General features: G+C 31.7%; 4 protein-coding genes across 12 annotated transcripts; 1 reads left to right on the forward strand and 3 right to left on the reverse strand.

Moving 5' to 3' along the window:
• Positions 1-18,036: 18,036 nt before the first annotated feature.
• On the reverse strand, positions 18,037-22,576 carry LOC123909347 (putative HVA22-like protein g). Its single transcript, XM_045960177.1, has 9 exons — positions 22,325-22,576; positions 22,158-22,233; positions 20,659-20,699; positions 20,456-20,554; positions 20,320-20,376; positions 20,148-20,211; positions 19,843-20,052; positions 18,363-19,458; positions 18,037-18,247 (listed from the first exon to the last, which is right to left on the reverse strand). Exons 3-8 carry the CDS (start codon positions 20,688-20,690, stop codon positions 19,105-19,107), a joined length of 816 nt encoding a protein of 271 aa, XP_045816133.1. The 5' UTR covers positions 20,691-20,699; positions 22,158-22,233; positions 22,325-22,576; the 3' UTR covers positions 18,037-18,247; positions 18,363-19,104.
• Positions 22,577-24,796: 2,220 nt separating this feature from the next.
• LOC123909348 (transcriptional corepressor SEUSS-like) lies at positions 24,797-31,881 on the forward strand. Of its 6 annotated transcripts, none has more exons than XM_045960178.1 (11): positions 24,846-25,099; positions 25,444-25,501; positions 25,692-26,771; positions 26,861-26,980; positions 27,203-27,251; positions 27,424-27,638; positions 27,764-27,832; positions 28,152-28,249; positions 28,746-28,839; positions 29,469-29,538; positions 30,357-31,881. In XM_045960178.1, the coding sequence occupies exons 3-11, from the start codon at positions 25,734-25,736 to the stop codon at positions 31,295-31,297; spliced, it is 2,694 nt and encodes an 897-aa protein (XP_045816134.1). In that variant the 5' UTR covers positions 24,846-25,099; positions 25,444-25,501; positions 25,692-25,733; the 3' UTR covers positions 31,298-31,881. The 6 variants fall into 6 exon arrangements, with proteins under 6 accessions (XP_045816136.1, XP_045816134.1, XP_045816137.1 ...); XM_045960179.1 differs by having other exon boundaries at positions 24,847-25,099; positions 25,688-26,771; positions 30,357-31,498; XM_045960180.1 differs by lacking the exon at positions 25,444-25,501 and having other exon boundaries at positions 24,797-25,099; positions 25,688-26,771.
• Positions 31,769-33,126, reverse strand: LOC123909350 (thioredoxin-like). Of its 2 annotated transcripts, none has more exons than XM_045960186.1 (2): positions 32,763-33,126; positions 31,769-32,290 (listed from the first exon to the last, which is right to left on the reverse strand). In XM_045960186.1, the coding sequence occupies exons 1-2, from the start codon at positions 32,968-32,970 to the stop codon at positions 31,974-31,976; spliced, it is 525 nt and encodes a 174-aa protein (XP_045816142.1). In that variant the 5' UTR covers positions 32,971-33,126; the 3' UTR covers positions 31,769-31,973. The 2 variants fall into 2 exon arrangements, with proteins under 2 accessions (XP_045816142.1, XP_045816141.1); XM_045960185.1 differs by having other exon boundaries at positions 31,769-32,293; positions 32,763-33,105.
• A 2,795-nt stretch (positions 33,127-35,921) lies between these two features.
• LOC123909351 (scarecrow-like protein 1) lies at positions 35,922-39,112 on the reverse strand. Of its 3 annotated transcripts, none has more exons than XM_045960188.1 (3): positions 38,809-39,112; positions 38,347-38,395; positions 35,922-37,794 (listed from the first exon to the last, which is right to left on the reverse strand). In XM_045960188.1, exon 3 carries the CDS (start codon positions 37,780-37,782, stop codon positions 36,196-36,198), a length of 1,587 nt encoding a protein of 528 aa, XP_045816144.1. In that variant the 5' UTR covers positions 37,783-37,794; positions 38,347-38,395; positions 38,809-39,112; the 3' UTR covers positions 35,922-36,195. The 3 variants fall into 3 exon arrangements, with proteins under 3 accessions (XP_045816144.1, XP_045816143.1, XP_045816145.1); XM_045960187.1 differs by having other exon boundaries at positions 38,282-38,395; positions 38,809-39,066; XM_045960189.1 differs by lacking the exon at positions 38,347-38,395 and having other exon boundaries at positions 38,809-39,106.
• Between the last annotated feature and the right edge of the window lie 32,977 nt (positions 39,113-72,089).

Below are 72,089 nucleotides of genomic sequence, written 5' to 3' on the forward strand. Positions count from 1 at the left end.
TCAACATATTAAAAAAATTGAATAAATAAATTTATTCTGCGTCTTTAAATATACTCTTTAGATCCAATAGAAAAAACATATAGGCCATAGAGATGAGAAATGATAAAAAACTAAATAAGAGAAAAGAATATGTAAAAAGAATATGTAAAAAAGAGATGGAAGAAAGCTGAGAGCAAAAATATTTTTAGTCAATTTTGGCAATGTTTCTAAAATTTTGTTTTATCATCAAATCATATTCCTTGAGTGTAGCTATCTTATATAGCAATGTTTGACATAATATTTTTGGTGCAATAATTAATTCGTAATTAACACACGATTAATATAAAAACTTCTATAGAAAGCTAGAAATTAATATACAAACTTCTTGAGAAAGTCAAATCTCATAAAATATGAAAATTTCAATAAATTAATGATAGTATTGCAAGACCAAAAAAAAATTAATGTATTTAAATAAAAATAAACAAATTGATGAAGAGAAAGTTTCATTTTTGTTTAGTACCAAATTGTAAAAAAAAAGGTAAACTAATTCAAAGTCCAATGAATTTTTTTTAATTAACCTAATTTTAATACCTAAAACTATGCATCATTAAACATAATTATTTGGATTTTATTTTAATATTTTTAACTATACAAATAACTAATTCAAAGTCCACTGATTGTAAAAAAAAAAAAAAACTATACAAATAACTAATATGAATTCAAAAACTAAAATAATACTTAAGAAAACTACATAGTGAGGTACATATAAAATTTCATATATAAATAATAATGAACATAACACTATTGAAAAAATACATCATTTGATCACTCTGTTGATTCATTCATTAAGAGAATACATCATTGATATTTCAAATTGTATCCAACTCATAATTATTGATAAAGAAAGATAAGAAAAAAAGAGACTCCAAGTTTGATCTCAATTCAATCCATTTTGTCATAATGTGATGCATTTCTTATTGTCTTCCAATGATTTCTGTGTCACAAATAATAAATTGGATTAATAAATAAAAATAAAAATAAAAATATAAAGACCAAAAGAAAATAATCTAAATAGTAAAAAAAAAAACAATATAAGAAATATTGAACAAAGAAAAAATAATAAAGAAATTTTTAAAAAGTGACAATAGACAAAAAAAATTATGAGTATTGAGAGAGATGAAATCTATAACAATATATAAAGGGGATAGGGGAGTTTGGGTTAACTTTTTCTTTGGTCTATTTTGCCCTTCACTATCATTTGAAAATAACACATATAACACCCTTGATTTTTTTAGTAGCAACAAAAAAATTTGATTAACAAACTCACAATAACATAAGACATTTTAGTCTTCATACAAATGTCATATATATATATATATATATGAGTTTCCGTTGACACCAACTAGTTTGACACCAAATGTTACACCTCTCAATAACGTTTTAACCGATATAAATTTTATAAAATCCACCGTTGGATTGAAAGTTTACATCATATAGATCATTTGTGTAAAATTTCAAATAAATCCAAAATCATTTGATATGTTATTGAGATACATCAAAATTAACGGTTTTTGTATTTTTTTAAATGCCGTTAATCTTTATGTGTCTCAATAGCATATCAAATGATTTTGGATTTGTCTGAAATTTTACACAAATGATCTATATGATGTAAACTTTCAATCCAACGGTGGATTTTATAAAATTTATATTGGTTAAAACGTTATTGAGAGGTGTAACATTTGGTGTCAAACTAGTTGGTGTCAACGGATCCTGACTCTATATATATATATATATATATATATATATATATATATATATATATATATATATAGTGAAAAAAAATGAACATATAAGTAATTTTGTCTTTAATGTGAAATTAAATTCATTAAAGTCAAATATATTGATTCCATTTTCAATTTTAAAAATGTATTAGTAAATATATTTGTAAATAAGGCATATTCCATTCCATTATATTATAAATTGATGCACATGAATATAACTCAAATATTCCATTTTTTTTTAAGATAATAAAATATGAAGAATTGGCTTGTTAAAAAAAATGAAGAATTATATTTTAAAATAAATTTCGAATTTTAATTTTTATTAATAAATTGAATGTGAATATTTTTTTTATCAAACTAATGCTTATATTTTAATAAAAATATATTAGTTTTTTAGCATAATTCTTTTTATCACATATTAAGAATTTGTTTTCGTATGTTAAAAAAATTGGGGTCTTGTTTAAAAAAAAAATTGGGGTCTTACCATTTTAGAATATTAGTACTATAACTTGTTTGATTGCCTCCTAATCTCCTAATAATAATGTATTGAATTCTTACCAAAATAAATAATGTTTTGAATTGTTTCCAAATATAGAATATAAATTGACTACTCATTTATTTTCATATTTTTTGTGCATGTATATAATATAAAAATAATTTGTTGTAAAACTACTCATTTATGTTAAAGGTAATTTAGACAAATGCACTCAAATAATAAGACAGTTTTTTTTATTAATCAAATAATAATACACTTAAAAAATAAGAATTGAAAATATTGTTGATATTTTTCAAACGAAAAAAAAAATCTCAACATCTAATGTTGTTTAAATTAATTTATAAGAATAAGAAATTTCTATATATAGTTATAATTTTTAAATTTGATTTTTGTGATTAAACCCGATTAATATATCAATAATTGTCTTTCTGATTTTGATTTTTGTGATTTAAACCTGATTAATATAGTAATGGTTGCCTTTTTAAATTAACCAAAGGTCAAATAAATAAAATTAGAGAAATGTTCTAATAAGTCGCCACATAGGAGATTAGTAAATAGTAGAGTGACACCTAATCAAGTGATCAAATAGAGAATGACACATAGGAAAATTTCCATGAGAAAAAACTCCTAAACATATAAATAATAGATTTTTCTTTTGATTATAAAAAAAAAGTCCGTTTTCTTATCATGTCGTTTCCTTCTCGAATACTCCTTGCACCCAATATAAACTTTTGTGTTGTTCCCATAATACCAGAGTCAAACTTTACATTGACACTAAATTTCAACCATTGATTTATTTCAATCTAAAGGCTTTAGATTTAGTCACTTTAAAATATCATGCGACAATCTCAATGGTTTAATTCTTTACATTTTTTACCTTTTTCATTTTCAATAAAGAATAAAGTATAACTCTTTACTTAAAATATTATAAATACTAATTTGAATTAAGATCTCATTAAAAAAAACAATTTTCTTTTGTGAAATATATTTGTTTCCTGTTTTATGAATTTATTTGTTCTATTTTTTCTCTTTGGCTATAAATTTTTTCAATAAATAACTTATTCAACAATTGTCTTTGGCTATAAATTATTTATTTTTCAGTCCAAAAATAAATAATTAATTTGTTTCTATTGACAAAGGGTTGACTAATATTATTATCAAAATAAAAAAGGTTGACTAATATTATTATTATCAAAATAAAAGGGTTGACTAATATTATTATCAAAATAAATAGGGATGACTAATATTATAAGTCATATACTCTCTCTGTCCCAAAATATAAGCAAAAGTTTGTCAATAAAAGTAAATGTATTTGGTTCAATTCTTTAACCAAATACATGAAGTTTCTTTGACTCACTTTTGCTTATATTTTGGGATGGAGGGAGTACTCCGTATTAAATAAAAACTACTTTTTATTAATTATCATACTAAATGACATTTTATATTTAATAAAAATTTGATGTTGTAAATTATGCTCTAAGTAAATGAAATATCAAATGTGCATTTATAATAATAATAATAATAATAATAATATTAATAACAATAATAATAATAATTACTTATTGTCAAAAAACAAGATTAATATTTTAATAATAATAAATAATATTCTCTTCAGTCCTTTTTCATAAGAAACAATCAATTTTTTAGATTCATTGAATAACTAATGTATTTGGTCTATAATATAAATCAAATACATTAATTATTGAATAAACCTGAAAAGTCAAAAATTTCTTATAAAAAGGATCAGAAGGAGTAGTAATAATAAAATATCTTTATTAAGTAAAAAACAAACTTAGTCTAAAAAAAAAAAAACTTTATTATATTATCTTTCTTCCTTGTAACATTTTTCTAAAAGCAACTCCAACGGAAGAGTATTTTAGTGCGTCCGCCAGCATGACAAAGGAAAATGCTAATTAGTGCCTTTAGGGCACTAGTTAAGGAGCTAAATAAGATATGAATGTATTGGAAATTGTGTAATCTACTTTTTATAAGTATAAAAAATGTTATTTTCAATGTAAAATTACTCCTTTTGGTATCCTTAACTAGTGCCTCAGGGGCACTAATTAACATGACCCTTGTTATTTTTTGGGTTTTTGATAGAAGTTTTGTTACTTTCTTTTGTTTTGCTTTATTAAAATTGAATAAAATAGTAGTATGTGAAGTAAAGTTGTGGGACCAATATGAGTTTCTTACAGTTACACCATTGGAATAAAAAATAAATGAGTCGCTTCAAAATGATGTGACTTTAATGAGACCCAAAAAATACATTTGTGGTGGTTGCACCATTAGAGATGCTCTAACAATTGAGTAGCAAGCAAGCCACACCACACCTTAGTTGTTACAACCTGACTCATGCAAGAGGTGTCAGAGTCGCTTACATTGTACTTTCATTTTATATTCTGTCTTTCTTTTATTAAGCGATGTCCTTGCAATCCATTCATCACTAAAATTACGTAGGTTTCAATTCTTTTTTTGTACTCTTATCTTCAAAACAAGGAAGAAAGTATTGGTCCCCTAAATTAAAAAATTAGCTTTTTGGTCTTGCGATTTTAATTTTTAATGAGTTTTGATTCACCAACTCATTTTGGTGTCAATTTCGCTGATGCAACATTATTGCTAGTGATGTGACAGCGCTCAATGGACAAAATTATTACTATGTTATTATTAATTTTTTAATTAAATAATTATTTATATATAATAATAATATTTAATAAATCCGAAAATGTGTTCTTCATCTTCATTGTGTTTAGAGCCGTCAAATTGATTGTCCAGCCCCCATATAATGGGCCCCTTTCATCTCACATAAACCGAAATAAATAATACTATTTGTGACGATAAAGTAAACAAAGAAAGATAAGAATCAATACGGTGCGTTGATTTTATATCCAACCCACCCCATGATTTCCTTGAAACAAGGAGATTGTAACAAAATATCGAGATATATATATATATATATATATATATATATATATATATATATATATATATATATATATATATAAAAGATTTTGTTTACATCTTTAATTAGATGAATGTTTAATCACACGAATACTTTGATCACAAATCAGCCGCAAATGAATTATCCTCAACTTGCATTATTTCATTATTTTATTTAATTGTTTAGATTCCCTCTCTCATTCTCATTTCATCTACCATCCCAGCAAGTACATTTTGGTGATGGTGATGAAAGTTTTGGATGAATTTTCTGAATTTGTACTAGAAGAATGGAGGTTTTTGTAAATAAATTTATGTTGAAGGATTGAATTTCTGGGTCTGTGTTCTTGAATTTTTGGATTAAAGTGTTTTACTTCATAATTGTACACTGTATTTAATCTTTCTTCCAAAAATCATCACCAAGGATTCCGCAATCGATAATATTATTTCTTCACTCCACATCTTTTATATATATATATTGACTGACATATTTCTTTTGGATGTTCAATCAAATAGAATTTATTGATGATTTGTCTTATATAAATAGTTTAGTTTATTGCTATATTTTGCTGAGGGAAGAACATATTGTGTTGGACAACAAAAACAATGACATATGCAGTACTCATTATAACAGTTGTACTTCTATTTGTATCATTTTCTCTTTATACTAATTAGTAAGACAGGTTACTTGACAAAAAAAAAATTCTTTATATATTTTAGAAGGTAGGGAGTATATATATATATATACTATTTATCTTCTATGTGTATGGTTGCAGCCCTTATAAGATACAACAATTATTTATTTTCCTTCAAAAAAAAAAAACAATTATTTATTTATTTGATGAAAATACAATAATAATTTATTAAACCAAGAGATACACCCACTAAAGGAATATTCTTAAGCTTTTTTTTTTTGTTTATGATAAACAGAGGATCGAACCCAGAACCTTTACCATACTACTCAAATTTCTCATTTCTCACCACATTAAAATCACATTTTATTTCGCTCAAATTAATTTATTCATAAATTCACTTCTTTTTTTTAATTAACACCTAGTTGTTTGATTTGTCCGTCTTTGTCTCGATTATCATGGCAGCCACTGCAAGCATTTTGACTCCATCATCAAAAGTTACAGAAGTTGCAGCTTTTCTTTTCCTATTTGTAGATCCAGCAGTTACAGTATTCACTTCCTGAAATCCAAACATATTTAAACAATAAAAACAAATCAACAATTAGTTTAACTTTAAAATAATCATCCAATCAAATCAAATGCATATATGAAATAAACTTAATTACATAGGACACTACGGGTGTGTTTAGTCTGAGTGAAAGAAAGATGATAGAAAGAAAAACACGGAAACTAAATTCATTCATTGATTTTCATGTTTTACTTTCTTTCCTTTTTCTTTCTCTAAAACCAAACATGCCCTACATGTGTAAAAGGACCCGAATTCATCAAAAACAGAAAAAAAAAAAAAAAATAATAACATTGTAAAAACTAAAATTAAAAAATTAATAACATTTGCTTATAAAAAAATGAAACACTTACAGTGGATTTGTCATCAATAAAAACACGAGCAGCAGCAGTCTACAATTAAGTATATGTGTGTGAAATATTAATACATTATATATAACATAAAAAATTTATAAACATGAAACTCTTCACAATTTAGACACTCACTCTTAGAGATTTCAATTGTTTTTTGCTAAGTTCTTTGGTCTCCACAAATTCTGACCTTGTAAACCTTGCAGGTCGCCTGCTTGATCCCATTACAATTAATGTTATTTACTTTACTTAGTGATTGTGTTTGGAAAAACAAATTTGGGTTAGAAATTGTTAGCCAGACATATGTATATATAGTGAGTGTATGCAATGTATGTGTAATATTTTATATTTTAAAATATATATAAAATATAGATGATGAAACAATAAATTGGTCCAAGTGGTAAAAGTTTTGGTCTCTTACAAGCAACAATCACGAGCAACAACCGCCCCCTTTTTTCCTCAAACCCTGGTTTCTCTTCTTCTTCATCCACCGAAAGAGAGGTGGTTTTAGGGTCAATTTTTGACCCAAAAACACTCCTTTAAATTGTTTTTTCCTTTTTTTTATTCAAATAAGTGATTTTCACATCTATTTATTTTTTTCTTCGTGATTTTCTATTTGTCGTTGCCTTGTGCGGCATTGTGTTTGTCGTCGTCTTGTGCGACGTTTGTTGGTTTTTCGTTTTGGTACCATGTTTCATTTATTCAAATTGACAGACCCACCTCAACTCATTACAGATCTGGTGAAGACTTGGACATCAACGTTGCAGATCCGGGAGTATGAATATTCCGGTTACATTTATTTTGTCATATTTGTAGGCACTTTCATGATGTTGTTGTATGCTATTAATCTAGGTGTTGCAAGATTGTTTGTATATTCACCTTTTTCAGTTTTTAGCGATCTTGAACTTGTAATGGTCTATGTATGTTTCAATTTGAATGAATGAATATTTATTTTTAGTAAAAAAAAAGTATGTGGTCAGGGATTTGATTCATGCCTCATGCGTATGGAAAAAGTTTGGTTGGGAGGAGAGAACTCACCCTTGTGTGCCCCACAGATTCTCCGACGGAGATTAGTCATCGCTAACGGCGATGGGAACTTCGTACAAATATCATGGTAACCAAAAAACATTTAGATGGTGAAACCATAAATATTATTGTGAAAGCTTCATTTTAGAAAACGACAATTCTTTGCGTATTCAGTTCATTTGCGTATTAAGTTTCAAATAGTATATATGTTCATCGAGCTCGTACAATTCACATTATATATTAGAATGTTTTTGATAAATAAATATAATTTTTTATAATTCTAATTTTCTTAATATTGTTTTATGCTGATTTTTTATATTATTAAACTACGTAGTCAAATGAAATAAAATAAGTTACTCATTAATTATTTTTTATATATAGTCATTAATTATTATTTGAAATGACATTTTAAATTTAATAAAATTTTAATGGTTTTTACTCTAAATAAATTTTATATGCACTATTTATAAATGTTATATGTGTTTATAATTATAATAATGAATAAAATTTTATATCAGCCAATAATAACAGTCAAAATTTATATTAGGCAATAGTAATAATTAATATTTGAAATAAAAAAAATAATAAAATGACTTTATTACGTTAAAAGAACTTTATTATATTATATTATATTTTAATTTTATAAAAAAATAATTTAATTGTTGGATTTTTTTTTTGTATGAGTTTGACATCATTTTCACAAGATTTAACTGCTGCATTCTCAAGAGTAGGTTTGAAATTAAAACCTCTGATTAAGCTCAGAGAAATTTCTTATAATCTCATTCAAGTTGCTCTTGAGTTTAATAGTTGAATTTTTATATATTTAATTTTTTTTACTTTTACCACCAGTTTAATATGGTTCAGTGGTCAGTTCTAATATCAATTGGTTTCAGCCCCCTCATTATCGAATGTGGTCCTCCCTACTAAGTTTAGCGCCAATCACCACTGAACCAACTAACGATCGATAATAGTTGGATTTTTTTTAAACCATTTGTTTATTTAAATAATTAATAAATCAATTTTTTTTATAAGCAATGTTAGTTGTTAGTATTACAATGTTATATTATGTTAGTTTTTTTTATTTACCAAGACTTGAACCCTGAACCTCCTGCTTCTTAACCCTTAGTTCAACTAGCTTAACCAATTGAACTACATATCCCACCCCATTAATAAATCAAAAGAATTTATTGTGAGAACCTAGTTGGGACCCACAATAGACACAATGACAATACTTTTGTTTCTTAAGTTAAGAGAAATCGTCATTTACAACTTTCATTGTGTCTTATCTGTTCACCTTATCTTTTGTGTAACATTTTTCTCACACTTGAGTAGCAAACAACTCACACACTTTAATTGTAACAACCTCACACATAGGAGTCAGGGTTGATCACGTTGTACTTGCATTAATTTCTGCCTTTTTTTCTTGATAAAGTGTTGTGCTTGCATTTTATGTCTATGTACCTACCTCAGTATTGTATACGGATACATTGGACTTTGTCGGTGCACTAAAAGTATAACAATGACTTAAATTTCGCCTGACTCACACATTGACACAAGCAACAAACTTGAGAGTTTCATGTATTAGTATTGTCTGTTTATATTTAACTCTGTTCATCGGTGCTCTCACCATAATATGAAAAGACAAAAAGTGTGTCCTCATTGTCACATGTTATAGCAAGACACTTTTTTTCATATTTTTTTTATTTGGTTTACACATTTTAATTAAGATCAGACGTGTCCTCCACATTATTAGAGTTAAGTAAATATATAAAGGTATATTAGTTGAAAAAAAAGAGAATCTAAATATAATCTTAGTTTTAGAAATCTAAGATAGAATTAATCATTTTTTAATTAAATCCATGGATAATAATTAATTTTCACACATATTGGTATTCAACATTTTATGACTTGGTGTATGTTTGCATTCACTATGGAATTGACGTATCAATTAAAGCTTCAAAGAATCATACTCCAAACCAAACCAAACCAAATCAAACTGTTTTTTTTTTCTATATTAAAAAAAATGGTCCGAAACAACCATTTCAGTATTTATTTTTATCTCATAACAGTGTTGTATTTGGATTGTATGTGGTTACTAAGAAAATGGTTAATTGTATTGAAATTAATGATAAAATTAGTATTATTTACGAAAATATTTATATTAACAAATCTTGCGTTGATATTCAAAATTGACAATTATTTGAGACGTAAATTACAAACGAGACACTTTATGAGACATAGTATGCAATAAATATTCATTGAAATATATATAAGAAATATTTTTCACCATAAATCAAATCCACGAAAATGAATGAAAGAAAGAAGAAAAAAAATGCTTAATTACACTTTTGACCTTCTTATTTTATCAAATCCACGAAAATTGTACCCCTATTTTAAAATCAAACCTTTCCGCCCCCCTATTTTTATATTTGTTGCAATTTTGGGCCTAACTCATGTTTTTTGCCTTAAAAGTGGCGACTTAAGACTTTTAATGCCAAAAAGGTGAATTTTGGTCTCAAATGTGATATTTCATCTTTATATTCAATGTTGGAGACAATAAATAACCTTTTATGACTCAAGAATCACAAATTTGAGAGTAAAAATATGGGTTTGGACCAAAATTGCAACAAATATGAAAATTGAGGGACCAAAAAGTTCGATTTTAAAATAGTGGACTATTTTTGTGAGTTTGATAAAATAGGGGAACCAAAAGTGCAATTAAGCAAAAAAAAATAAAAGACCCGCTCATTGTTTCTTTTTAAGTAGACATGATAATATGCAATTTATTATATTTATGAAGGGGTTTTTTTTATCTCAAATAAATGTTATGTTAATATTTCTTCTTTTCTCAGACTTAAATTTAAGCTATTTAATTGTTACAACATTTTCAACCCTTTTTTTTTTTGATAAGCAACATTTTCAACCCTTAATTCAAATAAGTTGAATTAATTCTCCTATTTATGGCTTGCTTGTATTTTGGCAATTTATCTATGACACAAATTTTAAATAACATTTGTTGCCAACGAACAACAAAGTGCCCTTGGAATTGCATACCTTTTTCTCCAATTGATTATAGATTTACCCAATCTAACAAATAATTTGTCGTCATCATCACTTAACTAATAGATTGTCGTATATATTATACAAAATTATCCCACGCAATATAGCAACACATATCATATTTGTTATCAGACACATAATGTTGTGATATTTATATTCAGTTATACCCATATATATACACACGACAATCAATTAATTTGCACAGTTAAAGTTATATAGATAGCGACATTTCAGTAACAACGTACAATATGGATATTCATCATTGTTTGTTATTCAACGCTGACATTAAATTTTTATTTTCAATAAATATTTTTATAAAAATTCATTATTTTTAGTATATGCATGATAAGCTATATAGATAACGACATTGCAAACATATCCAACATATAATTTCATTTATTTGTGATTATTTGATATTCAAAATTGACATTTAACTCGTTGTCAAAACTTATCGTTTACTTTCACGAGAAAAGTTGTCATTCTTATATATTAAATACTTATATATAGTCTGTTTGAATTTATTGTTCACATGCATTTTAAAACATGTTTAACCCCAATACAACAATTAAAAGACTAGCTATGATATGTTCATTTGTTTAATTATTTTGAATTTTTACATTTTAATATATTCATAAATATGTTTAAAAAAAATATCCATAAATATCTAAAGAATACACAATGTGTAGATGCCCATCATATATGAGGCAGACACAGAAAAAACATTATGTGAATCGAATCATGGCCTCAATCTGATGTTGTGAATCGATTCATATATCCTGAAGTGCTGAAAAACTGTATTTTTGTTGTCACGAATCAATTCACACGTATTCCTTGGTCTTGTGAATCGATTTACACTTGGTTCCAATGTGAAAAATTACTCTGAATCGATTCATGGTGCCTCTCTAGTCTTGTGAATCGATTCACATTGTGTAAAAAGTGAGAAAAACTCCATTTTTTAAGCCCTGATTGATCCCTAACAAGTATGGTGATGATTCATAACCATTTGGCGTAACCTTTAGGACCGTATACTCACCAACTAAGATAACAAGTTGGGAAAACAAAGTTCTCGTCATGTAGCTTCCCCGGGTTGGGTTGTTGGTTAAATAAGTAAGTTATAGCTTTATGTTGAGACCAGTTGATTATTATGTCGTGGTTGCCTTCGCACCACCATTATGTTTAGTCTATGTTATTAATGAATCAATTAAGAATCAAATTATTATTGTGAGCCTTTACTGCATGTTGATCTACAATTAATATCAACGACGTATGATGCAGACCCTCGACACCGGCTCACCTCAAAGTATCTATTGAATATTAAAATGAATAAGATAATAACCTTATGTGTTACACCTTTGATTATGTAAATTATGCTATTTAATTATTATTATGAGACTCAGTTGTAGTCATCATGTAGTTGAGCTAGCAGGAACTCACCGAGGTTGTAGAAGTCTCAACCCACACATTTTTTATTATAGATAAATAAGTTGCTTGAGGTAAAAAGGCTATGGAGTATCCGAGCTGGAGTTGCTTATGGATTTTTATTCCTAATTGTTTATTTGTTTTCTAGTGATGAATTACGTATGAGACTATGTCATGTATATTATGTATTTTGTACTAATTTGAGAAAGACTTTTGCATTCAGAAAAATTTCTATTGTAATTTTAATGTAACGAGGTACTCAATTATATATAATCCTATTATATTGTAGACAATTTAGTATGAGACGTTATATATACTAACTGAACTACCTTTATAGGACCGACACACTTTCTTTATATTGGTTAAAACTAATGTGTCATAACAAATATATGAGAAATGCACATATAATTTGATAGTAATAAAATACATATGAATGTTAACCAATGGAAAAATGTTTGTTGAGATGTGATGTTTTAAAGAGTGTGTTTTTATCACTCTCATTTGATCATATATATTGTTAAAAATACTCCATAGTTTAGAATAAAACTCAAATTAATTTTCCAATCCACACACCCCAATTAATTTAGTTTTTAGAGTAATCTTTCAGATATTTAATAGTTTTCCAAATTCCAATCGAATCTCATTCATCATCACAGTCCTTTTTTACCTACTTTGAGCTTGTCAATGGCTTCTTAATAAATTGTTAGGTGGTGTTGCAAAATGTGTTAGGTGGTGTTGCAAAATGTGTTTGAGCTTGTTAGAAAATTTTGAGAGCCTCTTGTTTTGGGTGAGTGTTGATGAATTTGAGTGTTGCCTCTTGCAACCCATTTTTCAATTTAACAGTATATTAAAAAATGAGAAAAATATGTAACAAGTAAAACCAAATAATAAAAAAAAGAAAAAATTTTGAGTTCAACATTAAGGGATGAGTTTCTTTCAAGCTTAGGAGGAAGAGATATTGGTGTTAATATTGGTTTCTTAGTTGTGTCATTGTTCTTCTTCTCTACAACATCATCCTTCATTTCCAGATGCAGAGAGAAGCTATCTCACACACACAAAGTCACAAACACAAATACACCTGATTTAAAGTTTCGAAGGCCTGTAAATAAATAATAAACAAATAAAACAAAATAAAAGAGATATTAATTATTAAGACAAAAGTTAGTTTTTTTTTTTGACTAGAATTTGAAGAGTGTGGTGAATAGTGTGTGAGATGGATAAATGAACTGTGACAAGAAGAAAACAAATAACATGATAGACATGGCAAGGAAGAAACATAAATGAATATACAAATGGCAGAGGCAACACGTGAATATAGGCTTCATAGACTAATATCACATGAAAGTGATGAAACTATAGACACAATACAAGACACACAAAATGTTACCTTTTTTTTCTTTCCTAAAGCTAGTTATATCATTATTGTTGGGTTTTTGTATGTTGGCTACATTTTGCAAAAACATCTTTTAGCAAGTGTTGAGACATATGTACATACATCATGTGTTGAGACAGATGTGCGTACACGTTGGAACAACACATGTATGTCTGACTGCGCGCCAGCTAGCGTTTTTATTTTCTACTCAATCTTTCGAAGATTTGATTGAAGAATTGTTTCGTGGTTTCTTACACAACAAGGCACACGTGATCAATGTGTTTCAGAAGGCAGCTGAACTCTAGTTCTATTTTCTAAAGGAATAAAATAACTTTTAGAAAATATAATATTTGTTTCAAAAATATATTTGCTGCTGCTGCAATTTTGAAGACCTAATTTCGTCTTGAAGCCCAAGCTAGTCTTCTGCTATATAAAGGGTGTTGCTAACCCTATTTTAACCACCGAAACTTGAAGCAAAAATAGAATATCAAAGATGTAGTCTTTTAAGGGTTTCATGTCTTTAAGCCACTCTCTAAGAGAGTTGGTGTAAAGTGAACCACTCGGGTTGTGAGATGGTCACTATGTCCTCACTCAGAAACCTGTAGGTAATGAGTTGAGAATTGTACTTGGAGGAAGCTTTTAAGCAACTCCAAATTGTGAACTTAGTCGTTGGCTAGGTGTTAATGTCATTGAAGTGTGTCTTCATCTTTGTCAAGGAGAGTGTCTCCATTCTGTTGTTATTGAAATCCTTACTGGTTGTAAGGTTGAGGAGAGTAAGACGGGGTCTCATATCTAGGAGTTCCTAGGTAGAAGTTGCATTGAGTAGGGATTAAGTGAGGAGTTGTAAACGGGGGAGTTTAGCTCTGAATTAATACTGCTGATAGTAAATTTCCTCCTGGATTGGTATCCCCCAGATTAGGTTGTTAGGCTGAACTGGGTTAACAATTATGTGTGTTGTTTATGCTTTTTAGTATCTGTTTTTAATGCTCTGCTTTATTGTTCTTACTGCTAAGACAAGTGTTACGACAAGTGTCTGAACAGCGTGGACAACACTTGTCTACTGTGTACCAGAATTTCAATTATTAAAAAAATTTGACTGTGCAAATCTGATGACGTGACTTGTACACATGGAAAAAAATTCATTTATATTTATTTTTAAAATTCCATGTCATCTATTAAAAAAATTTTAAAAATTATTTTAAAAAAATTTTTGATTTTTTTTATTCTACAAACTTTACCCCAAAAATTTATTAAACATTTATAAATCTTTATTTTTTAAATCTTAAACATTTATAAATCTTTAGTTTTTTAAAACAAAACTTTATTTTTTATTCTAAAATTTTATAAAATAAACAGAATCAGAATTTTTTTCAAAATACAAAAAATTCATTTATATTTATTTTTAAAATTCCACATCATCTATTAAATTTAAAAAAAAAAATTATTTTAAAAACAATACTTGATTTTTTTTATTCTACAAACTTTACTCCCAGAAATTTATTAAACATTTCTAAATCTTTATTTTTTAAATCTTGAACATTTATAAATCTTTATTAAATCTTAATTTAATCATTATTTTTTTAAAACAAAACTTTATTTTTTTATTCTAAAACCTTATAAAAAAAACAAAATTAGAATATTTTTCAAAGTTCCAGTCATTTTCCAAAAATAAAAAAGGAAAGATTTTTTTTTTTTTTTTTTTTGCAGATCTTCATCTTCTTCACCATTTCCTTCATCTTCTTCAAAGCTTGATTTTAGGCAACTACCATGAATACCATGAACTTAGATCCGGAAAATCAAACTTTGATTTTTAAACTACCTCATCAATCCCATGAACCCAACTTTGATTTTTAACAACCACATGAAAACACAAAGACCAGCCAAGGGGATGCAAGCGCCATCCCTTGACAACCGAGCCAAACAACTCTCACCCCTAAAATACAAAGACCTCCCCTTGCCAAACAACACATCACCACAAAGACCTCCCCACCTATATAACAAGCAGCCTAAAGTTCGATAATGCATTTTAATCCTCCTTCTTCAAGTTGCAAATCTTGATTTTTCTGGATTTATTTGATGAAGATGAAGAACAAGGTAAAGGAAGAAGATGAAGAAATAGAGAAAAAAAATTAGTTGGGAATGGTGTGCCGTTAGATATGGTGGACATTCAAAATTCAATGGCTATTGTTTTTCAATAAGATCAAACGGTGTAAATTAAGAGATTTATTAAGATCTATGGTGGACCAGATGCAATGTTAGTCCACCTAATACATTTTGTGTCAAATTTTTTTTAATAGATGACGTGAAATTTTAAAAATAAATATAAATGATTTTTTTTCATGTGTACAAGCCACATAATTTGTTTTGCACGGTCAGATGTCCTACTGTACATTTAGGGGGGGGGGGGGGGGGGGGGTAAATGAGGGAATCTATTTTTTGCAAGGGGATAAACAGAAAAAAAATCTGAGCAGGGGGTAAACGAAAATTCCCTTATTTTGTAGGGGGGTAAATGATCATTTACCCTTTCTAAATATGTGTGTTTGCATAGATCAAGTAATAGAAAATTTCATTGGCCGAATTTTTTTGCATTGAATAAAAACTTCGAAATGTGTTTTTCGAATTTTCCCCAAATTTGAACTAGAAAAACTTCGGAAAATGTGTTCCAAAGTTTTTATTTAAGGGTAAAATTGAAATTTTGTGGGGAAAAAAGAGTCATATATGGGGGAAGAGAACCTTTTATCCCCTAAGAAGCGTGGTTTGGCGAATGTGAGCCTAAAGAAATGAATCCGGGTGTCGCTAGTGGTTTGATCCTAATGACCAACTACCTCATATTATTGGCCCAAACTATATGACAGGCTAGCTGTAACTGTTTGGGAGAGTAGCGATTCACGCTATTTAGAGTTTAAAAAATCCTAGGGTTGCCATAACTCCATTGTAGCAAGTCGCTCCTTCCTCAATCCTAGACGGTAGGTGTTGAGTGTCATCAAAAGCAATTAAATTCTCATTGGAAACCGATGGACCTTCAAATCTGCGTGGGGGAAGGAAATCGTTTGCATTCAAATCAGATTCGAGCACGAAGTCGCACACATTGGTTTCTTGAGAATCATCAGCCGCAATTTCAGGTGAGTGATTAATCTCAAATAATTTCAATTAATGTATCATTTATATCGCACCAATCACCACACTGTTCTCCATACTTGAATCTGAATCATGCGCCGCTTCCAAAACATTTGCCGCTTCTAATTCTTGTGCATTTGCGATGATTCCTTGCTGCACATTTACAGCTATGTTTCTCGTCATTCTAATCCCTTTGCACTTCAATTGTAGTCATGTTTATTTGAATTTGACGCTTCATCTATCTTCCTTTGCGGACGAAGTCGCATTCTTGAAACTACCGTGAAAGACATCTCCTTGGTATTCACAGAAATAACAAGGAGTTAATGTAATTTGGTTTTGTTATTCCCTTATAACAATGTGTATTGAATTGGAGCATGAATTGATTCTCAATGAACACTAGTGCAGAAAGGAGATACAACTACTGGCCAAACTGACTTTCTACTACTGGCCGCGGCCAGTAGTAAATGCAGTCGACGTTGTAAGTACAACTTTCCACGTCGGGTATTTTTATACCCGACGTGGTATGTGTAGTTTCTTCTGTAATTATTATTTAATATTATGAGGATTCCACGTCGGTTTTTACAAATACCCGTAGTGGTATGTATGAGATTCCACTACGGGTATTTATAATATCAGTAGTGGTATGTATGGTTTCCAGTTTTTTTTTTTTAAGAATTGGGGATTCCACTACGGGTATTTACAAATACCCGTAGTGGTATGTATGAGATTCCACTACGGGTATTTACACATATCCGTAGTGGTATGTATGGTTTCCAGTTTTTTTTTTTTAAGAATTGAGGATTCCACTACGGGTATTTACGCATACCCGTAGTGGTATGTATGGTTTCCTTTTTTTTTTTTTAGAATTGAGGATTCCACTACGGGTCATTACTCTTACCCGTAGTGGTATGTGTAGTTTTCACTACTGATTGTTATAAATATCAGTAGTGGTATGTTAGTTTTTTTTTTTTTTTTTTTTTCGTTTTTTTGTAGCATCCTGTGCCTGCATATTAGTAGTGGTGTGTAGTTTTGTAACATGACCAAATTTCATCACAGACCCCAAAGAATGAGCCATTGCTGCTAGTGCTAAAGCTATATGTTAAAAATCAGTTGCAGTAGCAACCAATAACCACAACTAGTAAAATTCATTTTTATAAACTTTTTAGGACATAAGTCCAATATCCAATACCCATTCAGAGTTCATATATTCTTCTATACATCACAACCTCATGGAGGCAACTGATGCATATATATATAACTATGATAATCCATCCATGATTTAAACTAATATAAACTAAGGTTATAATTAGGAAGTGCAAAGTCCAGCAGCTGCAACTGCACCATAATATTACTAGAAAATAGAAGGTACAAATATTATGCATTAATTTGTCTAGTCCAAAGTTAAACCAGTTCCATCTACAATGAAGCATGACAAGCTTTTCATTATAATTTTCCACTAAACATGTCTTCTCAGATGAAGCATAACAAGCATTTCATCACCATCCTCAATTCCCAGCTGCATGAAATATATATAATTTGGATCAGAAAACCAAGAATTCTGACAATGAGACAGAATATACTAGCTAATATTTAAATTACATAATAATGAACAAATGTTGAGAAACAAAAACCTCGTGTGGAGTCTGCTCAGCTTGGACGAGACGCCCGTCAAACAAAAAACCAACTCTACTAACATCTGCAATATTCATCCATAAGCTTTTTCAATGGACAGTTTCTTCGGAAGCTGTAGGAAGCTCCATACCCATCCTACAATATCCGAAATTCCCAAATTTGTTAAATACATTTCAGAATGTAATATTCAAAAACATCAAGATTAACCATGAAACAGGCTATAACATTCAAATATGTGCATGATTCTCCCTACCCTTTTGACTTTTTTCCTATTATAAACTCAAATAATTAGTAATTACAGAACAATTTACAGCAGCAGTGGCCTCATAAGCATACACAACAGTATCACAGCAGTAGCACAGTTTTAGCAGTAGCACAGCAATGTAAGCTACTTGTCAAGACAATTTAAGCACAATTTAAAATATTTTAGCACAGTTTTAGCAGTAGCACAACAATGTAAGCATGAACTAAGGCCTGGAGTTAATATTCAAACATAGTGAAATGTCAGAGTAAAAATTAATTGATGCCAAAACTAGCATCAAAACAAATCAGGTTCTACTTTAGTATAAAATTGATGCCAAAGTAAAGAAAAATCAGAAAATAATAGAACAAACCAAGTAATGCAGTAGCTATAAAATTGAGGACAAAACTATAAAACCCAACACCTGAAACAGATGCATGATGTTGCTAGCTAGCTATAGCTATAGTTATGTCTAATATCAACCAGATCAAGACAACAAATCATGATGTTGCTACTGCTGGTACTGAATATTTCGGCGGAGGGTTTTCATTTTCATTTGCAGAAGATGATGAAGGCAGTGTTTCTTCAATCTGCATTGGCTCTGCCTCTGCAGGTATGGATTGGTTGCCAGATTCTTGTGTAGGATTATTCTTCTGAGAAATTAAACCTGCTAATGAGTAGGGTGCTTTAGGTACTTGTGAGGAACCCAACTCTTCTGCTACTTCCTTCTGGTGCTGACTTGAAGATGAGCTAGAAGTGGGAGGAGTTGAACCCTCAGCTGGTGGTGCCGTTGCTGGAGGTTGTTGGCTATTATTGCCAGGTGCAGGTTGGCGGCCTCTTGCACCCGGTTGTTGCTGCAAATATAAACAATGTCATTTATTTGTGAGAAAGTACAAGGAAATGAGATAAACATTCAGTGTACAAATTAAAGTTAATAAATCTGTTTCCGGGCGAGCCTTCGTAGTTTTTGTGCGTGCAAAATATATCTCCTTAGATTAATCAATTCAACTAGCATCAGTTAAATTTCGTGCTGATATGCCCAATTTAAAATGTACTTTTACATTATTCTTATTTGTATAAAAAAATTAGAATAAAACAAATGAATGCAGGGTGAGCAGCACAATCCGGATCTGACGGGATAAAAGAATGCTGATATAATGGAATTAATCATAATTATAGTACATTTAAGCTAAAGCGCAAGTATCATGGTTAACAGGACAAAACACATGTTTAACTACCTGAGCAGGACGAGCCGGTGGCGTTGATTGAGCAGCAACATACTGCAAAATGTCAAAAATTCTAGTCTGGCCGTAACTAGCAGCTTTTTGCCAATACAAAACTGCAATATCTCCTGCCCGTGTCCTTAGTTCCATCAAATTGCGATCAATATCCGTCTCGTGTTTAGCAACATATGGTCTAAAGAAAGAATCATACACATATGCCGTTCCCTAACATAGGCAATAACATTTATGTTACAGATCAATCTAAAGAGAATCAAATACTAAAGCTATATCAGATTCAATCACAGTAATTATTTTCATACCTTTGTTTTTGGGTACCATAGGTATATAAAAAATGCCAATTTAGCTTCACTATACATTGGAACCCTTCAAGAAGAAAAAAACACTAAATAATTCTAATAATAAGCTATCAGAAAGCATAATAACACAATTGTTCAGTGAAAAAAAGGACATGGCAATGTCTAGTATCTCTACCATGATATAAATGTATCACCAATTCGCTCAAACACCGTTAAAAGAGCCACCAAAATCCTGCAATACAAAAAGAAAATTTAAAAAGTAGATACCAATGTATACCAACGATTACTAGTTAAGTTTCATGGAAGTATACCAATACTGGCACCAAAAGCGTAGTTGTTCAATTTCAGGTCTATTCTTTTCAACTGCTTTATAGCATTCATAGGCTGGGTAGGCATAGCCAAAAACCATTCTGCAAATACATAAACACAGTAATATGGAATAGTTGAATTTGAAAATTATAGCATAAACCCATCATAAAAGAATAATCAGAAAGTTATAATGTCATAAACATACACAAGTATCCTGGTAATAAAGGATCCTATCATTTTGTATCCCTGGCATGAAAAGAAGAACATACAATCAGTTAAACCAAACAAGATAGCCTCCAAGAAACTGAGAAGAAAAGTTATAAATGGACAAATTTTAGCACCTCAAATTAAGGTTTATAAGGGTTTTGCAATGTTATAAAATTTTCAAAATCTGGTATGAAAACTGCAACATTGTCCTAGAGGCACTAGCGGAAAAATAGAATTTTATGATTATTTTTAAATAACAAAACTAAAGAATTTGCATGTGTAACAAACATGACCTAAAGTAAAAACTGAAGAGTGAGTGTTACTCTTATATTTACCATACTACATAAACCTTTCAATACATTATCTATATTATGCAGCCATTCCCTTATTCATTAGTATGAAGCACGGACACAGACACGAAAACTGACACGTCGACACCAAGGTTGTCAGAACCGGACCGGTCATCGAACCGGCGAGCTCACCGGTTCAAGGTTCAATTGGTCGGACCGGGTTCAATCGGGGTCGAACCGTTTTTAATTAAATATATATTTTAATTAATATATAAATAAAAATATATGAATAATTGCTCAATATTTCATAATTTCACACATTAAAAAGATAAAATATCACAAGTCAAAATAAAATAAAATTTATAATTCAAACCAAATGAAAAATAGATGAAAAACAAAAATCTTTCCTATTTCTACGACGTCGTTGATTTGATTCATATTTTTTTTTTTAAAAAAAAAAGTTAAAACGACGTCGTTTTGCCCTATCTTTTTAAAAAAAAAATAAAAAATCTGCAAAACCGCTTGAACCACCCGGTCGGTTCACCGGTTCGACCCGGTTCGATCCCGGTTCAAGCGGTTTTTTGCCGGTCGATTTCCTATCCGTTTTTTGCTCAAAACCGAACCGTTTTTATGACCGGTTCACGGTCCGACCGGTCCGACCGGCCGGTCCGGTCCGGTTTTGATAACCTTGGTCGACACCAATAATAATCTGAGAAAATGACACAATTTAATATAATTATAAGTGTCGGTGTGTGTCGGTGTCCGACACCAACGCGTGTCCGACACCGGGACACACCTAATCCGAGGAGTGTCTTTGCTTCAGATCATTACACTCATTTTCATTGCTATGCAGCATCTGTTATCTTCATGCAACCCTATCTGATATGGATTTTTGGGATACCTCTATTTTTCGCAATCTACTATTGATAACACAAATTCAGAATGAGTTTCTCTATATTCAGTAATGGAATGCTGAGGTAATGTTAAACTTCTTACCCTTCTATTTCTACAGTGCAAAATTGAACAAAAACCAAACGGGGTTGGTTAATTATGAATACAATTGAATTCAAAAAGTTCAAATTGCAAACAAGTTGATATATTTATCCTATAAATAACCTACAGCAGTTGACACAAACGCAATAATGGAAGAGGCATAAAGAATTGAATTTGAATGAAAATAAAAGACAAAAAGTGTGAAAAAAAGCACCTTGAGGAACTAAACACCAACCCAACTCTTTCTATCCAAACAAATCGAGCAGAAGCAACCCAACTCCACTGGTAACCTAATAAACCAAATTGAAGATAAAAATTTAAAATATGAATTGAATTTAGGTTATAAAAAAATGAAGAATAGAGAGAAAAAGGGATTGTTACCGCAGATTGAAGCTTGTCACCGCAGATTGAAGCAAATTTGGAGAATGATAAAGGGGTCGCCGTCTAGGGTTTGGAGAATGATTGAAGAAATTGGGACGATGGCGCTTTAGGGACGATGGCGATTTGGGAAGAAATTGGGAAGAAATTTGGGAACGATGAAGAATGAGAATGAAGAATGAAGAAATTAGGGACGAACGGCGCTGTGTGTTCTCGAGGGAAGAAATTGGGAACGATATGAAGAATGAAGAAATTGGGAACGATATGAACAAATTAATTAATTAATGAACACTAATAGGGATTCCACTACGGGTGAAATCCAAATCGGTAGTGAAATCCAATTAAAACAAATTTTAATGTAATTACAACATTGCCACCGTGTCTACTTTTCACTACGGATTTAAGAAAGCCAGTAGTGAAATCCCTTGTCTCTGAACTTTTCACTACCGGTATTAAAATATCAGTAGTGGAATCCTTTGGTCAAATGTATTTCACTACTGGTATGTGAATACCAGTAGTGGTATCTCTAAACCAAAAGTCATTTTTCTACTAGTGGAATGACAATTTTCTAGGCAAATTCTAATATGGACCGCTTGTATGGTGGACGAGTCATGAATAACATTATAACGAATACGAATTTAACAAAATTCACCGTTGGATTGAATGTTTATATCATATAGATCATCCATAAAAAAATTTAGAAAAATTGAAAATAATTTGATATGTTATTGAGACTCATGAAGATTAACGATTTATGAGTTTTTCTTAAATACCGTTAATCTTGATATTCTCAATAACATATTAAATGATTTTTATTTTTTCAAAAAAATTGTAAATATTATTTATACAATATAAACTTTCAATTCAACAATAAATTTTATAAAATTCGTATTCGTTATAATAGTATTGATCACTTATCCGGACCACCGCCATTTACTCAATTATCTGTTCGGACTAGAATTTGAGCAGAGGCCATGGAATCACAAATAATCATCAATAATAGACTAAATCCATTCAAGTTTTCCAATATTGCTCACCACTTGTTCGATATTGTGTCTGCACCTGGCTTAGAGTGACAATCCTGCGAAAACAATCTTCCTCCACTGATTCATCCTCATACACTTGATCTACATCAATATTTAGCTCATGTAGAGTCTTGGATGTTACTACAACCTTGAATTGCCCGATACCTCTGATCCTCTGTGTAATGGGTTGCCATTTTCTCACCAAGTTTTTCCTCTCAAATTTTTCATTTTTATAACATTCGCGTTTAAAATTTTGAAAATTTCATGTTAAGGGGTATTTTTTTATATGTAAATTTTTCGGTACACATATTATGTGGATATGTACCGACACATTTATTGAGGTGGATTATTCTGATTGGTTTACAAATAATATTTATTGATTTTTCTATATTAAATGAGTTAGGATCCGTTGACACCAGGTGTCAAAAATTTGACACCAAATCTCAACTGTCTATATTTTATAATCAAAGGCTAATAATAATTAGCTATATTAATTTTGTGTGTGTCTATTTATGAGAATTTTTATTATTCTCTTTTTTTTTTGTCAAGAATTTTTTTATTATTCTATCGCATGAAAAATTTATTTGTGGTTATTCAATCTGCACCAGCATTACTATCCTTCCTGCGTCTTTACGCCCTTTTGGTTAATATCAATATCAAGGTAAATTTTAATATATGGACCACTTCATCAAGTGGTCTATGGTAGGTCAGTCACGAATAACATTATAACGAATACGAATTTTACAAAATTCACCGTTGAATTGAAAGTTTAGATCATATAGATCATCCATAGAAAAATTTAGAAAAATTGAAAATCATTTGATATGTTATTGAGATACATCAAGATTAACGGTTTATTAAATAACGTGAATCTTGATGGGTCTCAATAACACATCAAATGATTTTCAAAAAAATTTATGGATGATTTAATGCAATTGGTTTAATATTAATAATTTATATGTTTGCAAGAATAACAATGATTTTTTTTTAAAAATTATATGCAATTTAAATCAATAAACTTTTTTTTAAAAAATTATATTTTTTATTAAGGGATCATTTTTATATTTTACACAGAATCTCCTAAAATTCGAAGACGCCCTGCATATCTATTACTTAACCATTTGTTAAGGTGGATTATTATGATTGATTTACAAATAATCTTTCAATGTGTCGAGTCCGTAATGAAGACATAATCCAAGGTCATATAAGTAATTAACCAATGACAATGATGTAGGAAAACACATACCCATAGCATAGATCATGATGAATCATGATGGACAATTGGACATGGTGCATGTGCATAGCATAGAGACACATCGATTTTGACTTAATTTATTTTCAAGAGAGAAAATGAAAATGAAAATGAAAATGAATAGAATCAAAAGGAAAGAATGAAGAAAAAATTCAATCAGATCGAATATAATCTTGACGTCCGCTAATCACTTTTTCTCTCTCTAACTTTCTCTCTATAAAATCATTTCTCTCTCTAAAAACACACTCACACACAGTTAAGCACTTAACAGCAGTAGCAGCGGCTACAACAGAAACAGAACAAGCGTTTCACTGAAATTGAATATGCTGTTACTCCTTATTATTACCCTAAATTACACTCATAAAACCCTAGAAAATTAATTACTGGATGCAAATTCAGAGAACCCAAGTGGAAAGTTCCAAACTTTTTGCTCCCTCTCAATTCATTGATCAGTTTTCATACTCAATTGCACTTCAATTTCTCAATTTCTTAACTCTCTCGGTGAGTTATGCTAAGTCTCAATTTTATACTCTGATTGTGTTTGTTTCTTGCCTTTTGAATTTTTGAATCATTTTGTTTTCTTTCAATTGAGATTGAACTTGTTTAGAGAGAAATGATGGTTTTGTAGTGATGGAGTTAATTTGATTGAAGCTGTTGAAGCTGATTTGTTTTTTTTTTTTTTTTTTTTTTTTTTGTTTAATTGGTGATTAGTGTTATAGTGAATTAGTGATACTAATGCTGATTGAAATTTTGGTGATTTGATTTATTTGTTAATTGGGTTATTGTTTATATTGTGTGTTGGTTGATGGGTTGGATCTAAGAAGTTGTTCTCGTTTGTTTTACAGAGATTCATTCATGTGGATGATATTTGAAGGTTGCTCATTTATGGGATGTAGTGCAATTGTAATGTTCTGAATCAAAATTGTTTATTGGTTTTTTAAATTTGGTTATGGCTCATGCTTCTGTTGAATCACAGTGATGACTCTGAAGTTTCTGACGAACTGCCGTGTCGTGTCATTGTAATTTTTTCTTGTTTTTTCGAAACAGATTGTAATAATTTGTTCTTGTCGAATTCATGTTTTATGTAAGGTAGTTGTCCTGCTTAGGTGATTGCTTGAAGACCAACTGTTGAGACATGGTACCTCCGGGTCCAGGGCCACCAACTCCCATTGGCGGTGCTCATTCTCTCTCACCTTCTCTAATGAGAACAAATTCAGGAATGTTAGGAGCTCAAGGGGCTCTCATGTCTTCGCAGACATCTTACCCTTCGCTCATGTCTCCTCGTACTCAGTTCAACAACATGAACATTCTAGGAAATATGTCCAATATAACTTCTATGCTGAATCAATCATTTTCAAATGGAGTTCCAAGTCATCTCACTGGTCAAGGAAGTAGCCAGCGTGGAGGAATTGAAACTGGAGCTGAAACAGGCCAACTTTCCAGTGCTGGAAATGGGACAAGCTTCAATAATTCTCCATCCTCATTTATGCAATCAAATATGGCGAATGTAGGTTACTCTGGTCAAATTCAGGGTCAGCAATTTTCGAACCCTTCTAGCAACCAACTATTGCCAGATCATCAACATTCTCAACAGCTTGATCCTCAAAATTTCCAACACAGCCAGCAGTCAATGCAACAGTTCTCTCCTCTGAATACACAGCAGCAGCAACATTTTCAATCAATGCGAGGAGGAATAGGTGGAATGGGACCAGTGAAGTTAGAGCCCCAGGCAAACAATGACCAACATGTACAGCATCAGCTGCAATCAATGAGGAATCTTCCTCCAGTGAAATTGGATCAACAACAAATTCAAACAATGAGAACTCTTGCACCAGTTAAAATGGAGCCCCAGCATTGTGATCAACCGTTATTTTTGCAGCAGCAACAACAGCAGCAGCAGCAGCAGCAGCAACAGTTCCTTCACATGTCGAGACAATCTTCTCAGGCTGCTGCTGCTCAGATCAATCTTTTGAACCATCACAGGCTTTTACAGTTACAACAACACCAGCAGCAACAACTCTTAAAGGCAATGCCTCAGCAACGATCTCAATTACCACAACAATTTCAACAGCAGAATATGCCTACGCGGTCTCCTGTGAAACCCACATATGAACCAGGGATGTGTGCAAGGCGGCTGACATACTACATGTATCAGCAACAACATAGACCCGAGGTAAGAATTTGTCTATATATTGGTTTTGTTCTGTGTATAACATATACTCTATGTGTTAATAATAGGTATTGCATTTGGTTTTTATATAGGATAACAACATCGAGTTTTGGAGGAAGTTTGTCGCTGAATATTTTGCTCCCAATGCGAAGAAGAAGTGGTGTGTTTCTATGTATGGAAGTAGCAGACAAACAACTGGAGTTTTCCCTCAGGTCCGTTACCGAAGAAACCCTTATAATCCAATTATAATGCCTGAATAACCTTGTCTAAGTTAAATAGTTAATAACTTAATTACTGAATGGCGTGTTTACCAAATGACTATTGCCTTAAATTTTGCCTTGAATATTCTATAGAATTCAAGCAGCCAGCTATAGTAGTCTCATTGATGCTAAGTATTTGTTTTAGCTAAACATGGATTCTCTAAATATTTTCAGGATGTATGGCACTGCGAAATATGTAATCGCAAACCTGGCCGTGGGTTTGGTAAGTGTTATTTTTTTGAGGTTCTTTTCTACAATTCATCATTCAGCCTATTTTTATTCTTCACCTGGCATCTTAACTTTCTATTAAGTACATCTATTATGGGTTGTTTGCCAATGTCATTCTGTTGTACCATTCTCCTTCTGACTGCTTATGTTTTTTTATGGGTTTTCAGAAGCAACTGTTGAGGTTCTTCCCAGGCTTTACAAGATAAAGTACGAAAGTGGTACTCTGGAAGAGCTACTTTATGTTGACATGCCCCGTGAATATCATAATTCCTCGGGCCAAATTGTTCTAGACTATGCAAAAGCGATACAAGAAAGTGTTTTTGAGCAACTTCGTGTTGTTCGTGATGGTCAACTTCGAATAGTTTTCTCTCCAGACCTGAAGGTAGTGTATAGAAATCAAAACATTCAAGTTATGCTGAAAACTGCTTACCTGTTATTATAATTGTTGGCATCCTCTATATGAAAAAAATTTAATTTACATTCTCTTGTTTATTATTTCTTTTGCAGATATGCTCTTGGGAATTTTGTGCCCGTCGGCATGAAGAGCTCATCCCCAGAAGATTGTTAATACCTCAGGTTGCTGATTAAGTAGTTGCATCATCGATGCCCCTGTTACCATAAAGAATACATTAACTTTTTTGAAGCAATAAAGAATACATCAACTGTTTTTTTAAAGTCTGTAGTAAGTTTTGAGATTGTTATTTTGTAAGATAGTGCCATGGATTTAAGAATCATTGGTTTCGTGGCTAGTTAATATGGTATTTTTTGCTAGGAGTAACTTTTGTAATGCTAGTGTATATTGTAGATATGTTAATAGAGCAGAGTTTGTCTATATATTAGCATATTATACACTTATTATTCATTCTTGTTTTTAATTCATTTTTATAATCCACAGGTTAGTCAGATTGGAACGGTTGCTCAGAAATACCAGTCTTTAACTCAAAATACAACACCGAATATATCTGCTCCAGAGTTACAAAACAATTGCAATATGTAAGTCTGTTTGCCATTCATTCTATATGCTACTTTCTGAGACTTTGAGCCTTTCAATAATTATCTAATTGAGATGTATTGTATTTAGCAACCAAACATGTCAAATTTTTGCTGATGCTAGTTTTTCTTTAAAACTTGAATATTATACATATTAATTATTAGTTATTATAATGTAACTTCCTTGTTCGGGGACCATTGAATTGTCCGTGGCTTATTTCCCTTTGATTAGGGATTTAATGTGAACGTTTCACCATGCTCATCTCTTCTAATAAAATATGTTCTTCTGCCATTTCTTCTACTCTCCTTTTTACTTTGTAGCCCTTCTTTTCGGTGGTTGACCATCGTGTATATAATAACCTTGTTTGCTGGTGTTTACTTGTTTTCTAAACTATGCTACAGTTTAGCCTGCAATAGTCCTTTCTCTTGATCTCTTGATCGCTTTTTGTTGTATTTTTCTGTTTTCCTTTTAATAGCTATATATATTCTTCTTTTCCAGGTTTGTTACGTCAGCCCGTCAATTGGCTAAAACCCTCGAAGTTCCATTAGTTAATGATTTAGGATATACTAAGAGATATGTGCGCTGCCTACAGGTAAGATTTCACTCTTATGACATTGCTTATAGTATTATTTTGATATTCAGCCTACACGTTATTTGAGAAAATAGATATCTATTTCCTTTTAATTTTAGAACAACTTTTGGTTGTGTGGAACTACTGCATTTTTTTGCCGCCGTCATAACCCTTATTTGAAATGCTAATTTGGAAAATTTCTGAATAAATCACTCCACTGATCCCTGCTTGTTTTGAATAGGAAATTCTTGCTCGGTTTTCTATATCTTAACGTGACTGCAAAATATAACGATGTTTCTAAATTCTGCTTACTATATTTTCCTGAATCAATCTTTTAACAGGGTCTTCCCTCAAGAGAGGACTTGGGACACTTTAATTCCTGACTGATGCTTTGATGTTTCTTTTATATTTTGGTAAATAATTTGTATTTTTTTGGGGGGAGTGATTATCAAGCAATACACGTCAGGAATTCTTGTCATTTGCACAAAAAAGAGAACAATCTGTGTTTTTTTTTGTTGCCACATGCAGCAGCAATGTTTTTTTTCTTTGGAGTTCATCTAAAGGATTTTTTTCTTCCAATGAACACCACTGCAGAGGACAGGCTGGGTCAACATGACAAACTTTGTTTATTGCTATTGTTTATGATGCAGATATCAGAGGTGGTAAATAGCATGAAAGACTTGATAGATCACAGTAGAGAAACAGGGACTGGACCTATGGGTAAGTTAATGGTTTACATGGTTGATTCCTCATATGCAAGTATAGTTATGAATGTTTCAATAAAATAATGTTTATTAAAGAGAGTTCAACTGTTTACCTGAACTGTTTCTATGTTGATTTATTGTTCCTGATCAATCAATGGATGTCATATAGAAGTTAGAAGTTCTTGATGCATTGAGTTTGCTTCTCTACCTTTATATATATAAAATGGATTTTGTCTATCATTCTTGTTATACTTGTTGGTTCATATTTGGAGACCTTGTTTTGAACCTTTCAAAGCTATGTCTAGTATTGAAAACATGTAATCAATTCTAGATACTTGTTGGTCGATTGCTTAAGGATTGGTCTTGGGGACTACGTTAGTATGGTGGAACTATGTATTTAAGGGTCTGTGATTGGATTTTGGGGTATTAGCGGGCATTTTTTTTTATGGAGGATTGTAGTTACTAGTAAACCATTTAATATTAGCAGGCTGGAAGGTTGGTAATGGATGAGGTTGAGATCAAGAGGGTGTTCTGTGAATCATTTTTGTTGTACTTGATATTGTTTTCACAGGCAATTGATTTTGCAGTGATCTCTCTAGATTTGATCACTGTAATTGCTGTGAAAATGAGTTCCAACTCTTCTCACGATAGTTCTGTAACGTTATATCACGTAATCAGAAGAAAGTTTAGTCAACAGAGAATAAAAAGATGGATGTGTGTGCGCACTACTGTTTGTAGTTATATAGATTTTTAGTCTTATTTATAAATTTTGCCAGCTGTTTGATTGTGCTGATAGTGATGGTGGATTTTGCTTTATTTCTTACCTTCTCTCAGAGAGCTTAGCCAAATTCCCTCGGAGAACAGTTAATTCGTGTGGAGTTCGAAATCAAACTCAACAGCATGAAGATCAATTAAAACAACAACAGCAACAACAAATGGTGGTACATAACTCAAATGGAGATCAAAACCCAGTGCAAGCTGCTGCCGTGCAAATTGGTTCCGGCAACGGTATGGTTAGTGTAAATAGTTCTGTCAACTCAGGGTCTGCATCAACAACCACAAGCACTATTGTTGGACTTCTCCACCAAAACTCCGTGAATTCTAGACAAAATTCAATGAACAATGCAAACAGTCCATATGGAGGTAGTTCTGTTCAGATTCCATCCCCTGGTTCCTCCAGTACCGTGCCACAGGTCCAGCCAAGCTCATCACCTTTTCAGTCACCGCCTACACCATCCTCATCTAATAACCCCCCACCAACACCTCATTCTACTTTAACGCCTCCCAATCAAATAAATACAACAAATTCAACAGCTAATATTTCCTTGCAACAACAACATCAATATCAACCATCTCTTTCTGGTGATGCTGACCCAAGTGATGCTCAAAACTCGGTCAAAAAAATCATACATGAGATGATGATGGCCTCCCAGATGAATGGCACAGGTGGAATGACAGGTGTTGGTTCTCTAGGAAATGATTTGAAGAATGTAAATGGCATTCTGCCAATGAGTGCAAATACAGGGCTCAACAATAGTAATGGCACACTTCACAATAATACAGGTGTTGGTAGTTATGGAACAATGGGGTTCGGTCAATCCACTATGCCTAATGGAATCAGAGCTTCTATGGTAAACCATTCAATCATGAATGGAAGGGGAGGAATGTCATCTATTGCTCGGGATCAAGCTATGAATCATCAATCGGATCTTTCAAATCAACTACTTAGTGGTCTAGGAGCAGTAAACGGTTTTAGTAATCTTCAATTTGATTGAAAACCTTCTCCTTGATAGCCTTTTCCGTTTCTAGATGGTATGCATGTTGTGGTTCTTGACAGCTGCTTGTGCTGCATGATGAGCAATGGTAGAATTGCCTTCGATGGCAGGACACAGTTGGGTAGTGATAGGGTGTAGGCGACTGTGCCGATATATGATTTTATATATAAGAAATGAAAATTTGATGGCTGGTTTGGCTTATGCGGCTGATTTTTTCTTGTGAATTCAAGTAAATTTATGTTTAAATTTTGTACTGTCATGGGTTTTTTCCACCAAACTCGCCCTTGATACACACAGTTGAGGAAGGTGACAATTTTTGTCTACAAAAGTAACCGGTTGTTGGGAAAGTAATTAGATATTATCCCAAACAATCATCAATTTTAAGGTAATCAGCATTCAAACATTGAAGGAAGTCTGTTTATCCAGTGTAAACTTTTACAGATGATGAAAAATTCAAGAAATATACAAAGATTATTCAATGTGTTGAATCCATAAATTGAAAGAGGATCATTACATAGTGATGATAAAGATACAAACTACCTTTTGCCTTGTAAGGCATGGAAAAGAATGGGATAAAATGAAAATCAAGAATGTCACTATTGTCATTTCTTCCATCCCAGTTCATCCATTTTTGGTATTATAATGCATGTCATTATGTATCATTTTTTTACTCATTTCATGCAATATATTTTTCCACTTTTGATATAAGAGTAGACTTGTCAACTGCACCAATCACACTTTCTAGTTTATCTCCATTCTTGAAGAATAGAACAGTTGGAATGCTTCTGATGCCATACTTTGTTGCTGTGTTTGGAGATTCATCTGTGTTGAGCTTGTAGCATGCAATTTTTCCAGCATAATCTTTGGCTAACTCATCAATAATAGGTGCTATAATCCTGCATGGACCACACCATGGTGCCCAAAAATCTACCAGCACAGGGATTTTACTTCCAAGGACAAGCTCATCCCAGTTTGAGTCACCCACTACTTGAGCTGCTAAGTATGAGCATGTACATGTGTTACTTCATTAAACAAAAACACTACACATACATAGGTCAAATCCACTTAAACTTTGGTTTGAACTGCTATACTATACCTAAATGCTCTCTTACACTGCGACAAATAAAATTTGAGTAAACAGTCATTTTAGTCTCGGTCAGTGTCACTATAACTTTGAATGTATCGAAATTACAAAAAACTTCTTTTAAGTGTATCATCTGTAGTGATTCGACAGACCGAGCTAACTAATTGAAAACATATCTCAGGACCAAATTAATCAACGAAAAACACATTCAAGGAACATCGATTAACAAGAGATACAGTTAATAATATTTTGTAATTTTGGTTAAATCCAAAGATTACAGTGATAGCGTCCGACACATTCAAGAACCAAAATAACAAGGTCACTAATTTTAACTATATTCTTATGTACAGTTGCAAAAAAGAAAAAGAGTAAAGTGTGTACCTTCATTTACAGCTTCACGAGCATTGCAAATAAATCGTGATTTTCTGTTGGCAACACCAGATGGAAGTGATAGTGTTGAGTTGAGCACAGATTTCTTGAATCCTAGTTTTTGAGCTGAGAAAACAAGCTTTTCCCTTGAAGTTGAAAACAATGGAGGAAGACAATGAGGTCTTGGTGTGGATACTCTTAAACAATTCTCAAGGGCCATGTTGCTATTTTTTGTGTAGTTTCTGTGGAAAATGCAGTCTTGGTTTTCAGTACTTGTTGTGGATAAGCTTCTTGTGTTGTGATGGTTTTTAATTTGTTTGGTTTGAAATTCTGAAGTGTGTGTGTTTTGCAAGTGGATATTATTATAGATTGTGAGGTTCTAAGAAGGCTCGAATTCATGTGGTGTATGTTATTTATGTTTTCGAACACACTTTTGTCCCACTAAAAAGTAGTACACATCATCCAAAATTCTGAAACCAGAAATTAGTTTTACAATTTTTTTTCTTCTTTAATTTAGATTTTTAATCAAAAGGTAAGTAAAATTTTACATAATATAATTATTATAGGTAAAATTATACCGCAGGTCCTTTATCTTATTTTTTTGTAACGCTTTGGTCATTTATTTTTTTTGTAACCCTTTATCTTTTATTTGTAACATTTTGGTCCTTTATCTTTTTTATTTGTAACACTTTAGTCCTTTTTTTTGTAACACTTTGATCCTTATCTTATTTATTTATAAAAAATAAAGGACCTAAATGTTACAAATAAAAAATAATAAAGGACCATAGTGTTACAAAAAAATGATAAAGGACAAAAGTGTTACAAAAAAAAAACTAAATGACCAAAGTGTTACAAAAAAATAAGATAAAGGACCTGCAACATAATTTTGGCATTATTATAATTAAAGATCATACTCAGATATTTTCTATCTAGTCGACTACAAATATAGTTTATTAATTACGTATTTATTTTGTTAATTTTGTTGAACAAGCATAAATGAGATATATTAATCAAATAATATAGTCTCTTCGGTATAAGATGTGCCAAAAAAGACTACAAATATTTACAAATGAGTCGATCGAAAGAACATGATACATAAAGTTAATCAAGGCCCAAACAAGTAAACGGACTCGACCATCAGCTGTGATAGTTTGAAACAATATCAATGTTTGTTGTCTTCAACCACCGTTAAGAATAAATTTTAACCTTATCCAACATTTGAGGAACAGACGTCTCTGTATTTATGAATAATCTGTGATTTCTTCCACTCCAAATAATCAAGACACATAAAAGCCGAATAAGCTGCAAAAAGGAGCGTCGAGCTCGCGAAACACCTGATGAATAAGTAAATTGTAGAAAATGATCTGATAGATGCGGAGGATCCACCGAGACACGCCAATCCACAACCTAACTGACGACCATAGAGAGCCAAAGATGCTGCAGGAGATAAATAAGTGTTGCGCTGACTCCATGTCTCCACAACCGGCCACACAAGACTAAGCTTCTGGGGTGATGATACCTCGGGTAGCCAAGTTGACTTTTGTTGGTAACCTATCTCGCAACAGTCTCCAAGCTAAAATAGACACATTTAAAGGAACCTGTTTGCGCCATATGAGATCTGCAATGGCGTCCAAAGGGTCAAGCTGTTGAGAAGTCAAAATGTGATAGGCCCCTCGGACTGAGTAACCTCTAACAGGATCTGGCTGCCACTGTCACAAATCCGAAAACTGAGCCTGCACAAGAAAACCATGAAGTAAAGTCTGACACTCCCTAACATCTCCGCCTCCCACACCCACAACTGTCTCCGCCATACCCACGCCTCCCGCCAGCCTCCCACCCTAAGGAAAATATATCTCGGCCACCGTACTCGATTTATTAACCGCCAAATCAAATAAGCGCCTAAACCTCACACATAAGGGACGCGCTTGCTATAGCGGCCCCATCTTTAGTTAGTGTCCAAATTGTATTGAACTCATTTTAATTAATGATATGCTATAAACATTTTTTCGTAAAAAAAAAATGTTATTTTTATTTATCTACCCTTAAAAATATTGATGATTTCCTTGGAGCCATGAAAGTAAATCAAATATCCTTTTCAATATTGAGAAACACCGGTTCGAGCATAAACATTTGAGCAAAAAATTTAGACACACATATAGAAATAAAAAATATTAAAATTTTTTTAAAATTATCACATCAAATCATATTAGTTTAATCATTTTATCTTTATTTTTTTTATGTTTCATGTGAATGTACCTAACCAATATATTTATGGTTGTGGCTATTGAAGAGTTGATGTCAATACATATCCAAAATACATATCCAAATAAGAGTGTACCCTGTGTTCACCTTTTATTTTATTTATTTTACAAAAACCACGAGACAGACAGTGTTGTCGGCAACAGAAATGAAAGGCCTAATTATTAGTTAGTAGGATGAAATTTATAACCAATTCACAATTTCAGTTCCACTTTGAATGCTCCCTTTGTCCCTTCTTTACTTACATAAAAAGGATACTACTTGTTTGAAAAAATATATATATCTTCAATTAAAGTTAACAATCTACTGTACCTTTTTAATTAGAGAAATGCTTAATACAATTTCTTTTGACGATTGTGACCCCTCAACAAGAACAAAGTGGCATAAAGCTGATGGAATATATAATACAAGTTTCTCAATCTGCATACTTTGGTGCTTGATTCATGCCGTCTTCATCTTTCTTTATACATTTTAATGCTAACCAGCTTACAAGCATAAAATAATTTTCATTATATTAAATAAAATGAGTCACACTAGTGTCACATAGACATAGTTATACCTATCCTATCCCCATAAGTTCTTAGAATAAATTATAATTGCAGTCTGAATCGCGGTTGCATAGCATGAAAAGTGTTTCAGTACACCAAAAAGACCGACATTACTTAGGAATCGTTGTTGACTGCTAATAGTAGTTTATAAACACGTACTCTTGCCAACCCTCTGATGCACATTTTAACTATAGACGTGAAGACTCATATGAGACTTAAAAGAGGACAATACCTTAAAACCGGGATGCATTGTGGTCATAGAGCGAAATGAAAAACTTTGATGCACCATCTGAATCGCATTCATAGACTTTTTTTTTTTTTTAAATCCTAGTTGCTTTGTGGGAATCAAAGCATGGAATCCTAGTGGCTTGTTGACTGCTAATAGTAGTTTATAAACACGTACTCTTCTCAACCCACTGATGCACATTTTAACTATAGGCAAAACCGTGAAGACTCATATGAGACTTAAAAGAGGACAATACCTTAAATAACGGGATGTAGCGTACATAAGGTTGGAATATTAAACTAGAAAGCCTAAACATAACACTACAATACAAAGATCAGAATGAGTGTACAGAACTATGGAATGAGGAAGCAAAACACTACATCATCAAATACTAGAGTATGAATTATCTTGGTCATCTCCATGCTGAAGCAACAATCAAGTTTTTGTCTTCCCAACCAAAATGAAGTGCACCCTTTTCCTCCTTTATCTTGTACCTATCACAATACGCCTTAACGAGTTTTCGTATTTCATCGCTTGCGTTAGTACTCATTGGAGATGAAATGAAGCCAGCCATTGTCATCCTAGCTCTCCATTTTCCTGCGACTTCGTACCGTTCTATCCGATCCTCGCCTTCACACGCAACTGTATTAACAATGTCCCTCGCTAAGCATTGCCTCTCAACATTCATTCTATCCTGACTCTCTCTAGGAAGAGTAACATCAAGCGACTCAAACACAGCCGAATAGTAATTGTAAGCTTCAACAAATCTTTGCAAGAAAGGAGTAGTATTGGTGTTTACATCTTGCTCCACGACTGTTACAAGCTTCGGATTCAAACCCTTTACCAAACGAAGAAGTTGGTCTCGTTCGTTTACTGTTGAAACACTCTCATCAGGCATATGATGAAGCTGGAATGCAAAGTTCACCACAAGAGCTTCTCCATGACGACAATTAAGCATCGATGATGTGACAATTGAAGTCCTTGATGCGACTGCTCGAAATTCAAATGACAAACCAACTGTTTGTGCTAGTTGTTCAAGTCTTTGTCCTATGATCTTTAGTCCTCCAAGGGATCGCTGCACGGACTCAGAATCATCAATGCCAGTCAATCTAACATGGGATGGCTTAATAGACCTCGAAGCAAGTGTTTGAATAAGATTCATATACTGACTTCCTTGATTGATGTCAAAATCTATTATATGAATCATCATTTCATCTTTAACTGCTTCGGAAATTGCATTGTTAGCAGCAATAAACCCGAATTTAAAACACGGACAGACCTCAAAAAGTATCTGCATCGCTGCTAAACGGTCCAAAGAAGGAGGTTCCTTACATTTTAGAGCTCTATAAATACTTTTTCCGGATTCAGCAAGGCGAGCTGCAAGCCCCTCCACCATATAGGCTGCAATTCTTTGAGAAGGCTCTCCTTGAATTGTGACCATCTGCCGGAGAACGTTTATCATCAACGATGCTCCCTCTTCATTTCCTTCTGAAATTGCGGTAGCACATTCATATAGTAATTGCTTAGGGGTCCTAGAAATTTTTGGTATTTCTCTGCTGATGCTGCTAATATTGGAATCTGAAGATGAATACTCCTTTGGCGAGTCACGGAGAAGCATATTCTGAATTGGATCAGGATCAGCCCAATCGATAATGTTAGGATCAATTTCCATGCTTTGAAAATTCGCATATTCCTCTTCCACCTCAATGTCACTATCATCAAGTAATGCCCTCTCCAATGCTTCTAGTTTTGATCTCATTACACCATCAACTTCAATTGAAACCACGCTTGGATTTTCCATAATCAAATCTGTTACGAAATCAGAAGAAGCAACCAATGAAGCTCCTGAACTACCTATTAGCTGGTAAGAAGAAGCACTATCTGGATGAATTGAACTTGTAGAGATGTTGGAACTAGACGGTTCTATCAGTTCTTCGGTTTGTGAGTCGTGGAAGTACTTTTCGTAACTCTGTCCGGAGTAAGTATCTGCCATATACATGCTTCAATTGACCTGTTATTCAGTTCACACATAATGTTACTTTATCTAAAACATCTTAGTAGAAACTTTTCAAATATGAATGACAGATTCTCAAAAGTTTCACTTAGAATTAGGCCTAACTCAACCCTACAAAACCGAGTCATCTCACAACTGATGTGGAACTTCTCAAGACTCCCCCTCAAGCCCAGTACTATTGGGCTTGGGGCGCGGATATATATGGTGGATGACCTGATCAGAAGTCTGATAGCAGGCGGCCTAGCGGATCGTGGAGGAGGCTTTGATGTCATCTTAGAATTGAGAGTTGACCCTAACTTAACCCTACAAAACCGGCTTATCAATCCATCTCGCAACAGACTTCTTAAGAGTTTCTATAAAGAAAATTAACATATACTTGCAAATTTTTTCATACTACTGCTAGATTCTGAAAAAACCTACTATATTGAAACTATACAAGTACTAACTATGATAACTTTACCAACCTAAAAAATGAGTTTCTTACCTTTTTTCTCCTAACAAAAATTATATTTAGTCAAACATAAGTTGATTTGGAAGTTAAAGTCCCACCTTATTATGGCAAAAAAATAGGCCTAACATAGTACTGGCCTTGCTGTATCTGGAAAAAAGCAAAAAAATTATTAAAATAATTATATGCTTTACATCCCATTTATAGTATAATCTTCTGTCTGCAGATAATAAATCAATCAAAATTGATCATTGAATCTTCAGACAATCAATTGTTTTCTTAGATTTTTTCTCTTGTTATCTGGAAGAATATCCTAGCAACAATAAATTATTTAACATATTATTATTGTCTGAAATTCCAACATAGATCAAAGTGATAAAAACAGAAAAGACTAAACAACACCCTTTGGAAGCAGAGAGACATAAACAAGGAAAAATGAAAAGAAAAAAAAATGCTTAGAATTTTAACAAACATTGAGCAAGTGTTTGTTAAAATTAAATCTCCTTAAAATTTGTTACAATATCATATGCATCATACTATATAAATAACATACTATATAGTACCTCTTAATTAATATCTGAAGGAGGGATCAAAGTTACAAAGGAAGTGTATGATCTGTTGCAAACTTGCATGCAATTATTTTCAATGAAATGATTTTACTGTCATTTTGTAAAGATAGAGAAAGTTGAAGATGAATGAACCTTTGAAGAAGATGAAAGCTTAATTAGCATTGGTATTTGACAAGAGGCAAGACCAGTTCTTGATGTGTACGTTTTTGTGTATTAAAAGAATTGTTTGATAGAGAGTTCAAGTTGTTATGAAAGCAACAAGTAATATCAAAGTTAATATATAGAAGAATACACTAACAAGTGGATGGATACTTTGAGAAATTATACTTATTTTGTGATCAAATTTTGATGTCAAATACAGTGTCGTTTAATTTTTGTGTATTTTTTAAATACGTGTAAATTACAAAAGATAAAAAGTTATGCATCGGTGTACGTGCATTGATCAACTAGTTCTTATATATTGGGACAGATGGAGTAGAAAAATCAAGAAAGATTTTCGTCCAAAATTAAGGAAACTTCTTTGTATTCACAACAATATAATTACTATCGTTTTCCATTGATGTTTTCTCTTCCCCCCTCCCATGAATCTTTTATACCCCCAATATTTCAATTTTGCCCTTGCAGAAAAATTCGGTTCGCAGAAACCGAATTTTTTCTAGTGCAAATTCAGAGTAAATTTCGGTTTTTAAAAATCGAAATTTGTTTTCAAAACAAAAAAAAAATTCGATTTCTACTAACCGAAGTTTTTTAAAGGCAAAATTGGAAATTCAGGGGGGAAAAAAGATTCACGGGGTGTGGGAAGAGAAAATATCTTTTCCATTTTCTTCTCGTGTTCTTCATATGTTGTCTATATGTTACGGAACAACGAAATTTCAAATGTTACATTGTATTTGTATGCATTAATATATACTTGATCTTCAATCGATTCTAATCATAATCATGTTGCTCATATGTAACACGGTCAATGTCCACTACTTCTATGATAATTTATGTATGAAAATTGAATACACAATTTTACTTTTTACAGTGCCTAGTGACGCACGATCTTACATCATGATATTAGAAGTGGAATATCCAAAATTTTCTTGTAGGCTATGGTGTGGAACATATAAAACATCAATGACAATAATGTTTTGCAAATTATTCTTTTAACATAAAAGAAAATTTATTTCTGTAAAAAAAATAAATTATTTTTTGAATACATTAAGTAACTAGTGTATTTAAAAAGTGAGTTTTCTCTTAAGGATCATAGGAAATATTATTGTAGCCAAAATTGATGTATGTATTTTTTGACATGGCCGACTCATCACATTACGAGCTTCGGGCGAATTAGATTAAGAGACTATTTAAAAATTAAAAATTAATAAAATTAATATTTTTTTTTATTTAAATATTTTTTTATTCTTGATAAAACAAAATCATTATTTATTAAAATTTAGCTATTTGTAAGCAAATAAATTTATATTATATAAATTTACCTCAAAATAAAAATTAATAATTTCTATGACTATCGATGATTCCAGGTTTGCGTGGTAAAAACATTTAATGAATAAATATATATATATATAAACTTATCAGAGAAATAAAATCTTATACTTTCTTCTTAAAACCATTTCCTACTATATACCCCGCTGCGACGCACTGTAGTACTTTCGTCTTATTATAAAATTATCAAAATATTGCTACATACAAGTTATAAAATTATCAAAATATTGCTACATACAAGTTGGTATCATCGCCTTTCCCATACTGAACGATTCAGGTATATCTCAATCTCTTAATTTGCTAATTGTAATGACAATTAGTTGCTAAACTCCTGTTATGGCTTGACAGCTTAGTAAATAGATCTGATGAAAAAATTAGTAAAATTTTGTTTACCAATTTTCTTTGTTCTTTTGAACTTGACATATTTCTTAGTATAAGGCTTGATCCCGTTTTCCCCGGGGAAGGGGTTGGTTGATCTTTTGCCTATTTTTCCTAAGGACTATGTAACTTCTGAGATTTGAGACATGGTCTGTCTATCCCTTCGGGTTGATAGTTAAACGCTATTTGCGTTTGCTCAGAAGACTGAAGATTTGTTGAAAAAATTTTATTAGTAGTTTCATCAGACAAATTTACTATCCTGCCAGCCATAACAATCCTTGTTTGTTTTATGAACGAATCTGAAGATTATGATGATAATCAGAATAATTTAATAAAAAATGAAGATTCTATAGAATATCCAAAAAATTTGGAAAAATTAAACAGATGGACTATTCCTTCTGTCCCTTCTAAACAAATTTATAAATTTGGAACCTTTGACCTATTATCTCGTTATGCTGTTAAAACAGTTGAGCGAACAATTCAAGTTACTGGTAATACCAAGACTATAAAATTATTAAGTAAAGCAGATTTACTCCCTTTTAAGGGATATAATTTTATCCATATTGGTTTAATCCAAATAGCCTTTAAACCTTTAACTATGTTAGGGTTAAATTCTAGTATAATGGCTTATGTTAGAGATGGTAGGTGTAAAGATTTTAAACCTTCTCTAGCTGCTTTAATAGAAACTGTAACGACCCAAATTTATTATTCACTATTTAAGTGTTTAATTATTTGGTGATGTGGTTTTTAAGTAAGATAGTAACTTTAAGTTATTTATCGAGAGTTTTAGTTAACGCGCGAGTAGAGCGAGTTAGCGTGTTATTGGGCCAAGCCAATTGGGCTTGAGGCCCAACGGGCCTTGTGGACTTGTGAGGGGGCGCCATATAGCCCAAGAGGGAGAGAGAACATTTCATTTCTCATGTTCTTGTGAGAGTGTAGAAGGAAGAGAAGAGGAGAGCTAGGGCAAGAGAAAGGGAGAGATTCAAGAGCAAATCTTCGAGTTTTCTTCGAATCCAGGTAAGAGAGTAGATTTCATATTCGTGGGTGACTCGAGGAAGGGGAGAATGTCGATTTCTCCTCACCCGAACTTCCTCCACCCCATTTTCGTTTTAGCTTAGAACGGATTTTCTTGATGGAAATCGTTCCTAAGGTTCTTAATATGCTTAACATGCTTTTAACATGATTAATGAACGAAAACTATGGTTAAAAACGAGATTTATAAAGGATTAAACTCAAGAACATTGTGTTCTTGAGTGTTTTGAGTAAAAGTGTTCAATCTTTACTTTTTCGATGTTTATGATGTAGATCGGTGAAATGAACTGTCCTTTTGTGTTTAGATATGCTTGTTATACATGAATATAAACTTATTTGGGGTTTATAACATGAAAAATGGGATTTTTGGGTGATTTGGTGTAGAAATCGCAAGTTTTGAACTGTCCTGACAGGAGGCATTCGCTACGCCTTCGCTCAGCGAACGTGTTCGCCACCTGTTCGCTACCTGTTCGCTAATTGGATTTTGGCTCTGTGTCTGTTCGCTACCTGTTCGCTACAGCGAACGTGTTCGCTACCTGTTCGCTACGTGTTCGCTACGTGTTCGCTACCTGTTCGCTACAGCGAACAGCTCTGTGACAGCAACTTTTTGATAGTTGTTTTAAGTGTAATTAGGCACTTGTAACATGGATTTGAGGTATCCTAACATGCAATTAGGTGTTTATAACCATGATTAATTGTATTGTGATGATAGTTGTTGATTATATGTGTGGAATATAATTGTTGTTGATTGTGTTGATGATGTTTGTTAAAATGTCAAAGAAGTATATTAAGGTGTTAATCAACTTAATAAAGAAGGATATTAGAGTATGTTATTCTAATAAAGAAGTATATCGAATTATGTTATTCGATAAAGACGGATATTAAGGTATTGATTATCTTAATAAAGACGAACGTTGGATAGTGTTCCACGTTATTGTTGATGGGCTATATGCCATAATTGTTGATGAATATATTCATGAGTTTTGAGTGCATGCATCATGAATATTTAGGGATATTGGCTTGTCCAATAAAGAAGGATATCGAACTATATTTGTTTGATAAAGAAGGATATCGGAGGTGAGATACTCTGATAAAGACGATGGTACCACATGCATTAGAGGTGTCTAGAGGACATAACATGAATGTGAAGCATTAGATTGCATTAGGGATTTTGTGTGCATTTTATGATAAATGATGTTTGACACATACTTGGTAAATGTTGATTGTTAATCCGTATGTGAGGAGCAGAGTCCGTCATGACTATAAAATGAACAACGCAGAGTCCGTCATGACTATAAAATGAACAACGCAGGGTCCGTCATGACCATAATCTGAACAATGTATTTGTTAATGTTTTGGTATTGTCCGAGACGACGTGAAACTATATGTTTGGTGTATTTTGTGAATGATTGATTATGCGATAAATGAAGTATATGCATGATATATGAATATGCATGAATGATGGTGATGTATATGTATAATGTATGATTATGCATGTTTTTATGAAGAAGTGTTTAAGTACCATTTACTTACACTTATATTTTGAGTATGTTGTCTAACTCTCTTTTATGTGTTATGTGCTGGACCGTTGGGGGTCCAGATTTACAGGTTTTGTGGTATTCGATGTCGAGTCGTCGGTGAAGCTCTGCTCTGATTGTGACACGGGAAAGGGTTTTATATTGTATATAAAGTCTATTGTCTAGGTTGTTTTGTATAATCAATAAATACATTATTCGATTCAAAGATTTGTATAAACACTATTTTTACTAATTAATTACATTAGTATTGTTTTGATAGAGGAGTGTAATACTCGAACCGATATTCAATAAATTAAATGTGATTTTCCGTTGCATATTTTGAAAAAGATTTTACTAAAGGTAGAAATAAATAAATAATGGGTTTGGGTGTTACAATTGGTATCAGAGCCCCGTTGTCTTCGGACTGTGTGGGTTATGTGTCGATCAGAGCAGGTCTGTGCAGTCAGACCAAGTGAGTATTGTGTGTCAGTCGTGTTGGTCTAACAATTTTGTTGTGTTTGTTTTGTGAAATCACTTATATTGTTCATTTAGGAACTATGAGTGGTGTGAATTGGATTAGATTATCCATTCTTCTTGTGAGTAGATGTGTGAGTATTATACTTCTATGTTTATAATAGTTGTATATGCTTAGAGTTTAACCTTTTTGTAGTTTAAACTTAATGGATTGATGCTTATTGCTAATTGTTGATGATCCGGCATGATGTAAAACTGCATGTGATGATCCGGCATGATGTAAAACTGCATGTGACGATCCGGCATGATATAAAACTGCATGTGGTAATGATTTGAAATAATTTTAAAAACTAATATTATTTCTTGAAGATTTTGGTGAAAATATAGAGTTATTTTCTTTGAGTAAGTGAAAAATTTAATTTTCAAAATGGTGAGAAGATTAGGATATTAATGTGTCCTTGTATGTGTTTGTTATATGTTTGTTTATAACATGTGCTAGATGATTACTAGGCATTTGAATTGCTATGCGTTTTATGAGTACAAACATGAAGATCTCATAATTCTATGTTGTGATTGTTGATGCATGATTCAAATTGTGCTTTCAAGTCTATAATGATGTTATATGCTTGATGTTTTGGATTTTGTGGATTAGTGAGTCGAGAAAACGAGAGTTTAGTGAGCGTAAGTTCAAAACCGTAGCAGAGCACCCAGATTTTTGGATGTGCTCGCTAGGCGAAGAATGAACCTCGCTAAATCTCGCTAAGTCTTGCTAAATCCTGTGAATGTTTTTGACTTGTCTCGCCGGGAACTCGCTAGCTTTTGCTAAGCGAGGGAGCCAGACAAGAATTTTATTTTTGTTGATGTCGTGTCCTAAGTTGATTGGATGTGAGTTTCTTGTCTTCTTGTGTTTGTTAGGACTAGAATAAATGTGAATATGGATTATTGCGTTGCAATGTTCATTTTTCTTGTGTTGTTTTAATTTCCTAACTTTGAGAAGTGAGGGGAGTATAGGTTACTTGGATGCTTGCATGATTTTGTGTGAGTGTTTAGGTATCGTGGGTTAGGTTTTGTCCCTTGTATGCGACATGCGTGTAAACGATGTCGATACTAGTTTCTTCTTAGGAAGAATATGTTTAGAGACGATAGAACCGTTAGGTGTGAGCACCGGAAGTTCTAGTGGAAGAGTACGAGTGAGTTTGAGATAAGTGGGGGAGAAGGTTATATCCCTCCGAGATGTGTCGAACGTGAGAAGATGAGATGAGTAGAGGTGTTCTTGAAGCGGAATATTCAGGAAGTGGTGACGTTGTTCGAAGTGGAATGGATGGGAACAACAAGTTGTGAGAAACTACTAGAAGAGAAGTTGTCGGACCAAGTGTTTCGTCGTGAGGCGTTAGTGAGATTGGTTAAGTGAGATGAAAAGTATTCGGAAGGATTGGAGATCATGTGTTGCACTAGAAGTATGGATATATGGTTTGTGTGGAGCGAAGTTGAAGTACCTATTCGATTAGAAGAAGTTGAATATGTAGAAGTGGAAGTAATTAGGATTCTTGAGAGGTGATGATTTTGAAGTAAGTTGTCATCCAAGGGGATCGGATGTTGTACCGGATGTTGGAGTAAGAAGTTTTACGTGAGTCGTGCATATGGTAGTATGTTGGATTGGTTGAACAATTTGGAGTTCTAAGTCTAGTGTGTGAAGTGACTTTCGGAGGAGATTTGAGAAGCTTAAAGAAAGAGATGTGGAGATTAGTGAACCATTGGTGTTAATTAATCAAGGAAGGGAAGTAAGTTTTAAAGTAGATGAGAATGGAATTGAGAAATATCATAATATGATTGGTATGTTTGTTGAATCGTTGGAAGTAAGGATTGTATGAGTAGTCGAGTTTATTCGAAGATGGAAGTAGGATAACAATTCGAAAGATTTTGTGAGAGGCTTGTCGAAGAAAGAGTGATTGGATTTGGATAATGACCGAACAATTTGTGTCGAAGTTGAATGAGATCCTAGAAGTGGAGATGAAGCTAAATGAGAGGTATCATTTTTGAATGATGAAGAATAAGAAAGTTAGCCGTTGGAGAATGTGTTGAGAATGAGTAGTATTAGGTCATGTTGAAAGTGACTTGTGCTAGGTGAGAGTTGCGAAAAGGATTACCGCACATGTGAGTAGATGTTGTGTTTGAGCACATATAGTAAGGGGTTGAAGGTGATGCCTAAAGTAAGTGTCGGAGAGCATTTGGTAGTGCCCACAAGATAAGAGTGAGTAAGTATTTGCTAAGGAATTTGGATTCATGGAATGGAAGAGTCGGTAGAGACTAGTTTTGTTAGATGCATCGTGGATGTTGATATAGTATGGTCTCATCGTGGACGACGGAATGAGAGTGATTCGAGGAATAAACTTGAGATGTATTTTGGACGAGAATTTTGGAAATTTTCTAGAGATGTCATATTGGGAGTAGACAAGGAGTCGCTAGTAAGAATACTAAGACAAAGAGTTGATATTGGAAGACCTTGTACCTTATATTAGAATTTAATGGATAGAGTTAGATCGTATGACGAGTATTTGAAGCCTTGTGGATTTAAATTCAAGAGTTTGATTTTTGGTATCGAATGTACTAAGGGGGAGTTTAAAGATAGCTATCCATAGAAAGATGATGATTGGTAGAGGTCGAAGGTGAATAAGAAACCGATGGGTGAATAAACGAAGAAGAGTATACTTGTTGCAATGCAAGATGATGAGGAACATGGATAGATGGATTATGGGCGAATTGAAGATGTCGTTTGGAATCAACGAGATAGACTTTATGGTGGTTTGGAGAACCAATTTTAGGCGGTAGTCTAATTTGGAAGTAGCGAATTACTAAGGGATTAAAGAGAAGTGGTATTGGAAAATGTTGCGTTAAGAATGCAAATGTTGGTTAAGAGATGACTTGAGAACGGAATAATCGTGTTGGGATTCGACTCAATGTGAGAAAAAGGAATTTGACGGTTAGAGACGGTAGTTTTTAGCATGTGTCAATGAAGTTTGAGAATGTTGGTCATCAAGTGATCGTTGGAATTGAATTATCGAGTGATATGTTTGGAATGAGATTCGAATATGAATAAGTGATGTAACACGGTTAAGTGATTCATGAGGGAATCAAAGATTTATGAGAATTATGGAGTTGTGGAAGTATTCCACGGAAGTATCTTTCGGAGAGTTCGATTGTTTGTACCTGTTTTGGGGTAAAGATTGTGAGTACCGTAGAATGTGTCTGTGGATGTTTCGTGCGAAGTTGACGTTTTAGCGGTTTGATAAGAATGGTTTATGCCGATATCATGATTGTTGACTATCTATCGACAAATTGAGGAACTGGCCGTCCTTGATCTCTTGTTGATAAATAGACAAAAATTGTGTTGGATGGGATAAACTAATTTTGTCAAACTTGGTTATGTGTAGCGTTTTGAGCGTTTCGTTAGAGGGTCGGATACAGGAGTTATCCGGAGTTGTTTTAGTCGCGTAATTTTCGAGGGCGAAAATCTTTTAAGTGAGGGAGAGTTGTAACGACCCAAATTTATTATTCACTATTTAAGTGTTTAATTATTTGGTGATGTGGTTTTTAAGTAAGATAGTAACTTTAAGTTATTTATCGAGAGTTTTAGTTAACGCGCGAGTAGAGCGAGTTAGCGTGTTATTGGGCCAAGCCAATTGGGCTTGAGGCCCAACGGGCCTTGTGGACTTGTGAGGGGGCGCCATATAGCCCAAGAGGGAGAGAGAACATTTCATTTCTCATGTTCTTGTGAGAGTGTAGAAGGAAGAGAAGAGGAGAGCTAGGGCAAGAGAAAGGGAGAGATTCAAGAGCAAATCTTCGAGTTTTCTTCGAATCCAGGTAAGAGAGTAGATTTCATATTCGTGGGTGACTCGAGGAAGGGGAGAATGTCGATTTCTCCTCACCCGAACTTCCTCCACCCCATTTTCGTTTTAGCTTAGAACGGATTTTCTTGATGGAAATCGTTCCTAAGGTTCTTAATATGCTTAACATGCTTTTAACATGATTAATGAACGAAAACTATGGTTAAAAACGAGATTTATAAAGGATTAAACTCAAGAACATTGTGTTCTTGAGTGTTTTGAGTAAAAGTGTTCAATCTTTACTTTTTCGATGTTTATGATGTAGATCGGTGAAATGAACTGTCCTTTTGTGTTTAGATATGCTTGTTATACATGAATATAAACTTATTTGGGGTTTATAACATGAAAAATGGGATTTTTGGGTGATTTGGTGTAGAAATCGCAAGTTTTGAACTGTCCTGACAGGAGGCATTCGCTACGCCTTCGCTCAGCGAACGTGTTCGCCACCTGTTCGCTACCTGTTCGCTAATTGGATTTTGGCTCTGTGTCTGTTCGCTACCTGTTCGCTACAGCGAACGTGTTCGCTACCTGTTCGCTACGTGTTCGCTACGTGTTCGCTACAGCGAACAGCTCTGTGACAGCAACTTTTTGATAGTTGTTTTAAGTGTAATTAGGCACTTGTAACATGGATTTGAGGTATCCTAACATGCAATTAGGTGTTTATAACCATGATTAATTGTATTGTGATGATAGTTGTTGATTATATGTGTGGAATATAATTGTTGTTGATTGTGTTGATGATGTTTGTTAAAATGTCAAAGAAGTATATTAAGGTGTTAATCAACTTAATAAAGAAGGATATTAGAGTATGTTATTCTAATAAAGAAGTATATCGAATTATGTTATTCGATAAAGACGGATATTAAGGTATTGATTATCTTAATAAAGACGAACGTTGGATAGTGTTCCACGTTATTGTTGATGGGCTATATGCCATAATTGTTGATGAATATATTCATGAGTTTTGAGTGCATGCATCATGAATATTTAGGGATATTGGCTTGTCCAATAAAGAAGGATATCGAACTATATTTGTTTGATAAAGAAGGATATCGGAGGTGAGATACTCTGATAAAGACGATGGTACCACATGCATTAGAGGTGTCTAGAGGACATAACATGAATGTGAAGCATTAGATTGCATTAGGGATTTTGTGTGCATTTTATGATAAATGATGTTTGACACATACTTGGTAAATGTTGATTGTTAATCCGTATGTGAGGAGCAGAGTCCGTCATGACTATAAAATGAACAACGCAGAGTCCGTCATGACTATAAAATGAACAACGCAGGGTCCGTCATGACCATAATCTGAACAATGTATTTGTTAATGTTTTGGTATTGTCCGAGACGACGTGAAACTATATGTTTGGTGTATTTTGTGAATGATTGATTATGCGATAAATGAAGTATATGCATGATATATGAATATGCATGAATGATGGTGATGTATATGTATAATGTATGATTATGCATGTTTTTATGAAGAAGTGTTTAAGTACCATTTACTTACACTTATATTTTGAGTATGTTGTCTAACTCTCTTTTATGTGTTATGTGCTGGACCGTTGGGGGTCCAGATTTACAGGTTTTGTGGTATTCGATGTCGAGTCGTCGGTGAAGCTCTGCTCTGATTGTGACACGGGAAAGGGTTTTATATTGTATATAAAGTCTATTGTCTAGGTTGTTTTGTATAATCAATAAATACATTATTCGATTCAAAGATTTGTATAAACACTATTTTTACTAATTAATTACATTAGTATTGTTTTGATAGAGGAGTGTAATACTCGAACCGATATTCAATAAATTAAATGTGATTTTCCGTTGCATATTTTGAAAAAGATTTTACTAAAGGTAGAAATAAATAAATAATGGGTTTGGGTGTTACAGAAACAAGTCTGTGTCATGGACCAGTATATTTTGATGTTTCACCTAATTTAAGTCTATCTTTAACTGATAAGCACCTAAGTGATGCTATGCAATTAACAGTTCATACCAATGGGTATAATTATAAAACTGGTAGTGAAATAATAGCAATATGCTATAGGGTTTATTACAGAGTTTTAAATACTCTTAATCCCAAAGCGAAACAAATTTCGTTTCCTGGAACCACAACTTTAGTCCAAACCAATTTATTAACTTCTAATATTGCACAAAATAGGTTAATAAAATGGAATGAAATAAAATTTCCTGAAACTTGGACATTACCTCAAGAGGTTGATCCTGATCCTATAATAAATACGGATACAGACCAGATTTCCCAAACTACTGAAGGAGATATTGAAATAAGATTTACTCCTCAGAGGAGTATAAAAATTCCTAGAACTATGTCATCCAGGTATTCTACTAGTGAGTTCCACACTGCCCCTTTAGAGCTTTCTAGAGCCTCTACTTCTCAAATAAGAGAGGATATTGAATCCGTTGAAAATATTCGCATAAGTGAAAATAAAATTCCTCAAGGAATATATCAAAAAAATATTTCTCAGAGTAGGGAATCGCCTACCCAATCTGAAATGAGTTTTCATTTATGATGGATCTCTCCCCAGGAAGTAGTTGGAGGCAACTCATCAATGATGAGTTTAACCAAGATAGATATAAAGATTTCAGAAATTGGTATTTCAAAAAATTCAAAGATTTTGAATTAAAAGAATTAAAAGATAATTATTATGATTATTTATCTCAAATACAAAGTTATGTTCCTTTTGTAAAATGGTTTGTTAAATATTTTCATAACAAAGTTAAGAATGAAATTATGGTTTTACAAAATAAAAATTGGAATACCCATAATGGAGAGATTATAATTTCTCCTTTCCCTCCTGAACAAACTATAAGTTTAGGAAAGAATGTTGAAGCTACAGCTTATTTAAACCTCCAGAATCAGAAAGTTGAGAATGATTATATTACTCTCAAAGAACTAAATGCAATAATTAAATCTCAGAATTACACTAATTCTTTCCTTATTTGTTTAGGTGACCAATTTATGTCCCTAGAAAAAGATATTACTGATTTAAAAAGACTTTTGGGAGAACAATTAACTAAACAGAATCTAATTCTAAATCAGTTAGAAAAGAATAACATTGATATGGAATCCTCAGAGATTATTATTAATAAAGATGTCCCTATCATCCAACCACCTATAGCGGTAGAAGGATTTAAATTAAAATCTAATAACGATGAATTTATTCATGTTTTAGAAGAAAAGCTTAAGCAACTTCGCTTAAATGTCTTATCTCAGAAAAATATGTCCGATTCCTCTGATATAGAGGATATTGACCAATTAGCAGAAATATTTGCTAATCATGAGATAAATGATCAGGTTGCTCAAATAAATCCTATTTATGCTCCTAAGCCAGTGGAAAAATATTATTATAAGAGGCCTTCGCCTCAAGATTTACTCTTTGAAGAAGCTGAACCCTTTCAGAATTCTTATTCTGGAAAGGCCATTTATGAATGGAATATTGATGGCTTAAATGATAAGCAAATTATTGATATGATACACAGAATAATTATGTATTCATCTATTTGTAAACAACAGGATAATTCTGATAGCTCTATAGCGTCGTTTATAACAACTGGATTTGTTGGCCAATTGAGAGGTTGGTGGGATCATTATCTCACTGATGCTCAGAAGAGAGAAATTCTCTCTCATAAAAAGCTTATAAAAACTGAAACGTCAAGTAGTAATACTACTATCACTACTACTGGAGAAGAAGATGCAGTTTATACACTATGTATTTCTATTCTACAACATTTTGTAGGAACTAATATACCCATTGCTGAGAAATTGCAAACATTATTGCAAAATCTTAGATGTCCATCTTTAACTCATTTTAGATGGTATAAGGATACTTTTCTATCTAGAGTTTTTCAATTAAAAAATCCCAATTCTATGCATTGGAAATCAAAATTTGTAGATGGTTTGCCTCATCTTTTTGCTGAAAGAATAAGACAAACTCTTAGAAATAATAATGATGGAATAAATATTAATTATTCTGATTTAACTTATGGCCAAATTATTAGTACATGTATTAATGAAGGTTTATCTTTATGTAATGACATAAAACTTAAAAATCAACTTAAAAAACAAAAATTAACTGAAAAACACCAAATAGGTGAATTTTGCGAACAATTCGCTTTCGATATAGAAAACCCTCCTGAAAGCAGGAAGAAGGGTAAAATAGATAGGATAAGACCTTATAAAAGTAGAAGAAAAGATCTATCAGATACTCATAGGTATTCGTATAAGAAAAAACGTAGGAAAAATTATTCTAAACCAAAGCATAAGGATTATACTCCTAACTTTAGCAGGAAAAGAAAAGCTAAAAAGCTTGACATAACTTGCCACAAATGTGGAAAGGTTGGCCATTATGCCAACCAATGTAGGACTAAAAAGGCCCTAAATGATATTGAGGATGAAGAACTTAGAAATCAATTAGAAAAGGTTCTTCTTATTAATTCTGAGTCTGAAGTAGAATCCTCTGAAGATGAGGTTAGTTATAGCTCTTCTTCAGATACATCTGATAACAATAGTTGTCAATGTAATGAACTAAGTTATTGGAAATCCATAGTAGAAATGAATGGTCTAAATGTTTTGACCAGTGAACAGGATGAAGCCTTAAAAGCTTTAGAATCTATCCCAGATGATAATTTGAGAAGAAAATTAATAGAAACTTTAATAAGGGATAATCTTAAAGGAAAAACTCCTTTAATTAAAGAAGCCCCTTATCAGCTTAGCGAAGTCTTATCTAGGTTTCGTCAATCTAATGAACGTGAAACTCCTGTTTCCATAAATGATTTAAAAAGAGAAATAAATCTTTTAAAATCTGAAATTTCTTATATTAAGAACAACAATGATGTTTTAGCTAAAAGAATTAGTTTATTAGAAAATTCTAATAAAATAGAAAATATTGTTTCTAATAATGACAGTCCATCACCTAGCAATAGTTATCTTAGCCTCCTTGAAAGGGTTACATCACAAAAATGGTTTGTTAAGATAACTCTTGTTATTAACAAAAGTTTTATCCTTGAAAATGAGGTTGCCCTAGTAGATAGTGGTGCAGACCTTAACTGCATTCAGGAAGGAATAATTCCAACAAAATATTTTGTTAAAACTACCCAATCTTTGACTCAGGCAGGAGGAGACAAACTCCAAGTTAATTATAAACTATCTAATGCCTATATTTGTAACAAAAATATTTGTTTACCAACCCATTTTATCTTAGTAAAAAATTTAACTCATAGGATTATATTAGGTACTCCTTTTTTGCATAATATTATGCCTATTGTTAATATTGATCAAAAGGGTATTACTACTTTTATAAAGGATCAAAAAATTATTTTTGAATTCATAACAGATCCACAAACTAGGATGTTAAATGAAGTAAAAGATATTCTTTTGAAAAAAGAAAAACAATTATGTTTTTTAAAAGAAGAAATTAGTGTGCTTAATATTAATGAGCAACTTGAAAATTATGAGATTAAAAAGAAAATTAAGTCTTTAGAACAAGATTTTACTACAGAAATCTGTAATGATCTCCCAAATGCTTTTTGGGATAGGAAGAAACATGTTGTTTCTCTACCTTATATAGACGACTTTAATGAAAGTCAGATTCCTACTAAAGCTAGGCCAGCTCAGATGAACAATGATTACTTAAATTTATGTAAAAAAGAAATACAATCTCTTTTAGACAAAGGTTTAATTAGACACTCTAAGTCTCCTTGGAGTTGTACTGCTTTCTATGTTAACAAGGCTGCTGAAAAGGAACGAGGAATTCCTAGATTGGTAATCAATTATAAATCCCTTAATAAGGTTTTAAAATGGATTAGGTATCCAATCCCTAATAAAAAAGATTTATTAGATAGGTTAAATGATGCTTTAATTTTTTCAAAATTTGATATGAAATCAGGGTACTGGCAAATCCAGATATCTGAAAATGATAAGTACAAAACAGCTTTTACTGTACCGTTTGGACAGTTTGAATGGAATGTCCTTCCTTTTGGGTTGAAAAATGCTCCTTCTGAATTTCAGAAAATTATGAATGATATTTTTAATCCATATTCTGAATTTATAATAGTTTATATTGATGATGTTTTAGTATTTTCTAAAACAATTGATCAACACATAAAACATTTAAAGATATTTAAAAATATTGTTAAACACAATGGTTTAGTTTTATCAGCTACTAAAATGAAAATATTTCAAACTAAAGTTAGATTTCTTGGTCATATGATTGACCAAGGAACTATTATTCCTATAGAAAGAAGTATTGAATTTGCTTCAAAATTTCCTGATATCATGCTAGACAAAACTCAATTACAGAGATTTTTAGGAAGTTTGAATTATATTTCAGACTATTATAAAAATTTATCCAGTGATACTGCCATTCTTTATAATAGGCTTAAGAATAAGCCTGATCCATGGACAGATGCTCATACTAAGGCAGTCCAGAGAATTAAAGCCAGGGTTAAATGTCTTCCATGCTTGTCTCTGGCAAATCCTAAGTTCTTTAAAATTGTAGAAACTGATGCTTCCAACATTGGTTATGGAGGGATACTAAAACAAGTTAGTCCTGACACTAATAAAGAAGTTTTGGTTAGATTTACCTCTGGTAAATGGAACCAAACTCAGTCGAAATATTCGACTATTAAAAAAGAAATGCTTTCTATTATTAAATGTATTTCTAAATTTCAAAGTGATTTATTAAATCAAAAATTTCTTTTAAGAATTGATTGTAGCTCTGCTAAATCAATCATAGAAAAGGATGTAAAAAACCTTGTAGCAAAACATATTTTTGCTAGTTGGCAGGCTCAATTATCTGCTTTTGAATTTGATATTCAATATATTAAAGGAGAAAATAATTCTCTTGCTGACTACTTAACCCGTGAATTTTTGCAGGGTGATGACAACCCCTTATAGGGGAAGAGGCCGAGGCCGCGGATTTGGCCGTGGAATTGGCAGTGGAAGAGGAGGTAACAATATGTTGCCTTACCAAGAATCTAATATTTCCCTAATAGGGGATTGGACCACAGTGGGAAAACTCAGGCAATTGCCTGCCCCACCTAAAAAGGAAGACCAACCTTCTTCATCTTCAAATAAGATAATATCTTACAAAGAGATAATGGTTAATGAATCAAAGGAACATGCATCTGAGTATTTTGAAAATCCTGTCACTGAAAAAATAATTCACATTGATGACGAAGATCTGTCATTAACCCATAATGATGGGTGGTCAATTAAAACAAGATATTTAGAATCCAGAGGATATGCTGGACTTTATGGCAAATCAAGGCCAAATTTAGAAATTTTGCTAACAATTACTGAATCAGTAACTATAACACATTATTACCAGAATAATAACCCAGAAAGTTTTATAAACTTTAGTAAATGTCACATAAATAAAATATTATTACCAAGAGAATGGGGTCTAAATCCAAACGGAGAAAAGGCAATAAAAATTGCTGATGGTAAATATATCTACTTTAATTATTGGGATTATATCCAGGCTTTTACCCAAGCTTTTTATTATCAAAATCCGAAAAACAAACATTCTTGGTTTTTCTCGGTAAATCCAGAGATTGTGGATAAACCCATACCAAATTGGTTTTTTAATTGGTGGATCAAATTTGGTCCTTCTTTAGAAATCTTACCTAAGGAAGTAGGAGAATTATATACTCCGTGGTGTGACAATAGCTCTTTAATATCAAAAATAGCTTCCAATAAGCTTATTACAGGACAATGTCCCTGTTTATTCTTCATTAAATTCCAAATTCCATGGATATGGAGATGGACAGTAACCATATCCAAAGATAAATTTAATATCCCCATTTTAGAAAGAAATTTCTTTTACAAATGGTGGACCAAGATGAGTTCTGAAGATATTCAGGATTTAATATCCAGGATAAAAATTGTTATCAATGAGGATAAAGCCACAGGTACAAAAGATCATAGCCATCAGTACTCTATGGCTGATTTAAAAGATTATTTTCAAAGGAAATATCCTAAAGAATCAGAAGAAGAAGTCATGGTCAGAATTTTGGATCATATGAAAACCCAGTTTTTCAATACTTTTCCTTCAACAGTAAAAGGAGATGATATGTCTACCTCTTCCCAAGGATCCGTTGGTCAAAATATGTTTGAAGGTTTAGCTGGAGAATCTCAGCCAGATGATGAACCTACCCAGGAAGATTTCTGGGATGCCATGATTCAGTCAATAAAAACCAAGAAAGACAAGAGCCAGTAAAAATAAATTAACTGGTCAAAAGGTTAATCATAATTTAGCTGAACCTTGTTGTCGGCCAAAGAAGACAAATAGGTCTTTATCAACTTTATTAAAGTTTAATATGTCAGTTGTCCGTTTGTAAATTGTAATTTTATGCTTTATTTGATGCTTTATTGTATGATAGTGAGACAGATGTGACGATGGGGCCATTGAGCACCCGGCATTATCCCACTATCCTTTGTTTGGACAGCTGTAGGTTAATGTTACCTTTTACCGGATCAAATAGTGATCCCTTATTCTCCTATATATAGAGGCCTTTGCCTCATTTGTAAGATAGAACTTATCAAAGAAATAAAATCTTATACTTTCTTCTTAAAACCATTTCCTACTATATACCCCGCTGCGACGCACTGTAGCACTTTCGTCTTATTATAAAATTATCAAAATATTGCTACATATAAGTTATAAAATTATAATATATATATATATATATATATATATATATATATATATATATATATATATATATATATATGGGGTTTTCTAACATAGACCCTAGTTAGGTCTAAGTTAGCAAGGTGCACCTTTTCAATTGGACCAAAATACCCATTCTTTTAATTTTTGAAAGAATAGAGCAACAGGGGCATTTCTGTAATTTTACACCAACAGTACACGCGCCCCACCTTCTGAAACCATTAATAGACGAGGATCCAGTGTCGCGCGCGTACCGAAGGACCATGGTTACAGACCGTTGATTTCCATCAGACAGCCAAGATCTGATCTCATCAAGACTGTCTGATCAATCAGACAGCCCAGATCATCCTGATCCATCAGATTCCAGCGCCTGCGCCACACTGGATTACAACCTGGAGAGAGAAAAATTTGCTTTTTAAAAGTAGGACACGTGTCACACAATGGTTGGCTGGGCGTGATTTTTGTTCATTTAATACTTTGAACTCAATTATTTCGTTGTAAATTAATTTTTTATTTTTTTATTTTTATACCAAAATTCATAATTTTTTTTTGTCTACAAATAGAGACTTGGTTCGTTTGATTTGGACACCGAAAAAAAAAACGCAATTTTTCACTACCTTAATCTCATTTTTTGTCTACTAAATACGTTACTTGTGTGTTGTAATTTAACACGCACCACTCAACCAACTCACTGAAACCATTATACCAGGAAAATAGTAGATAATATTCTGGAACTTTTGGTATATTTTATGAAATTTTTGGAGACCTGAAACTATTTTTAGTTAATTAAATGAGATAAAACGGTAATTAAAAACTAATGTTTGCTTCTGAAACCATTTTACTGGTAGAATGGTTGCACATAGTTGTATTCTGAAACCATTTTACTGGTAGAATGGTTTCAATGAGTAATTTATTAATTGTGTTTGCTTCTGAAACCATTTATCTGGTACAATGGTTTCAGAGAGTTGTAATCTGAAACCATTTTGCTGGTAGAATGGTTTCAGTAAGTTGATTATTAGTTATTTGCTTCTGAAACCATTTAGCTTGTAGAATGGTTGCACATAGTTGTATTCTGAAACCATTTTACTGGTAGAATGATGTCAGTGAGTAATTTATTAATTGTGTTTGCTTCTGAAACCATTTATCTGGTACAATGGTTTCAGAGAGTTGTAATCTGAAACCATTTTGCTGGTAGAATGGTTTCAGTAAGTTGATTATTAGTTATTTGCTTCTGAAACCATTTAGCTTGTAGAATGGTTTCAGAGATTTATACTTTGAAACCATTTTCCTGGTAGAATGGTTTCAGTGAGTTGATGTAAGGTAGTGAAAAATGAGATTAAGGTAGTGAAAAATTGGGTTTTTTTTTTCTGTGTCCAAATCAAACGAACCAAGTCTCTATTTGTAGAGAAAAAAAATTATGAATTTTGGTATAAAAAATAAAAAATAAAAAATTAATTTACGACGAAATAATCGAGTTTAAAGTATTAAATGGAAAAAAATTAACGCAGCCAATAATAGCGTGACACGTGTCCTGCCTTTTCAAAAAGTTTCTCTCTCCGCGAAATCCTTCAGACCACGCGCGCTTGTCGGCGCGTGTGATGCACGCGCGTGGATTTTATGCAATAATAGCGTGACACGTGTCCTGGGGGGTGGGAAAAGAAGTTGGGGGCGCGTGTATTGTTGGGTAAATTACAGAAATGCCCCTGTTGCTCTATTCTTTCAAAAATTAAAAACATGGGTATTTTTGTCCAACTGAAAAGGTGCACCTTGCTAACTTAGACCCAACTGGGTCTAAGTTAGCAGCCCCCTATATATATATATATTTATTAGAAACATCAACTTCGAGTCCCTGTGAGCTTAACTCAGTTGGTAGGGATATCGCACTGTATGTGCAAGAGCTGAGGTTCGAATACCAGACACTCAACTTATTCACATTTAAGATGATTTTCTAGCCACTAGACTACTTGACAAAAAAAAAAGAAATATCAACTTCGATAGTGAAAATTTTCCACGGTTTAGAGAACACCCACATTACTTAAGAAAAAATAAACTTTTTATTTTTATTTAAAATTGTTTTAAATTTAAACTCTTAAATAATTGGATTTGCCATGATTATTGTAGGACCGCATATAATTTTAACAATGTGTAATTTCATTTTAAAACAGTGTGAAATTGCAAAATTAAGTATGCCACCGACCGATAGTTAAATTAAAGGTGAATTTTTTGTCACATATTATATAGACATGTACCGGTAGATTTGTGAGGTAAATAATTCTGATTGGTTTACAAATAGTATTTATTAATTTTTCTATATTAAACATTATTCGTGGACCAATTACAATCATTCACATAAGTCGTGTACTGGTATATCTATACTTCTATATAAAGATGATATATGAGTTTTGGTGTGGACTTTTCATAATACCAACAATACTCTTATTTTTTTTTAATAGAAAAAAAGAAATTTATTAACAAACTCACCATAATCATAAGACACATTTTTTTTAATATCAAATTTTTTTTATTAATAAACTCACCATAATACAAATCATATTTTTTTTTTATATAAGTTAGACATAAGCAGACGCGTTCCATGCATGAACGCGTCTAACACGCTAGTATTCATATATTATGTGTATGATAGTGTTAAATTAAAACTAAAATAACGAGAATCATTATGTAGCGGTAGTTGAAATTGCACGACGCAGCATCCAACTAATAACATCCCAAGTCCCAACTGTTTTATTTTTTTATATGAAATCATAATCATTTGACCCCATCTTTATCCATTTGGATTTGATAAGGTACTAAAATAAATTAAAATAGATTATCCGAGTATTTTATTTATTTATTTATTTTTATTTTTCCTTTGAAAATGGTTTGAGCCTACCTACATGATTATCTTTTGCCACCTCTCGGTTACTATTACACTACAAGAAAATACGGAATTAGCTATGATGACGTTTGTAGCTAACGCGTAGCTAATCTCTAGTAAAATAGAGTTAGCTACCGATTTGTTGTGAATTAGCTGTCATATAGGGCGTAGCTTGGATTGGGCGGCAAATAACCTATCAAAATATTTTCTAGCTAATTTGCAACTAATATAAAGAATGTCCTAGCTAGTTCCCATTTAATACCTAGTTAAATAGTGTTCAAAAGTTTGTGTTTCCTAACTAAATTGCTAGGATATTGTCACAACGATTTCGCAATAAATCTCTAGCTAAATATCCTAGCAATTTCGCAACAATATCCAAGTTTTTTAGCTTTTTTCATTTATTTTATATAATTATAAAAAAATGAGAACAAATCTAAAAAGCAATTTTAAAGTAATAATTACTCAGTACTGAACAAACTTAATTAAGGTAAAATTAAAATGTGCAATCCTCAAGTACTCACTATTAAAATTCTTGATTTAATCATTCAATTGGACTAGTTTGATGCATATAATTATCTCTACACTCTCCACTTACCTTTTGACTTCATCTATTAGATTTTCATTAACAATATTCCCTCCGTCCCAAATCTTTAGTCTTTTTACCATTTCAGTTTTGTCCCAAAACTTTAGTTTTTTTAAGAAACCAATGCACATTTAGTGATACTTTACCATTTGTACCCTTACTAAAGTTAAAACATTAATTAAATATATTTTCTCTTTCTTAATAAAGTAAGGGTAAAAATGACTTTATTTATCATTTCTTAATCTCCGTGCAAAACTCCAAAATGACTAAAGTTTTGGGACGAAGGGAGTAGTAACGAAGAGACAAGTATACATCTATGACTCCATTGTATAATATGCAGGAGGTCCTGGGTTCGATTCTCTCTGACTTCATTATAACCAAAAAAAAAAGAAAAAAAGACAAGTATACATCAGACAAGTTGTATGTCCGGTCATTAAAAAGACAAAATTGAGATTTTTGCATTTTTCAGATTGGGAACATATCGTGTAAAAGCTAAAGTTATCTAGTTTGATCTAAAATGTTCAATCTCAACTAATCCGATGGTCACATATCTTTTGACTATGCGCATGAATATGTGTGAGTTAACTATAAGAAATTTGTGTTTATAGACAAATATATGCATGTAACTAAATATAACTCAGTTATAACGCTCAATTAAATGGTGTTGGAATATCACGCAATAACTGCGTTCGTGTGTTCATTGTATTGAATATAAGCCATTCAATCTTAATTGAATGATTGAGATTATTTATTGTATTTTATAAAAAATATAATGTAAATTATCCGATCTTCAATTGATGGCCGAGATTTACAACGTACAATTGTGAGATATTTTATTGCAAACAATCCCGGTTCATTAAATAACTGAATTTATCCTATTTTATCTGAAGTGTGGAGTTGGTACATTCTAGTTCTAGGGAGAGGGGAGGGATCCATCAAATTTCCTACAAAATCATATTTGTTATCATACACTCATCCAACTTGGAGTCAAGATATGGGTAGTACTTGACTATATTTAATTAACAGAGTTAATTGGGATCTCTCAAAAGAAATTAATAATTCAAGTACTTTTTTTTAAAGGAAATAACTCTAGTTCTAATATTGCAAGAGATAAAAAGAAAAATAAATTAGTAAAAAAAAAAAGAAATCAAAACTCGATTATGTCACTAGTTAATGGCTATTTACACCGTTTTATTACTTTTGGGCCAAAACTATGGCCTGTTCCGAACTGGGTTTTATACTTTTATCCCAACCTAAGATTTGGACTAGTTCAGTTAAGAGTTTTACTTTTGCCACCCTATTGATTATGGGGCGCGCCCTATGAAATTATCAACATACCCTTGTCTGCTACTTAAATAGCGGATACCCCCCAAAAAACCTCCAAACACCCTACCTTTATAACGTCCGCTACTTAAGTAGCAAAAGGGTAAAAAGGGAAATTCGTAGGGCGCGTGAGTAACCAGTAGGGTGGGAAAAGTAAAACTCTTTAGTTAAAGCTAGTAAACAAGGGAAAATGGTTCATTTTAAGACAAGATAATTTCTTTTGGGGCCCATGAGTTTCTTGCGCGCTCTGCTCATTTTCATTTTTACTGTTTTGCTACTTAAATAGCGAACGTTTTAAAAATGAGAAATTTCCATCTCCTGTATATGAAATGAGTTTGCTACTTAAGTAACGAACTAAGTTCACTACTTAAGTAAAGAACTGATTTTACACCCCCTATACATGAAATTTTTAAAATTTTTACTTTGTTTTCTACTTAAGTTGAGAACTGCATTAGTTACTTAACTAGCTAACACCTCATATACATGAATAGAAGGTGCATGAGACCTGTTTTTACTTAGACAATTTCATATTCTTAAGTTATTTATGCTTTTTCAGATATTGATATTCCTCAAGATTCTTGAGCTGATGTAAAGGCAGACATTGCAACAATATCTGAAGAAACATCGATATTAGACGTGTAAAATCCTAAAGAATTTGTGTATATTAGGTGTTAGCCAATTAACTAGATAACACAGTTATGTAAAATACATAAAATTTCATGTATAGGGGGTGTAAAATCAGTTCTTACTTAAGTAGAGAATTGTCTACTTAAGTAGCAGACGTGTAAAATCTTGAAAATTTCATGTATGGGAGGATGTCAGTTAGTTAAATAGTGAACTCAGCTCACTACGAACTCAATTTGCTACGAACTCAATTCGCTACTTAAATAGCGAAAGAGGTATTTTGTTAATTTCAGATGGCGAGTGAAAACATAGGGTATGAAAAGAAGCACTCTCATTTTAATGTCCAATTGGAATAAATAAAAAACCCAATCCATTTTTGTTTCTTGTAGAGGGCTCAACCGTATGTTAGGGATGATCCAATCTTGAAATTAGTTGTGCCCTTATTTTGAGTTTTTAATAGATATTCAATTAATATTTTAAGAATAGAGTACAATGAGCTGAGGATCGAACCTAGGACCTATAACATATTACCCAAATTCCTCACCACTAGACCAAACATAGTGGCTCAGAGTACTATCAATTTAATTGTTATAATATTATTTTTCTAAATTAATTGTTAGTAAATCTAACGGTCACACTATTCATTTTAGTCATATATTAAAAATTAAATGCTCCTGTGAGCGTAGTTTAATTGGTATGAACGTTACGTTATATATTCAAAAGTTGGAGTTCGAATTTCAGACATTCCACTTATTCATCTTTAAGATGGAACCTCAAAAAAAGAAAAATATTTGATGAACAAAAATATTAACAAATTAGGTAGTATTTGCTAAACCCTTTTGCACTATACCTATAACACAAGAAGATATCAATGAAGCAAGCTATCCGTAAATGTATATAGCGATATGATGGATTATTCTGTCCAAGCACATATCTATGATTGGTGGCTTTCAAGTTAGAGATCTTATGCTGCAAGCATCATTACATGGTGGAGTGTGATAATGGAAGAAACTTTAGTTAATTAGTTTGCTTCCTATTTATCATTGTAGACTAGTTTTGTTCAAACTTGGATTCATTACCAGGGCGGTTCCGGGATTTTGGAGGTCCAGGGCAAATAATACAAATGGACCCCAAATAAAAAATATAATTTTTTTAAAAAAGAACATCATTTATTTAAAATATAAATGACATCAATAATATAAAAATAGTTATATTCTAATCAATAATAAGAAAATACATTTTCAAACTAATATCATTAAAAGTTGATATTGTTTTTAATAAAAATTGCAACATAATTTTAGAAATTAATTTTTTATTTTAAAAGAAATAAATTAAATCTTTATTTTAAAAGAAATAACAAAATATAGTTTAAGAAAAATAAAGTAGTAAAATTATCTATGGATTATAGAGTGATTGTATTTATAGAAAAAAAACCTTATAATTTTATAAAAAAGAACACAATTTTGTTAAATAATTTATGGAAAGTTTAATATGGATGGAAACAATTATTTGTTGGTGGTATGGTAGTAGTGGGCAGTGTTTTAAAAATCGGACCGGTCATCGAACCGGCAAGGGCACTGGGTCATTGGTTCATTGGTTGAACCACTGGGTCATTGGTCGAATCGCATGACAAACCGGATTAAACCGAATTAAATCGGTGGAATGAACCATCTCTATAATAAAACTATATAGTTATTAAACCGGACGAATTGGATAACTCGATCTTTAAAAAAATATAAAATATATATGAAAATTTCATAAACTCATAATGTCACAAGTTTTTAAATTCAAATCATAAACGTTGTCATTACACACGCTAAAATCACACACAAAATAGTACAAAATACAAATCCAAATAAGTTTTAAATAACAAACACAAATAAGTTTTAAAGAAAGTGTAATTGTATATTTAGAATAAATAAAAGCAATATGTGCTCTTGTAACAAAAAAAAAACAATATGGGCTCTTTTTTGTAAGCCCAATCAACTATTAAACCCTAAATTATAACTATGATTAATATAAGTCATGCACAGCCGCCACCTTCTTTTTTTCTTCTCTCACTATCAATACATAATCTTCCACTTCTCTCATCACGTTCTTTCCTTCTTTCTTTTTGTTTTTTCCTCTTTGCATCTTTGTTTCTATGAAACTAATGGAAATATCAACATAATGAATTGTCATTTTTTTTCTTCTTCTTCTTCTTCCAATCTTTGTAATATTGCTTATGAAATTTTGTTTGTGATTCAACTAAAACATTTCAAACTTTGTTTGTGATTCAATTGATTGGATCTGGAAAACCTTTGAACAGCTCCTTCTTATTTCTATATTTTCAGTCTGCAATTTTTTTTATTTATTTATTTAAAAAAATGAAACTCAAGATCGATGGAAAAAGGAAAAGAAAAAGAAAAAAAAAATGATGCAGTCAAACCGCCAGTTTTCAAAACCGCCGGTTCACCGGTTTTTATCGGTTTTTTCCGGTTTCGACTGGTTCAACTGCTTATCCGGTCCAGGAGTCAGACCAGACCGCTGCACCTCCGGTTCCCGGTTCAACCGGTCCGACCGGCCGGTCCGGTCTGGTTTTTAAAACACTGGTAGTGGGTTCAATTTCCACTGTTTATTCTCTTAAAATAAAAACAAAATGAAACAAAAAACAGACTTTGCTACGAATCGAACACACATTCACACGCCCGCAAGTACAATATGCTGTCCACTAGGTCAATTAGGATTTCTTAAAGTTTTCTATCTGCAAAACAACTTGTTCTATTTTTAATATGTTGGGCTTGCAAAAAAAAATATTTGAGGCCCCAATTCTTTAGAGGCCTTGGGCTGGGGCCATGCTTGCCCTGGCCCAAAACCGGACCCGTTGATTACTTATGCTTTTATTTTTTAATTTGTATAGACTTTAGCTATACATTCCTTTGAAATGACATTGATAACATTCTAGCTATAGAGGTAGGGAAAAAAGGAACATTGAGCATCATATAGCTATAGATTAGTTTAAATTAGCTACTACTTAGTTGTTTTATTTTTTAAAGGAGCTACAACTTAGTTAAATAAATTTTTTCTATCTAATTTGCAATTCATTCTGTCAACATTAATCCATATATGGTTCATTAATGTGTTGATAGTTTTTGTTTGGTGGTAGAAATTAACTCTACTATAGTCTATTAATGCAACTGACAATATCGATATTGTTAGATCATATATCTTCATTTAAGTATATACTAGTATAACTTACCCGTGCATTGCACGGGTTAATATTCAAGTAAAAATATAAATTATTAAAAATTTATTATTCTGGTACCAAAAAAATAAATTATTATTAGTGTGCAAAATTATATTAGCATGAAATTGAACAGGGAGGAGAAGTGTCTCCCGCTTCCCGTGTTTTCTCTTTCATTCCCGTAGAAATTTTGAAAATTATTATTTTATTGTATAAAATTATATTACTATGGAATTGAACATGGTGGAGAGTGAAGTCTCGCTTCCCGTATTTTCTCTCTCATCCCCGTATAAATTACGGAAAAAATTATGGTAATGTATTAATATATAAATATATGTCTCATGTAAATTACCAAAAAGTTATGCATGTGTATTAATATATGAGTATAAAATTTTAGCCACATAGGAATTGAAAAAATAATATGATACCATATAAGACTTGGATCATTGAGAGGTTGCCACTTATGAGTTGGACTATGAGAGAGAAACTCTCAAAAATAGAATTTATGAATTTAAAAAACATGACTAAAAAGGAAATTTTGAAATGTCGAATAATTAATTATTTTTCTTACAGTACGGACTAAATAGTTACATACATATTTTTTTTTTGGATTGCAAAAGGGGCTAGCGCCCAATACATACAAATTATTATTGGGTCTAATTTTAGTACAAATTTAATGCATTTTGAATAAATATAGAATGCTTTTAAAGTCACATACATTATCTCTTTGTTTAGTTAGATCTTGTGTGTGATTTATTTCATAATAATATGCACTGAATATGGTTTATATTTCTTCGGATCGTTCTAACATTGAGCCATTCTTTACAATTAAAAGGATAATAAATTTTCATAATATTGATTAAAACAATATTACAATATATTGTAAAGACGTTACTTACTGAAAGAAATGTTTGAACATGCAAAATATTTCTCTAAAAATAAGCTACATACACATATGCCGGTTACAAAGTAATTGATATACATTAAAAATAATGAGTAAAAAATAGAGTACAATATTTATCAATAATAGTATAATTTTTTTTTATAAATATGATTTAAACCAAAAATACATATATGAATAACAATTTTTTTTTAATAAGTAAACTTTATAATTGATAAACACCAGCAAAAAAAAAAAAGAATAACACTTGATTATTTATATTACAAAAATTAAAACAAACTAATTATACGATCAACACATATTTCCTCATAACAAATAGAGTATACAGGATCAAATCGTAAATACATGTTACAAAGATAGATGAATGATATTTTGGCTTCTTTAAAAAAATAGTTTAAAAAGAAAGATGAATAATGTTTGACTTTAGAGAAAAAAATGATTTCTCTTTTTTATTTTGAATCCTCTTGTCGATAGTCTTGTCTCCCGTGTACGTCTTCTATTAGTTTTAGGAAATCAATGCACAATTAGTATGTCCTTCAAACCACCACCAAGTGTCTCATTGTCGCAAAAAAATACGGAGTATACATAAGAGTTATGGAAAATTAGAGGAAAGGACAATGATTACAAATAATACATAGTTTTTTTTACTGCAACAAATAATATATAGTTAGCACAATAAAAACAAAACATTAAAATATTTAGAAAAATATGTTAAAGACATGCAACCATTTTTTGTAGCGCTATAAAACTCGAAATAACACTGTTATAGAAATGCACGGTATCGAAGTTGTATATATTCCTGAATTTTTTTTTTTTGGAATAACACTATTATGGAAGTGCACCGTCCCGAAGTTGTATATATTCCTGCAAAAAAACAAACAAAACATTAGTCAATTATGCTTTAGGATGAAATTACAAATTAAGTGAGAAAACATGCAAAAAGAAAAAAACTTAGAAGGAATATCAGAATGATGTGAGGAATGTTGTGAGTTGTAATATTTATAGCAAAAAATACCATCAATCTTATCAAATATTTCTAAAATTAACTAATGAGAATTAATTACAATTCTTTTGGACTTGATAATGTAACTTTTTTTGTTTGACGTGATTTTTTTTTATTCCAATATATTTTATTTCTTATTATGATAATGATGCTTTTATAATACATTTATGAAGAATTTTAATAGTTTGTTGACCAATATTTTTAAATATGTCTATATATGGAGATGTAATAAAGTCTATTTTTTATTTATTTATAATCATTTGCATGATTTTCCTTTTTTAAGAATCCCCTTTGCATTGCATTCAGTCAAAGAGAGCATCCCTTTTTCATGATTTTTTGTTTTTGGTCATGACCCTTTTCATGACTTCTATTTCTTATTTCTTATAATTCTTTAATTAGATTTTTATAAATCATTCAAATTAGACTTTTTTATTAATATTTTTGAAATGTGAAAGATTTAAAAAATAATTTTTTTTTACTAATTTTTTTGAAAATATAAATGTTATACTTGATTATATATTAATTATATATTCAAAAATAAAACATTACCTCCCATAAAAACTATTATAAGTGCTTATTATATTACCTCCTATAAAAATAAAACATTACCTCAATAACAATTCATAAAAAAATTTCTTTACATTATTTTTTATTTTGCTTATTTTTTAATATATAGAATAATACAATATTTTTAAATTAAATTATAATACGAATTTTTTAAAATAGTAAATATTAATTTTATTACGAAATTTAAACGTTTCATATTCTAAAATATTTTAAAATAGTAATCAAAATCAAAATAATTTTAAAAATAGATCATTTTTTAAAAAAATGTTGAGGCTAAAAAGTACAATCAAAATAGATCATTTTACAAAATCTATTATTTATTAGTTTGGGAGTTTCTCTCTCCATTAAATAAAATCACTAAATTATTTTGAAGTAAAAAGATGAAAATCATTAAAGAATGGCTAAGAGAAAGTATAATAATGACACGTCAGATAGAGAAGCATTGGAGAATGCCACGCATGCGTAGGATGAATGTGATATTACCACGTTAGAAAATTGCATGGAGAGAGAAACTCTCAAACTAATAAATAATAGATGTGGGTTTTAGTGGTATTTGTCATTTCGCTTAAACAAAAATTTAATGTATCTAATTCCATAATTTTTTATTGTGTTCAAGAATTTGGATCTCTTTCAATTTTTATTGTTTGTGAAAAGATGTTTTGTAAGCGAAAAAAATCATTCATAGCTAGAGCTAATAAAAAAATTTCGTTATGAAAATAAAACAAAAGTTGAATTATTTAATTATAAAAAATACTACAAAGAACTTACACTTGAAAACAAAAGTTATAATATTGAATTGACAGAAAGTTATTAAGTGGTTGTTATTAAACTTTTTTTTGTCGCTTTTGCATATGGATATATATACACGAATTCAGTTGCAACACAACACAAAGACCTATTATTGATTGCTGCATCTTCAAATTTACCGAATATGATTAGACAATAAAATGACTCAGCAGAATTAATAAATATAAGATCAAGTGTCAAGTGTGTAGGAGATTGATTAGTTAATTATAGGGTGCGTTTGATCTGCTAAATAATAAGGGACTGGACAGGACAACTCCTGCTGTACTGTGTTTGATTTTAAAACTGTTCTTGGTACTGAACAAACTGGGGGCCAAGGGATAGGACAAAACTTGAAATTCTTGTCCCCACAGAACCAAGGGACAACTTTTTGTTCTCAGCACAAGTTGTCTAAAATACCAAAATAACATTTTGTCCACCAAACATCGTACAACACAAAGTTTGTTCAATACCTTAAACGTTTGTCTTGTGTTCTTCTGTCTTGTACTGTCCTGTACTGTTCTATCCAGTATTTATATTTTGCAGATCAAACGGACCCATAGAGAACATATATACCTATAATATTATTTAATTATTAATATTATGACCATATCATATACTACAGAGTATATCCACTTAATGATGTTAATACGTCACTATGTTTTAACTTTTAATCTGCATTCATAAATGGTTTTGTAAGAAATTAAGAGTAGGTTAGATGTCATTGTATTTATGCTATTCCAGGTGACTAGAAGAAAATAAATGCTTTTGGGCATAGTTCTGTTTAGATTACTTCAAATGGTTTTCTAATGCTCAAATAATAGCTCACTTTGATTGATTTATTGTCTTTCTGTTTAGAAAATAGAAAAAATATGGTCCTACTGCAAGTTCTGGTTGAATTTAAAGTTTACCAATTAAAGTGCATTTAGGATGTTAAAAATCTCATCACATGCTAAAGGTAGAATTGGGTAAAATTAAATGGCAATAGAGTGCTCTTTCTAATTAAATAAAAAATTAATATTTTCATATTTCAAATTATAAGGGTTGAAGTTTTATTGCTAAATCCATATTATTTGTATTTATGACTAAGGAAGTGTTCATTCTGATATAAAAATTGTTGTATAATAAGTGTGAGGATAAATATCTCATGGTTTTTAATAAAGTGAAGGTTGATCATTTTAAGAGGTAGGGACACATCACATTATCGAGACATTGAAGTTCGAATTGCAAATATTTTATTTGAGCAAGTTGTTCAGTGGTTATAATTTCACATTTTAAGATAAAAAATTGAAAGTACTAGGATTTAAACCCAAATACCTGCATATTATACGCAATATTCTTGTCAATTGAATTATGTTCACAGGACTAAATGACTGACATTTTACATATTAATTTTAAAGACTAAAATTTTAGTCATTAAACTACAAAAAAAAAAAATAGCATATATACCTTCATGAATCATGTACAATCGACCATGATTTTGTTCATGGGCCTTCTAGTTCCAAATAAAAGGCCACATTTGTGAAGTTATCCAATTAATATTCTTGTGTGACAATTTATTTGACTATAATTAATCAAGTTCCATGTGGGACTAAGCATAGTTTCATGATTAATTAGTTGAAAAAATTTAAAGTAAAATGTATAGGTAGGTGAAGTGTCATAATCTATTACCACCACTAACAATACCATTTTGAAGGTATATCACAGCGCAGAATAAGGATGTCACTTTTAGCTCAAAAACTGTCACACAAGAAAGAAAGCCACTAAATTACCAGCGAACCGTACTTAGGTGGGTTTAAAAATTAATAATTTAATTTTAAACACAAAAATAATTACCATCATATATATTAATTTATTGATGGTAGTTAGTATTATAAATGGCTATGTGAGCAAGATATTGAAGTCCAACATAGAAATACATTCTTATAGGTTACTTCAAACCTTATCGAATTACACGTTAAAATGTTCAATGAACCTGTTGGCTAAAATGAGATCATACTATTGTTTGATGAAATTCTTGCAAGAAAAATCATGTGAACCAAACATTAATATTAGTACAATATATAAACCTAGCATACAAGGAAGAATATTTACTAATATAAGTTAGGCCAGTTCATAAATTAGAATTATTCATGTTTGCACAATTTATCAAAAATGGAAAAGGTATTATAGCTAGTAACACTTTTGGATCAAAAATTAATTTTTAAATTATTTTGGTATAGGTAGACGAAATGACAATGGTCATTGGAAACACACATAAGTAGATGAGTTGAAATTTGAACCCTGATCACGGCGTCCAAATCCTAAACACACACACACATAAGTAGATGAATTAAAATTTGAACCCTGATTACGGCGTCCAAACCCTAAACACACACACACATAGATGAGTTGAAATTCGAACCCTGATCACGGCGTCTAACCTTATAATTCTTATAATTAACGGTTGAGTTATCATTTTATAGACAATTTGAGCTTTTATTGTCAGTTGCATACGAAATTTTAACACATGATATAGAGATTCAAGAATTGTACCAAAATAAAGAAAAAAAGGAGTCCGGTGAAAGTGAACATGATTTGAAGACTTTTTTGCACCTATAAATCAGTTTGTGAAAAGTCCAATCTAGAGGAATGTTGAACATAGGAATACCAATTTGGAGCATTTTAAAATTAAATGAAGCTAGAATCAGTTGTAACAGAATACATTTATTGACCATGACAAAAAGAGTAACATGGGGAAATTAAGGTTTGTAAGATGCAAGAATATACACACCTATAAATGATGGTATTCAGAGAGATAAATAAATGACTATATACTATATATGTGTAGAATACAAAAAATAGTTAATTTAGATGGGAAGGGTCAAAGTAGTTAGTTGAGAATTTTGAGAGCATAATGTTGATGTCAAATTACGGTGTGTGTTATGATGGTGAAAATGGTGGGTTGCTTAAAGTTACGTGGAAAGGTGATATAGAAAAAAAGGTACATTATGGTTTTCATACAAAGACAATTGAGAGAAATTATAGTTATAGATGTTTGTATATGCAAGTTTGCATTCACATTGTTTGAAAGCTATTTCAAATCTATTTGTGTTTCTTCAACACAAGGTAGCTAGCTAGTACCATCATTTTTAAACGGTCTATTATAATGGATACCATACCACTATATTGTTAACTTGATCTTATCTTCTTAATTAAAAATTTATTTGGTCTTAAATTCGTTTCATTTTAATCAAAATTGTGTATTGACAGATGTATAGTGGTAAAAAACGACATTTAAAAAGAATGGAGGGAGTAACAATATTGAAGTCAGCTAACCAAAGTAACATATATATGTTCTTATGCTATATATATTTGTTGAATCATAACTGCATTGTAGAATAAAAATACAATATTGACCATAAATTAAGATTATTACATTGGGGCAACTAATTGAGTTATGCCATCTTGTCATCATTTATCTCTAATTGTTATTTAAGAAATTGCATTTCATCAATCATATCATATCAGGTTGAACCTAAAGTCTAGCTATTTCAAAATTGAGTGACTACCTCAACTTGGTTTTAGTTTCCTTTAAACATACTAAGCTAAGGACCATACCCCATTAATTTAGACAGGACATCTTGGTTCCCCCTGCAATTAGTTTGATCCTAATCTATGTGGCAGCTAATCCCTTAATTAATTAAATTTTAATAATATGCTTCAAGGAATAAAGATCGAGAAAAATAGAATTTTTGAAGAATATTAAATGGACCAAATTAATTAAAATTTGGTCAGGTGGTATATGTACAAGAATGCTATTGGGTGTGATAGGTCAACTTTTTACGTTAGCATATCAGAAAACTAAAACTCATGTCATGGAGGCATATGAATTTCTTTGACTGGGCGTGTGCAATATATATTTTTTTTTATAATGAGCTGAGGAT

The sequence above is a fragment of the Trifolium pratense genome, linkage group LG2, assembly GCF_020283565.1.
Source record: "Trifolium pratense cultivar HEN17-A07 linkage group LG2, ARS_RC_1.1, whole genome shotgun sequence".
Lineage (NCBI taxonomy): Eukaryota > Viridiplantae > Streptophyta > Magnoliopsida > Fabales > Fabaceae > Trifolium > Trifolium pratense.

What these genes read in the sequence shown, in the direction of transcription:
- LOC123909348 (XM_045960180.1), top strand. Translation starts at nt 25,734, where the DNA reads ATGGTACCTCCGGGTCCAGGGCCACCAACTCCCATTGGCGGTGCTCAT. An exon ending in TTTTCTCTCCAGACCTGAAG is followed by an intron (nt 27,639 to 27,763) that starts GTAGTGTATAGA and finishes TTTCTTTTGCAG; the next exon opens with ATATGCTCTTGGGAATTTTG. An exon ending in TTACAAAACAATTGCAATAT is followed by an intron (nt 28,250 to 28,745) that starts GTAAGTCTGTTT and finishes CTTCTTTTCCAG; the next exon opens with GTTTGTTACGTCAGCCCGTC.
- LOC123909351 (XM_045960188.1), bottom strand. Translation starts at nt 37,782, where the DNA reads ATGTATATGGCAGATACTTACTCCGGACAGAGTTACGAAAAGTACTTC.
- LOC123909347 (XM_045960177.1), bottom strand. Translation starts at nt 20,690, where the DNA reads ATGATAGGATCCTTTATTACCAGGATACTTGT. An exon ending in CGCTTTTGGTGCCAGTATTG is followed by an intron (nt 20,377 to 20,455) that starts GTATACTTCCAT and finishes TTTGTATTGCAG; the next exon opens with GATTTTGGTGGCTCTTTTAA. An exon ending in CACCGGCTCGTCCTGCTCAG is followed by an intron (nt 19,459 to 19,842) that starts GTAGTTAAACAT and finishes TTATATTTGCAG; the next exon opens with CAACAACCGGGTGCAAGAGG.
- LOC123909350 (XM_045960185.1), bottom strand. Translation starts at nt 32,970, where the DNA reads ATGGCCCTTGAGAATTGTTTAAGAGTATCCACACCAAGACCTCATTGT. An exon ending in TCGTGAAGCTGTAAATGAAG is followed by an intron (nt 32,294 to 32,762) that starts GTACACACTTTA and finishes GCTCATACTTAG; the next exon opens with CAGCTCAAGTAGTGGGTGAC.